Source organism: Apium graveolens, chromosome 1 (assembly GCF_009905375.1).
Source record: "Apium graveolens cultivar Ventura chromosome 1, ASM990537v1, whole genome shotgun sequence".
NCBI lineage: Eukaryota > Viridiplantae > Streptophyta > Magnoliopsida > Apiales > Apiaceae > Apium > Apium graveolens.
The window spans coordinates 157,562,763-157,634,851 of NC_133647.1; the positions used below are offsets into that span (position 1 = coordinate 157,562,763).

Consider the following 72,089-nt stretch of genomic DNA (forward strand, 5'->3'; position numbering starts at 1 on the left):
TACAGTCCAGGTATCAAATGAGTATGATGGGAGAAATGAGTTATTTTCTAGGTTTACAAGTTAAACATACTGATGAAGGAATCTTCATAAATCAATCCAAATACACATGGAATTTACTCAAAAGATTTAGAATGCAAGATCGCTCAATTGCATCAACTCCCATGGCTACTGCAACCAAGTTAGATTTAAATACTGGTTCTTCAGTAGATATAAATAACTACAGAGGTATGATTGGCTGACTCCTATATCTGACTGCTAGTAGACTAGATCTCATGTATGCTACCTGTCTCTGTGCAAGGTTCCAAGCTGATCCTAGAGAACCTCATCTATGAGTTGTGAAGAGAATTTTTAAGTATCTCAAATGCACTATAAATCTTGGATTATGGTATCCTAGAGATTCAGACTTTAAGCTAATTGGATATTCAGATTCTAATTTTGTAGGATGCAAAATAGGCAGGAAAAGCACTTCTGGAAGCTGCCAATTTCTAGGTGGCAGATTGGTTTCTTGGTATAGCAAGAAACAAAAGTCAATTTCCACATCAACTACAGAAGCAGAATACATTGCTCCAGGAAGCTGTTGTGCTCAGATTCTATGGATGAAGAATCAGCTACTGGATTATGGGTTAGATTATTCTTCTATTCCTATATATTATGATAATCAAAGTGTTATTGCAATGACAGGAAATCTAGTGCAGCATTCAATGACTAAACACATTAGCATCATGTACCATTTTATAAGAGAACATATGAAAGCAGGTACAGTGGAATTGGTCTTTGTTCAAATCAGCAAGTAGCAGATATATTCACCAAGCCTCTCTGCGAAGCTACTTTCACAAGATTGGTGAATGAATTGAGAATGATATCAGGACAATTCTCAAACTCTGATAATTAAGACTGCTGTTATATTGAAGCATGGTATCTTATTATGTGTCAGTACTTGTTAGATAATGATTATTATGCTAAATGTTGATGCCATGATAACATGCAATTATCTTCCATGATCTTATGTGAAAACTGCATGTTGAACTACTGATTATGCATACATTCTCTGTTATTAGTTAAACTTGTTTTGACTAATAGATTTTGTCAGTAGTTAATAAATTCTGATATTGGTCAACCCAGTTTTGACTGATAAGTTCTGATAGTCGTAATTAAAATACTGATATTGGTCAAACTGTGATTGACTGTTATACTTCATTGTATATTTTAAATTTATTCAAAATAAATTGTTACGCAGTATTTTTAATTAATCAGTGAGTTAGTGGAATATCTTTTAATTGCTTAAATGGGTTAGCTACTGATGTAAGTATCTAGTAAAACTTGAGTACTTATATTGGGAATAGGAATCTGAAGAGAGAGATTATTTTTTGGTTACCTAGATACGCGTAATCGTGTATTCGTATTATGATTAATTATTATATGGTTAATCAAAGATTCTTTTCAGTTTCTATCTCCTATGTTATAAATTCAAATGCTCCACTTTCAAAACTTCTCACTTTCTTTTCATTCACAAACTCCAAATATACTCAAATTCTTCATTCAGAATCTATGGCCACTGTCTGTTCTCTTACCCACGGAGTTTATCGACCAGTTGTCATTCCTGAACATGAAAGGCTCTATTTTGATCTCTATCGTCTCAGGGTAATCTTTAACGGACAAAATTATTTTCCATTTGATCTTCTACAGTCGATTTGTGATTGACTTAACTCGGATGACACTCAGTCACTTCATCTCTCTAGAATGGTTGTTCACTTCGAAAAGATGAGAAGAGCTGAGGAGGCTGAGCAATGACGCCTCGAGGAAGAACAACATCGCCTTGAATGATTGGCATTACAAGAGAATATAATTTCTCTTGCAGGTTCTATGTCATGAATCTTCCATCAGAGGTCGATGAAGTTGCTGGAAGATGAAAAGAAGAAGAAGTCTGAGTAGTTAGATTATTTTAGGGTTTTATGCTTAAAATTCTATAGAATCTTGTACTCTGATTCTTGATTATTAATGAAAATATTTTTGCCTTCTTTGACTCTTTTAGTGAATGAATGACTTCTTGTTTACTGTCTTGTTTGTGCTCGAATAATTTTGACTGTTCATATTCAAATAAGTACTGCATGCTTAATTTCAAATGTTTTTAATCATGCATGTGAAGAAACTAATCTCTATTTGAGTTCATATTTTCACTACAGTACAGATTGAGCACATTACAAGAAGTAGTTGATGTAACAGAAGGAATTTGTGAAAGATTTAATTTTGAGTTAACAAGAATTATAATCTTTAAGTGTCGCATTCTATCCAAATTCTTTGAAACTTTTTTTTTCTCACCAAGATAGTTGTCCACACTTAATCTCAATATCATAAATCTTATATCTTAAATTTCTTCTCATAAATGAAACACTTGAATCCTTTTCTCAAATGTTACCAAAAATCAAGTGACATAATTCTTGAATTGTGATCACCTCAAATCCGGGTGTCACCTGGTCAATAAAAGACTCGAAATCTCTTATTCTGTTCTATTGATATATAACTCACCCTTTTTCCCCGGCAACAGAAACGGATTGGGCATTCGGCCTGGGTGTTTTTTTAAAAGATATAGTAAATCTTTGCCTCTAGGATTAAAAAGATTCTAATGGTGGAAGGGCTATCACGACTTCCAGTCAGAAACAATATTTAGTTGGTTAGAGACTACTTGATGAGGTAGATCTTAATGATACTAACAGAGACACAGAGGTTTCATCAGTTTTTACTGAAGACTCTGTGATAGTTTTCAATAAACACATTCAAGTGTTAGTTCTTTGCAAGAAGAACAAGGTTTGAGATCATGGTATATGAAAGTAACCTGATCAAATCCTTTCTAATCCAAATGGAGGTTCTCATTATTGATGAACAATAACTGTCATAACCACACTGTAAACTGTGAGATTAATTGTGACTTCATATTCACAAGATATAAATACTGTTATTACTTTATCAGCATTTATTCTAAATACTGATTTATTCTTTTCAGTATTTATTTTCTCATGATATAATTCCTGTTGGTATGATTACTTCTTGACCTTATTTAAGGACTACCTCTTTTAGTATGACCACATATCACCCTTCTTTAGCCACCTCTTATTTTTGTAGGACAATCTTTTTGAGATTTTTCTGTGAGATGTGTGAAAAGATTGAAAAAAAACAGAATTAAAGAGAGGCAGAATCCTTCCTGGAAAAAGGAGAGGTAGATGAGAGATAGGATTTAGTAATCCTTGTGAGGAAGCTCTGACTATTAAAAGTCATGAGATATGTGGCGTGAGGAGTAGTGAGACTACTTTAAAAGAATAGAGATATTAAGTTTATTTGCTATATGATTGCAGATGCACAGAGTACTAAAGAAACAGATGTTGAACAACAGTTTGTTGAACTTCAAATAAACTCTGATGTACCAAGTGCTATTAATCTCCCTGCAAGTCTAAGTACTAATACTTTCTTGCAGTCCATACATTCTACTATTCCACCACATGAGACAATCACTATTTTTGTTGAAAAATAGTCCATTTACTCTACTTTTCCATCACCTGAGAAAATCCCTGTTGTTGTTGAAGATAAAGTAGTACAACAATCCATTCATAAAGTTTCATCCATTTCAGAATCATCACAACATTCTATAGGAACTGAAGTCCTGTAAGTGAATTTCGAAGCTCCAATTCATATATCGATAATACTTGAAGATGTGGAATTAACTGCTGATGGTGTGGGAGCTTCCGAAGCTGCTGGATCACATACTGCACCAATTTCTACTTCTATTTTACATGCTAAAGCCGGTGATGAAGTTCATCAATTAGTGCAAAATCCAGTTGCTATTGAAGAATCTAATGATGGTGAATAAGCTAATATTTCTCAAGCTATTATAGATCCCGAGGATCATATTTTCTTCCATGAAGATATGTCTATGCATGTGAGACAACAGAAGTTGAAAGAGTTAGATGCTAAGAAAACAAAGGATTATTTTGATAATATATGGAATGCTTATTGGAAATATGATACATATCCTATTTCTAGAAGAAAAGCTGTTGCACATCTGGAAATAGAAGAACATAAGATTAAGATTCTTGATATGCTTAATCATCTGAAAGCATCAACTTTAGTTGTTAGATCCTTACATACAGCTCAAGAAGCAACTACTACTCAAATTAATCAGATCAAAGAATAATTTATTGCTTCAAAGCTGACTACTCATCAGGAAATTCAGAAACAAATTGCACCAATAGTTGTCATGCAAACTGTAATTGAAGCCAATCAAGCTAGATTGGAAGCTAAACAAGCTCAAATGTTTGATCAACTTAAAGAAGTACAGAATTCAATGGAGCTGATTCTTTCTCTACTGCTTGGTGATGATGCCAAAAAGGGGGAGAAAATTGTTAAATCTAAATATAAACAGCTGACATTGACAAATACTTATGATGAAAATCCCGATGGAGGTAATAAAGAGGGGCAGAAGGATAGTGAAAGGAGAAGAGGTGAAAAGTTAGTTGGAGTTAGTGGTTCATCAAAAGCAATCACTAGATTTCAATCTAGACAAGGTAGAGAGAGTAAGAGGAATGAAAAAAAAGTAGAAGAATTGACCGTGACTATAAATATGCAATAATCTTTACAAGCCACAACTGCTGCTAATGAAGACCAAGGTATTCTGGAGATAGAAGATGGTGCTGAAGCAAGTCAACATCTTCAAACTCTGAAAGTAAAAGGAAGAAAGACAACTCTGTTCTGCAAGGATCCAAAGATTCAATTATTTGACTCTGAGGTGAGTAGAAGAATCTTTGTAAGAGAAAATCCTGGAGTTTATTTTAAACAGCTAAGGCAAATGGAGGAAGACTTCAAGAATTCCATGAAGACAGCAAATGCTGATATTGCTGTTATTTCTCAAGTACTTTATGAAGATGATCCTTCTAACAAACCAACCAGAGGTGTAGTTATAAGGGAAATCAGTCAGGCAGAGGATGAAAAATCTCTCAAATCATAAGTTATTGTAACTGCTGACAAGAAGCTTAAAGAAAAAGAGAAGATATGAGAGAAGTCAAAGATTTCAAAGTCTAAAGCTAAAGCTGTTGTAAAGAAGAAATAATTATCTAAGGAAACTAAATCTCAAATACTGATAGATCCAATCTATACAGTAGTACAATCTTATGATACTGAAGAAAAATGTGAAGAAGAAGAAATCATCCAAGCTCACCAAAGAAGGAAGATTTATGGAGCTGACTGAGCCGATAAACTGAAATTAACCTCTGATATTGCTCAAGTTAAAGAATTAGTTCAGGATGAAGAGTAAAGTCTGGTATTCACTGAAGCAAGATTGAATATGCATACTTGATTCCTGTATTTAGATATTTTTGACATCATCAATTGGAACTTGTCCATATTTCCATAATGAACAAGTTGGGGGAGATTGTTAGGAGCAATTGATTATATCAAGCATAAACTATCAGAAGTTCACATTAGAACTTATATCAACGGATGATGATGATGATATCAACGGACGGTGATATCAACGGAGAATGATATCAACGGATAATGATATCAACGAATGCTGCTGTCAATGGATGATGTAATCAATATTTGTCACATCAGTTGATCTTCGATAAGGAAAAGGAAATGAACTCAAGGCGGTGAAGGACTTTATCTTAGAAGCATTGTATTAGGCTTACTTATTGTTAATAGAATATGATTCCTTATACATTGTGTAGCTGTGCTCTATATAAAGCACATATTAGGTTCATGCTATAAGTATTGCGGACATTGTTATATTTTTCGCATAACCTAGTAGCTCTAAAGGATATTTGCTTATCCTTTCGAGAGAGTACGTTTGTAATCAGTTTTTGTTTGTTAATATAAAAATTATTGATTCTGTTGAAGCTTTGTCGAATTGATTGTATAAACTGTATTCATCCCCCTTCTACAATTGATTAAGGGACTAATATTCTTAAATCTCTGCATGTTAGTTATAGGGATCAAACTTTAGAGAATAATATAATTAAGAGTGAAAACTCTGAGTTAAAGAAAATGAATTATCACCTAGAAATTGAGTAACTTTCCATGCTAGAAATTCAAAAAGAAATAAAAAATGTTGTTTATGTTAAAGAAAAACTGTTAGAAAAGCTTGCTTATCTAGAAAAGGATTTAGCTAAAGAAAGAGTGGTTATTAAGCTTTGGACTAACTCAGGAAAAATAACTCAGGAAATTTTTAGAATGGTTGTTGGGGATCAGGATCAGGATATGAAAATAGATTTAATTCTGATAAGAAAATTGGAAAAGAAACTGAGAAGGTTAAACCAATAAATACTGATAATAAGGTAATACTGAACAAAGTTCAGTTGAAGCCCATTAAGTTTAATTCAAGTGCTGATGCTGTTAAATCAGTTCATGAGGAAGGTTCAACTTTAGTACCTAAGTCAAACTTAAATGTTGATAAGAGTGAAAAAGTTCCCACAAGATCAATAAATATTGGTTTAATGACTCAGAAATAGCTTAAGCAAAAGCTGAAGGAATTACACATAAAAGACAGGGATAAAAAGCCTAGGAAAAATAGGAATGGTAAAGCAGGTTTTAATGAAAATGGTATTGATAAAACTGTTCCCAATACACCTAGAAAGACATGCTTGAACTGTGGTAGTACTAATCATCTTGCTAATTCTTGTAGGAAGAATAAAGAGATAAACACTCTTCCTCCAGAGTTTAGGAATAGAACAGTTAGATATAAACCATATAATCCTTGTTTTCATTGTGGTAGTGTATGGAACTCTATTTATATATGTAAAGAGTATCACAGTTTATATTATGATTATTATGAACTGAAACCCTCTTTAAATAAAGCAAAAGTTGTTTCTGCATGTGTAAATACTGATATTAAGAATGTTAACATAAACTATGATATGAAGTCTTCTGCTGCATATGTTAACAAACTTAAAAAGGCCAAATGATCCAAGCAAGTCTGGGTCCTTAAAAACACTAATTGAGTTAAATATTGATTGCAGAGTAACAGGAAAAATTCTCTAGTCTTGGACAGTGGATGCTCAGGACACATGACTGGTTATAAATCCCTGTTATCAGAGCTTAAGGAGAAGGCTAGCCCAAGTGTTTCTTAGGGAGATGACAACTTAGGAAAAATCTTGGGATATGGAAAAATAAAAATTGGGAATGTCATCATTGAAAATGTAGCTCTTGTTGCAGGACTCAAGCATAATGTGATCAGTGTAAGTCAGATCTGTGACAAAGGTTACCATGTGAATTTTTATGAGGAACAATTTGAAATTGTCAGTAGGTCTGATGGCAAATTGCAATGACTGGTGTAAGAAATGACAACTTATATGAAGCCAGGGTCTACACAAATACTGATGAATCAGAAGTTTGTTTACTTAGTAGAGCATGTGTGGAAGACAGCTGGAACTGGCATAGAAGATTTCTCATCTAAATTTCAACAACATCAATGAACTTGTGAGGAAAGATCTTGTAAGAGGATTTTCCAATACAGTATTTACTCCTGATGGCTTATGTGACTCATGGAAGAAAGCCAAACAAAGGAAAACATCTTTTAAGAGTAAAATTGAATCCTCTATTTTTGAACTATATCATCTACTTCATATTGATCTCTTTGGTCTAGTCAATGTGATGTCAATTGCCAAGAAGAGGTATGCACTTGTAATTGTTGATGAATATCAAGATACACATGAGTGTATTTTCTGCACACCAAGGATGAATCCCCATCCATTCTACTTGATCATGTGAGAGAGCTGAAAAAGGATCAACATACAAAGTGAAGATCATTAGAAGTGATAATGGAACTGAATTCAAGAATAGTTCTATGGAATAGTTTGTTATTCCCAGTGAACTAACAATGAGTTTTACAGAAGGGGGGTTGAATGTAAAACTCAAAACTTTTTCAAGTTTTGAGCAGTTTCTAGTCTATGTGTTTTGATGAGCAAGTGTGTGTGAATTGCTTTGAGCTAATGCAGACATATATATATTCAAACACAAATGTAAATAACACAACAGACTTAAAAACTTTTCTGATGGATTTGTTGTTCCACCAGAGATGTGTTATTTCAGAAAATCTGTGATTCAAAGAATTAAATCACAGCTGCTTCCTAGTACAAACTAGATGATTTTCTCTCTGGATTTTTCTAAACAGCTCTGGAAAATTCACTTCTAATTACTAGCTGCTACTTGGTTTATATATCACCAAGTTTACGAGTGAAGACAAAACTGTAAAATACAATTAAAAGGTTCTTCACATGTTTCTTCTTCATTTCTCTATCCAATGCAATTTAGGTTTGGCTGTGAATCTTTGAATACTTCCTTGTTTGCACCAGAATGGAAATGCAGCATTTTCTTGATTCCTCCTAGAGGCTGCCACATTCCAGTTTGTCTCTGTCAACCCATGTGCCTCTGTCATCTTATGAATTTTCACTATCAACTGCTATTGAACTAAGCATCCGTTGAAGCTTTCATCCGTTGATGCTTTATCCGTTGAAGCTTTATCCGTTGATGCATTAGCAGTTGAAGCTTTATCCGTTGACGCACTTATCCGTTGATGGATCTTATCTGTTGAAGCTTTAGAGACATCCGTTGAAGCTTTGTTTCTTATCCGTTGAAGGTCTTTAATATCAGTTGATACTTTTTCATTTATACAAAATTACAAGACATGAAATATTTACAATTAGCCCTCCTATTTGCATATCCACTAGTAGTCAACATGACTGATAATTTCCCACAATATCTAAGAAGTACAACTTAAATACAGAGACTGAAATGTGCTACAATACTAAACTCATTTCTAAGTAAAGCTACCCCTTCAACGGATAGTCAAGATGGTCTTATCCGTTGAGGCTACAAACACTAGATTTCTACTTAAGTGTTTTGTTTAACTTATCATCAAACTAATACACATTTTCCTAACAATCTCCCCCTATTTATGACTACTATAATTGTAGGCATAAATTTGGGTTTAACTTGATGATAACAAAACACTTAATAAACATATGAACTGTAATAAAACAGAAATTCAAAAGTGCTGCAAAAATGTGTATGCTGAGATGGAATTAAAGAATTACATTGTTTCCAAGGGTGCTCCTTTAACCTGAGCAGATTAATTTCTTTTCCTTTGACCCCTTGTTTTCTTTCCTAGCCTCCTGTCATTCTTCTCCATTTGGAGTTGGAGTTGTCTGTAGAACTCAACTTCATCTTCTTCATTGATGTCCAACTTAGATTGCATATCCTTGAGAGTTTCATTACTGGCAATCTTGAGCTGATCTTCAAGTCTGAAAAATCTTCTGACTCCTTTATTATCTCTGAACTCCATCAACCAGTGAGGTGATTTATGAACTGTAATTCCTCTTTCTTGGATGAGTAATGTTCTAGGCAAGGCATTGGGCTCCCACCAAGTCTTCCTTATGCTGGCAATCTTGTTGAGAATCTCAGTCTTGGCAGTCGTGGTAAAGCCAGAATCCCTTTTTATGGCTGAGTAGACTCTAACCAAGGTAGAGTAGCCTTCATTCAGAATCCTGTAGAGAGGCCAAGTCCTTTCCCCACTTTCTTTGTATTTGAACACTAGTCTTTCTGGAAGCTGTCTGTAGGCATCTATTCCCCTTACTTCCTCCAGCTCATCCAGATAGAGTTCAATGTCTGAAAATTCCTTTATGTCACAAATGTGAACATAATTATCCTTAGAGGCTTGTGGCTTAGGCTTCTGAGTGAATTTGATTGAGGTTAGAGGAGGTGTTGATTTGATTTTCCTTTTCTGTTTCTTTGATGGTGGAGAAGTGGTTAAGAAGGTGGGCAATTTGATGGTGTCCCAATCAATTGGTTCCTCCTTAGGAGTGATTGTTTCACCATGGATGTTTATGAAGGGGTCAGGCACAATGGGTTCAAGAATAGAAGGTAGTGGTTTGGATTTTGATTGGGTTTCTTCAGTCTCATCTACCATCTTTCTTTTTGCATTGGCCTTCTTTCTGTTCCCTTTATGCCATTCCTTTCTTTCCTTACTCCTTTCTTCCACATCATCACTAATCATGTCCCCCATACCTGCATCTTCACTTTTGTCCTCAATTTCTTTCTTATCTTCAGCTTGACTTGACTTTAGCTGTTTTTCAAGCTTTGTTTGTGCTCTTTTGTCAGCCTTTAACTTTTTAGCTTCTTCCTTCAACCTTCTGGCTTCTTCCCTCTTGGCTATTGAGAATTTGGGATGTCCTTGTATCACACAGATAATCTTTCCCTCTCTAAAGATAATAGCCATGTTCCTCCTTTCAACCACATCCTTGGTCTCCTTGTGCTTCATGATATTCCCACCCAAAACCTTATCTTCATCAGGCTTTGGAAGAGGAAAGTCCACTTCTTTCAGCTGAGCAAGGCTTAGAGGGTTCTTTGTAGAGTCCTTATTGGATCTGTTGTTGGGCTTGAGAACCATAGGTTTCAGATTCTTGGAAGAAGTCTCTCCAACCTTATTCCTCCTCACTGGCTTGAGCTCCATAATGATTGGCTCCACCTTTGTGCTATGTTTCACAGATTACGATTTAGAAGTTGTAGAACCAAAGATTTGTTGCATCCTTTCATCAATTTTCTTCCTTTGCTCTTTGACTTGCATCTCAGCTGCTGCTATCTGGATTAGATCAATTCCATCAAGCTTTCCTTTGATTTGAAGAGTTGGAGAAGTGGTGATGGCAGGAACTAACACTTTAGATATTTGAACTGTTGTTAATGGCTCTCCTTCCCTTTCCCTTTTATTCTCCCCCTTTTTGTTATCAGCAAGGACAGGGGTCAAGCCTTGTCCTTTTGCCAGCTGCATTAGTAGATTTGTCTGAGATTGTTGATTCTGAAGAATGGTGACCATAGAGTCTTCAATGATTTAAACTCTGTTTTCCAACCTGGCCAGCTTCTTGTCAGCATCAGATTCTCTCCTCAATCTCATCAACAAATCTTGCATAGTACATAAGGCATAACTGAATCCAACTTCTCAGCATTATAGGATTTCAGATCAGCAATATCCTGCTTGAGTTCATCCACACTTAAATTATGTCTTAGATGCTGCAACTGCAAGAGATGCAGAGAGTCTAGATGAGCTTGAAGTATAGCCTTTGTACCAGCATTTGTAGTCTCCTGAAGGGCCTTTTGAATAGTCATTACTTGCTTGACCAAAGCTACACCAAACTATCCTGGTGCAGATTCCTTTGCCCATGCCCATTCAGGTAGATTTGGAACAGAACTTGGGCCTGCATCTCCCCCTAAGTTCATGCTCCCATCCAAAGAATTAGAGTCATCATCATTAGAATTTGCTCCAAATTCTTCAGATGGCTCACCAGCTTGAGAAGGCAGGCTATTAACAGCAGCTTTGTCTCTTAGAAGAGATTCTGAAGTGTGTACAATGTTCAAAGTCCGCTCTGCCTCCACATTGCCCTGAGCAGCCAACAGTTGATAGGCTGAAACAGGATGAGTAAAAATGTCAGCATCCAAGGAAATGTTATCAATTTCAGCTTTGTAATGTTGCTGAAATTGTCTTCCCTTGTCAGCATCATCCACAATCATTGACTCACTAGCAATGGCTGGATCCACCCTTATAGCTTCTGTACCTGCCTTTCTCTCATTTTCTCTATATTCTTGCATCAGGGGATCCCCCTGGCTCACACACACCCTCACACCCTCACCCTCACCTACTAAGGTGGCACTCCCCTCACTTACTTTTGCCATGCTGGAAGAAATAGCATGCATGTTTTGACTCTCAACCTCTCCTTTTGCCTGGGAGCAACCCAGCCTCTCACTCAAATTATCACTCCCTTCCCTCAATCCTAGAAGTGATTGTACAGTAACCATGTCTTCTACACTTGGAATAGAATCAGTTATGTGTGTAGAGACCATCAACGGATAGGGAGTATCCGTTGAAGTGGAAACTGATGATATCAACGGATAACTGCTGTTAAGCTTATCCGTCGAAGAATAACCACTTGTCAACGGATGAGAGATATCCGTTGAAGAAGGAAAAGATGTAGATATTGAAAGAGACATAATTGTTGAATCTGTGTGAATTGATTTTAAGTGAGGTGACACAGATTCTTCAACTGAGTCTGAAAGAATTGGCTGATGATCCAACAAGTCATCTAACAGATGATGATCACCAGGATTTGAGTGGGGCTCCTCCCTAAGTTTTAAAGAGGGAGAATCAGGAATTGATGTGAATATCATATCCACATCCAGAGAGGGTGATGGAGAATTTGATGATTGATGTGTGTCTATTATGAGAGAATGGGGCTGTGACTCCATATTTGCTGGAGCCACATCAAGCTGAATTTGAGAAGGCAAAGATACAGGTGGATGTATCTGTGCAGTGTGTGCCCCCTATGTGGAAACTAGGGTTTTAGCCTTCTTTCTTCTTGAAAAAGCTTTGACAGGTGAATGTGTGGCTTCAGTATCCCTCCCTCTTTTGTTCTGTGTCCCTGGTTGGGGACTATTTTCAATAGCTGCATCCTTTTGGGAGGATGCAACTAGGGATGTGTTTGACTCTTTTTGAACCACCACAGCCTTTTGAGAGACTGTGGCTTGGCTGGTTAGGGTACCACTCACCTCTCCCACCTTATCCTGGGGGGTTTCTTGATGTTCACCCCTCCTCTCACCACTCACATTCTGTTCACTCCCTTCAGGGTTTTTGGTAGTTGTTACAACTGTTGTCATTTGAGAAACAACATAGGTGGTTTTCTTTGACTTGTGTTTTGGAATTTTAGTTTTGGTGGCTTTGGTAGGAATCTGTTGGGACAAAGACACAGATTCCATGGCCATACTAGAAGTCAAAGAAACAATGGAGTTGGAAAAAGTAGGAGTTGCTGAAGTATTTACCTCACTTACCTGAGGTGCATTCATTATTGGTAAATATACTAATGGCACCTGGCTGTTGAGGTTGATTCTCAAAAGGTCTGCAAGGACCCTTTTCTCTTGTGCCCAGCATTTTAGTTTATTGCTCTCATTAGTTATGACCAAACCTTCAGCAACATGGTTAGCCAATAACATAAAGAATCTAGCAAAGTAGATGTTATGAGGTCTATTAGCTTTGTTACCTAACCTGGAACCTAATTCTAGCATGACATAGTTGCTAAAATTAAAGTACCTATCAGAAACTAGTATGTAGAGCATATTAACAAGAGATGAAGTTATGGCATCAAAATTGCTAATCTTCCCAGAGAAAACCTTGATAAAGGCATCTCCAAGAAAACTCCATTCTTTCATAAGGCCCTTTCTTCAAATGCTTCCTAAACTAGCAGAATTAAAAGAATAGCCTATGAAATCTAACATAGCAGATACATCTTTATCAGTGTGTGGTGTCATGGCATTATTCTCAGGCAACTTAAAGCAAGACTGTATATCATCACAGTTAATACAGTAATCCTTACCTTTGAGAGAGAAAGCAATGGTCATATCTGTGGAGTTGAACTCTGCAGATGTCCAAATCTCCTCAATTACCTCACAGTAAATGGTTGGGGCTTCCAGCATTGCATAGCTTAGTTTGCAGTTTTTGATGAAGTCCATCATCTTGTGATAATCAGAGTGGGCTTCATTCTTTTCAACCAAGGCTACGAAATTGTTCTTTTCATAAACAAATCCAGACTGAGACATAATTTTGACTACTGGTGCCATTGTTGTGAGTAGAGGTTGCAGAGAAAAACTTGAGAGTTTTGGGAGAGAAAGAGAGTAAAATTTGCAAGAAAACGTAAAGTGAAAATAAGAATTCAATGGGCTTTTATACTTTCTTGAATTAAAACGTAAATAAAATGATTAAATGATACTCTTAAATAAATTACAGTCGTTTGAGAATAAAGAAAACTGTAGAAATTCTGAAAACTGCCTTTAATACAAATACATACACCTGTGTATATATGTATCAACGGGTAAATAAAAGAATCAACGGCTGTGACTCACTTAAAGTAACTGATGTGACACTTCAACGGATGAGGTAAATAATTATCTGTTGAAGATTAACACAGTTTTTTTATCTGTTGAAGGATAAAATTACCAGAAATGTATTTGTCTTTCAACGGATAATGAACATCCGTTGATAGAACAATTTTGGCTTTCAACAGATAGGGAATATCCATTGATAGAATAATCTTTTCTTAAAACCAACTTTGTTCTTGCAGCAAATTCATTTCAGGCTTCTATGCAGATTATAAAGAGGACATAAATTTATGAATAATTAAGCATACCTAGCTCACTTACTAATCTTGTGAATGTTGATTCATCAAGTGGCTTGGTAAATATGTCGGCAATCTGCTTTTCACTTGGAACAAAATGAAGTTCCACTGTACCTTTCATCACATGTTCCCTAATGAAGTGGTACTTGATGTCAATGTGCTTGGTTCTTGAGTGCTGCACTGGATTTTCAGTAATGGCAATGGCACTCGTGTTGTCACAGAATATAGAAATTTTGTTAACAGTTAGTCCATAGTCAAATAGTTGATTCCTCATCCACAGTATCTGTGCACAGCAACTACCAGCAGCAATATACTCAGCTTCAGCTGTTGATGTAGAAACAAAATTTTGCTTCTTGCTGAACCATGACACAAGCTTATTCCCTAGAAATTGACAGGTGCCAGTTGTGCTTTTCCTGTCTATTTTGCAGCCTACATAATCTGCATCTGAGTAGCCAATTAGATCAAAACCAGACTCTCTAGGGTACCAAATTCCTAAATTTGGAGTCCCTTTGAGATATCTGAAAATTCTTTTAATAGCCACTAGGAGAGATTCTTTAGGGTCAGCTTGAAATCTAGCACAGAGACATGTAGAAAACATTATATCAGGTCTACTAGCAGTTAAATATAAAAGTGAGCCAACCATGCCTCTATAACTTGAAATGTCCACAGACTTTTCAGCCTTGTTTAATTCAAGCTTGGTAGCAGTGGCCATGGGAGTTTTTGCAGATGAACAGTCCATTAGGTCAAACTTCTTTAAAAGATCATAAATATATTTAGTTTGACTAATGAAAATTCCACCACTAACTTGTTTAACTTGTAAACCAAGAAAATAAGTTAGCTCTCCCATCATGCTCATTTCATATTTACTTTGCATTAGCTTAGCAAACTTTTTACAAAGCTTATCATCTGTAGATCCAAATATAATATCATTTACATAAATTTGAACAAGTATTGTAGAGCCATTAACATTTCTAAAAAAAAGAGTTTTGTCAACAGTACCTCTTGTGAAGTGATTATCTAGAAGAAATTTTGACAAAGTCTCATACCAGGCTCTAGGTGCTTGCTTTAGTCCATAGAGTGCTTTCAACAGATAATACACATAGTCTGGAAAATTTGGATCTTCAAATCCTGGAGGTTGGCTTACATAAACTTCTTCCTCCAATTCCCCATTCAGAAATGCACTCTTGACATCCATTTGATAGACCTTAAAATTGGCATGGGCTGCATAGGCTAGAAAGATTCTGATGGCTTCAAGTCTGGCAACTGGAGCAAATGTCTCATCAAAATCTATTCCCTTTTGTTGAGAATAGCCTTTAGCAACCAATCTGGCTTTATTCCTTATGACAATGCCATTTTCATCCATCTTGTTTCTGAATACCCATTTTGTGTCAATAGAACTCTTGTTCTTTGGTTTGGGTACCAGCTTCCATACTTTATTCCTCTCAAATTGGTTTAGCTCCTCTTGCATTGCTAAAATCCAATCTGGATCCAATAGAGCTTCTTCCACTCTCTTAGGTTCCTCATGTGACAGAAATCTACTATACAGACATTCATCTTGAGTAGCCCTTCTAGTTTGCACTTTAGATGTAGCATCACCAATGATCAGTTCAAAAGGGTGATCCTTGGTCCATTTCCTTTGAGGTGGTAGATTAGCTCTAGATGAGGTTGCCTCAGTATTGTTATGATGTGAGATAGAATGTTGATTGGTTGAAACTCCCCCTGAGTTGCTGATCCTTTGAAAAGAATTGGGAGTTCTATCAACTGATGAAGTGAATTGATTATCCGTTGACAAACTATGATCAACGGATGCTTCATTATGAACTTCAATGGATGATGCACTTTGTCTTTCAACGGATGCTGCATTGCTTCTTTCAACGGAAGCTGAATTAATACTTTCAACGGATGTAGCATTCTGTGCATTTGCAACCAAAGACATGCAGAAAGTTTAAAGTTGGTTTTCTTCTCTTGAACAATTGATAGGGAGTCATGCCTTTTGCCTGATTAATTAGAGAAATATTCTGAGTGTAACATGCACAGTTAACAGCCTCAGCCCAAAAGTATGTTGGGAGTTTTGACTCTTCAAGCATTGTTCTTGCAGCTTCAATTAGTGATCTGTTCTTCCTTTCCACCACACCATTTTGTTGTGGAGTCCTTAGAGCTGAGAACTCATGCATGATCCCATTTTCTTCACAGAACAACTTCATGGTTGAATTCTTGAACTCAGTTCCATTGTCACTCCTAATATTCCTTACTTTGAAATCAGGATGATTATTGACTTGCTTGATATGATTGATAATGATTTCACTAGCTTCATCCTTTGATCCAAGAAAATGAATCCATGAAAACTTTGAGAAATCATCTACAATCACTAGGCAATATCTTTTCCTTGAAATTGACAATACATTGTCTGGTCCAAAAAGATCCATGTGTAGCAGTTGTAGTGGTTCATCAATTGCAGATTCAAGCTTCTTACTGAATGATACTTTCTTTTGCTTTCCTTTCTGACAAGCATCACACAGCCCATCCCTTGTGAATTCTACTAGGGGCAATCCTCTAACTAAGTCCTTTTTGACTAGATCATTCATTGTTTTGAAATTCAAATGGGACAGCTTCTTGTGCCATAGCCAACTTTCAACTGGACTTGCTTTGCTGAAAAGACAAGTAATTGATTCTGCATCTGTAGAGTTGAAGTCAGCTAAATACACATTCCCTTTCCTAACTCCAGTTAGAACCACTTTGTTGTCCTTCTTACTTGTGACAACACAGGCTTCAGAATTGAAGGAAACAGTGTTCCCTCTGTCACATAGTTGACTGATGCTCAATAAATTGTGTTTGAGACCATCAACTAATGCAACTTCATCAATGATGACATTTTCTTTTGAAATCAAGCCATATCCCATAGTGAACCCTTTGATGTCATCTCCAAAGGTTATGCTAGGGCCATCTCTCTCCTTAAACTCCGTGAGCAGGGTGAAATCTCCTATCATGTGTCTTGAACAGCCACTGTCCAAGTACCATAGATTCCTTCTTTTTCCCTGCACACAACAAAATCAATCAAGTTGATTTTGGTACCCAAGTTTCCTTGGGTCCAGCCTTGTTAGTCTTTTTCCTAGACTTCATTCCTCCTGCATCTTTTGACTTAGGTAACTTTGGGTCAACCTTGATCTCTTATGTAGTTGGTTGAAGAGTAGGGTTAGTCATAGAATCATTTAACACATTTGATTGAATTTGATAAGGCATGGATTGTGCAAATATATTATTCCACATAGGCATGTTGTATGGCATCTGAGGCATACTGAATGCAGTAAAATATGGATTATTAATATATGGCATGTTTGCAAAATGTGCATGAGGATTCTGATGAGACATAACAGGTATAGCATGCAGAGGTGACATAGACATGTTAGGCATGGAGGGAGTTAAAGGCATGGGAGCATTCTTAACATATTTGCAGTTATCAGATAGATGATTAACACTTTTACAATGCACACAGCTTTTTCTAGGAGCATACTTATCAGGTGTGTAATTGTTGTGTTTATTAATCCCTACCTTCCCATTTCTATTAGATTTTCTTTTAGTTTCCTTTTTATCCTCAACCAATTTAAGCCTATTTTTCAGCTGATCTAAAGTCATGTGTCCTATGTTCACCTTACTGGCATCTTTGGATGTGCTAGCTCCTTCTTTGACAAAGTTCTTGAAAGTTGAACCATCCTTTTTATTGAAATTTTTCTTTTTAGAATCACTTGCCTGTTTTAATTGATGAGCCTTCAACGGATGCTCTTTTTCTTCCTTCAACGGATAACTTTCATCATCCGTTGATTCCACATCCGTTGATAATCCATCAATTAATTCTAACTCATTTTTGTTTTTCTTCCAGGCATTCTCACATAATGATTCAATTCCCTGAACCTTGGCAATCTGAACACTAACATCCCTAGATGTTTTCCAGGCCTTGATTACCTCTTGCTCACTTTCTAACTCTTTAGAACGAATTTCTACTTTCTTAACAGCTTCTTCTAGTTCACTCTCAACAATCAAGCATTTAAGTTTAATCTTTTCAAGCTCAATTACCTGATCCTCTAACACAACATTCCTATCACTTAAAAACACATTATTCTCTTTGATCCTTGTGTTTTCTTTAGCTAGTGATTTAAGGGACACACGTAAATGATATAATTCTTGGACATATCATTTATGGCTTCATTGCATTCATTTTTAGAAAGCTGAGAGAGGTCAGTAGTAATTACCTGGTTGCTTGATGAACTAGTCTCATTTTCATCAGAATTAGCCATCAGGGCTAGGTTGACATATTCCATATCATCATCTTCATTGGCTCCATCTGTTGCCCAGTCATCTTGAGTGAGAAAAGCTCTTTCCTTTTGTTTGAGCAAATCAAAATACTTCTTTTTGTAATCAACTTGCTTAAACTTCTTCTTATCAGAGGTTGGCTTTCTGCACTCATTTGCAAAGTGTCCACTAATGCCACAGTTATAACATTTGAACTTAGATTTGTCCACCATGTTTTTGTTTGACTTAATGAATTTTGCATTTTTCTTGAATTTCATCTTTGCAAACCTCCTTGACAGAAAAGCCAGATGTTCATCAACATCATCAGAGTCATCTTGACTGGAATTGTCTTCATCCTCAGCTACTTGCTCTTTTCCCTTGCTTGATTCTGATTTGCTTGTGCCAATTTTGAGACTTGGCATTGTCTTCTCCTCAATCCTGGTTTCAATTTTCTCATTGTCAGCTACAAGTGCAACTGATCCCCCTTTTCTCTTTCCCTTTTCCAACAGCTCATCTTGCTCCATCTCAAGTTCATAAGTCTTCAAAATTCCATATAATCTTTCAAGTGTGAAGTTCTTATAATCTTGAGAATTTCTTAGAGAAATATTCATAGGCTTCCATTCCTTTGGTAGAGACCTCAGAAATTTTAAGTTGGAGTCTTTGACTTGGTACACTCTACCATATAGCTTCAATCCATTTAACAGTTTCTGAAATCTGTTAAAGGTATCATTTAATGATTCTCCTTCTTCAAAGTGAAAATATTCATACTGTTGAATAAGAAGCTGCATCTTGTTCTCTCTAACCTGCTTAGTACCTTCACAGAAGATTTGCACAGTATCCCAAACTTCCTTTGCAGTTTGGATATTGATGACATTGTCAAATATATTTTGATCTAAGCCATTAAACAGAATGTTCATGGCTTTCTTGTCCTTGTGAATTTCTTCCATGTCTTCAATAGTCCATTCTGCTTTTGGCTTGGGAATGGACTGTCCAACAGCAACTGTTGCAGTAGCAGCTGTGGCCACTTTGTGAGGAATGTGAGGACCATTTTCAATGCAGTTGATGTAGCTTTCATCCTGAGACAGTAGATTTAAATGCATCTTCACTTTCCAGTGATGATAGTTATCTTTTTCCAGGACTGGAATCTTTATACCAATATCCTTCCTACTCATGTTGGTAGCAGGAGGATTCTTCTGTGCACTCATGATGTTAGAAGAATAGATCTTTAAACTCTTTGTATGTTAAGAGCTTGCTCTGATACCAATTGTTATTCCCAGTGAACTAACAATGAGTTTTATAGAAGGGGGGTTGAATGTAAAACTCAAAACCTTTTCAAGTTTTGAGCAGTTTCTAGTCTATGTGTTTTGATGAGCAAGTGTGTGTGAATTGCTTTGAGCTAATGCAGACAGATATATATTGAAACACAAATGTAAAGAACACAACAGACTTAAAAACTTTTCTGGTGGATTTGTTGTTCCACCAGAGATGTGTTATTTCAGAAAATCTGTGATTCAAAGAATTAAATCACAGCTGCTTCCTAGTACAAACTAGATGATTTTCTCTCTGGATTTTTCTAAACAGCTCTGGAAAATTCACTTCTAATTACTAGCTGCTACTTGGTTTATATATCACCAAGTTTACAAGTGAAGACAAAACTGTAAAATACAATTAAAAGGTTCTTCACATGTTTCTTCTTCATTTCTCTATCCAATGCAATTTAGGTTTGGCTGTGAATCTTTGAATACTTCCTTGTTTGCACCAGAATGGAAATGCTGCATTTTCTTGATTCCTCCTAGAGGCTGCCACATTCCAGTTTGTCTCTGTCAACCCATGTGCCTCTGTCAGCTTATGAATTGTCACTATCAACTGCTATTGAACTAAGCATCCGTTGAAGCTTTCATCTGTTGATGCTTTATCCGTTGAAGCTTTATCCGTTGATGCATTAGCAGTTGAAGCTTTATCCGTTGACGCACTTATCCGTTGATGGATCTTATCTGTTGAAGCTTTAGAGACATCCATTGAAGCTTTGTTTCTTATCCGTTGAAGGTCTTTAATATCAGTTGATACTTTTTCACTTATACAAAATTACAAGGCATGAAATATTTACAATTAGCCCTCCTATTTGCATATCCACTAGTAGTCAACATGACTGATAATTTCCCACAACATCTAAGAAGTACAACTTAAATACAGAGACTGAAATATGCTACAATACTAAACTCATTTCTAAGTAAAGCTACTCCTTCAACGGATAGCCAAGATGGTCTTATCCGTTGAGGCTACAAACACTAGATTTCTACTTAAGTGTTTTGTTTAACTTATCATCAAACTAATACACATATTCCTAACATAGTTATGTAAATACAAGAGGTTAAAATAAGAATTTTCTGCCCCTGGAACTCCACAACAAACTGGGGTTGTTGAAAGAAAGAATAGAATTCTCATAGAAGCTGCAAGAACCATTCTAGAGGAAGCAAGTTTGCCTAACTACTTCTGGGTTGAGGCTGTGCAAAATGCTTGCTTCACACAAAATGCAACATTGATCAACAGGCATGGAAAAACACCATTTAAGATGGTGAAGGGAAATAATCCAAATTTGAAGTACTTTCACATTTTTGGCTTCAAGTGTTTTGTTCTTAAAACACATCCATAATAGCTTACTAAATTTGATCTGAAAGCTGATGAAGGCATATTTGTTCTTTCCACTTTCAGCAAAAGCTTTCAGAGTGAATAATCTGAGAACAAAGACAGTCATGAAATCCACGCATGTATCTTTTGATAACAAGAAAATCACAGGTCTGGAGGATGCAGGTGAGCATGATGAGTTGAGATTTGAAAATGAAGTACCATATACTGAACAGTGAAATCCTGATATACTGATAAGTCCCGATACAGTAAATCCTGATATCACTCTAAACTCTGATGATCCATATGACAATGCAAATTCTACATGTGAAGGGGGAGAAACATGATTCACATCCAGAGTCTTCTACAAGTGATTCAACTCAAGGAACATCAGTAAATAATTCATCACTCTGATTCCTCAAATACTGATGGGTCAAATACTGATAGCACTGGAAATACTGATTCAGGGGTTGCATCAGGAAATGATAGTGGTACAAGTCAAAGAGATAATAGAGAGTTCATGGATTAAGGGGGAGGTTCTGCTTCAAGGAGTCAACTCCCATCTGCAAGAAAATGGTCTAAGTCACACACATCTGACTTAATCATTAGAAATTCTGATAGTGGTGTAAGAACCAGAAAAGCCACTCAAAATGAATGTCTCTACCATTATTTTATATCTCAAATTAAACCAAAGAAAGTGGAAGAAGCTCTTCAAGATGCTGACTGGGTTACAACAATGCAAGAAGAGTTTAATGAATTTGAAAGGAACAAAGTCTGGACTCTTGTGCCAAGACCATAGAACATATCAGTTGTGGGTACAAAGTGGGTGTTTAGAAACAAAACTGATAGTGAGGGCATCATTACAAGAAAAAAAGCAAGACTGGTTGAAAAGGGCTATTCACAGCAAGAAGGCATTGAATATGATGAGACTTTTGCTCCAGTTGCAAGGCTTGAGGCAATCAGAATTTTCTTAGCCTATGTTGCTCACATGAAGTTTTAAGTGTTTCAAATGGATGTGAAGAGTGCATTTCTTAATAGTGAACTTAAAGAGGAAGTTTATGTTGAACAGCCTCCAGGGTTCATTGATCCAAAATATCCTGATCATGTCTATAAACTGGATAAAGCACTTTATGGACTAAAAAAGCTCCAAGGGCCTGGTATGAAACACTTGCTCAATTTTTATTAGAAAGTGGTTTCACAAGAGGTACAATTGACAAAAAATTATTTTATAAATACCATAGTAAGGACTTGTTATTAGTACATATATATGTTGATGATATCATTTTTGGTTCTACTAATGATAAAATTTGTGAGAGGTTTTCAAAGCTAATGCATTCAAGATATCAAGTGAGTATGTTGGGAGAATTGAGTTATTTTCCGGGTTTACAAGTAAAACAGACTGATGAAGGGATCCTCATAAATAAATCCAAATACACCGGGAATTTTCTCAAAAGATTTGAAATGCAAGATAGTTCAACTACAACAACTCCCGTGGCCACTGCAACCAACTTTGATTTAAATACTGGTTCATCAGTAGATATAACTAACTACAGAGGTATAATTGGCTCACTCCTATCTTTGATTTCTAGTAGACCTGATATCATGTCTGCTACTTGTCTTTGTGCAAGGTTCCAAGCTGATCCAAGGGAACCACATCTATTAGTTGTGAAAAGAATTTTTAAATATCTCAAAGACACCATAAATCTTGGATTATGGTATCCTATAGATTCAGACTTTAAGCTAATTGGATACTCAAATGCTGAGTTTGCAGGATGTAAAATAGACAGGAAAAGCACTTCTGGAAGCTGCCAATTTCTTGGTTGCAGGTTGGTTTCTTGGTTTAGCAAGAAAAAAAAGTCAATTTTCACATCAACTGCAGAAGCTGATTATATTGCTGCAGGAAGCTGTTGTGTTCAAATTTTATTGATGAAGAATCAATTACTGGATTATGGGTTAGAGTATTCTAAAATTCCTATATATTGTAATAATCAAAGTGTTATAGCAGTGACAGGAAATTCAGTACAATATTCAATGACTAAACACATTAGTATTTGGTACCATTTCAAAAGAGAGCATGTGATGGAAGGTACAGTGGAATTGTTCTTTGTTCCAACAGATCAGCTATTAGCAGATATATTCACCAAGCCTCTCTGTGAAGCAACCTTTACAAGATTGGTGAATGAATTAGGAATGATATCAGGACATTTCTCAAACTCTGATAATTTTGAATAACTACTGATAATTAGAGTGTGACATCTTATTCTTATGTATCAGTACTTGTTAAATACTGATTATAGTGTTAAACTATGATGTCATGAAAGCATGAGATTATCTTCCATTAATTCTTGCCAGTAGCTGCATGTTAAACTCTGATTATCTCTATAAACATATTGGTCAAACTTGTGTTGACTGATAAATCCTGATAGTAGTTGCTTACATACTGATATTGGTCAAACTCTGATTGACCATTATATTTTGATGATAATTTTTGAATTTATTTAAATATTATTTTAATTAGTATTTTAATTACAGTGGCGAAGTAATTTGCAAGTGGGTAATTTATGCATGATTAATGTTGTTTATTGATAGCGTGAGTATATGTAAAAACATTTAAGTATACACAAGACACTATTCTGGGAAACTGTGCACGCAGTAACTATCTTTACTACAAGTTTCCATGATTGTTTTTACAGTCAATAGAAGGCTGCCACGTGTCCCACTAAACTGAAATGTTTTTGAGTTAGTGGAGTGATTTGTTAAACAACATCAATTTCTGATTTCAAATTAACACTTTATCTCATATCTATTATCTTCTTTTCTATTAATTTACTCTTTCTCTCACCCGTAAACTCTGAAACCCTAATTTTTCTGGAAATTTTTTCTTGCAAAATCACCATGACTTCACCAGCTACTTCCAAACCTTTTACCTATGATGGTGCAAAGTTTGTGACTAACAACTATTCTACTATTCAGGATAAAAAAAGTGTGAATATCAATTTTCACCAGCTGGGTTTGCTCTCATAGCTCCACCAACAATCTCTGGTGACCATGTACTTGCTATCTGGAAAAATGATGTCTATGATGATGGAGGTGCCAACGGAACTCCAAGTTTGGTGTTTGAGTTTGACAACAAGAAAAGGATAGTTACTCCTCAAACTATAAGGGATGCATTACAGTTTCCTGCTCATAGCTCCTACACCAAATTTATGGGAGATGCTGAAATGAGGAGATTTTTCAATGAGATAGGCTATGACAAGGATTTGAAGAACCTTGGCCAGTTGAAGAGGAATGGGCTCAGAAAAGAATGGAACTTCTTTTTCGACTTCATCACAAAGGCCTTCAACAACAAATCTTCCAACTTTGATGCTCTGCCTATCATGACATGACAAATAGGGTACTCTCTGATTCATGGTTCAAATTATGATTTTGGTAGAGTAGTTTAATCTTTTATAGGAGATATATTAACTAATGATAGGAATATTGTGTATTATGCTAGATTCTGTCAGTTGATTTTCGATGTCTATTTTCCTGATACCCCTGTTCCCTTTAATCAAATTTTATTAGTATTTAAGCTTAAAAAAGGCTTTTTCTGATCTAATTTCACAATATGAAAAGAAGGATGATTTAGTTCCTTTGAGGTTACCATTAGTTGCTAGGAACTTGCTCATTGCACGGCTCCCCATGAATTATGGTTTTCCCAACAGGCAAAGTGCTCAGCTGCAGGAAATCACCATTGGGAACCCCCCGGTAGCTCACCCCAGCACAACAAGACAAAAACAACCCCAAACACAAACTCAACCCCAAACACAAACATAACCACAAATAGAAGCCACCTCAGGTGTCTCTCAAAAGACACATGTTGTAAAAAGAAAGAAACAGTTGGCTAAAAGGGCTACAAATCCTGATGTAGCAAAGTCAAAAGTTGATGCATCACAAGTTCCTCAATCTTCTAAACCTTCAGAATCTGTCAGGAGGAAGCTTGTGCTTGCAGGATTAAAGTCAGATGATGATGAGGATAATTCTACCTTATCTTCCAAATTCCCAAACCTAACATCTGATTCTTCTCCAAGACCAGTTGTCCTATCAACTGAGGAGGGCACAACTACTGCTGCTATTGAAAGTGCCAGAAATACTGAAACTGGTATAAGCCCAAGGACAAGGAAAAGGAAGATGGCTAAAGCCTACTATGCTCAGAATCTCATCAAGATAAAGAAAGAAATTGCTGAGGAGACGCAGAGTGCATCTACTCCAATAAATCCTGAATTCTAGATAAATTCTAATGCACCTGTGGACTTGTCTGATTTTCCTGTGAAGCCAACTAAGAAAAGAGTAAGGGAAATTACTAATGAGCAAGTAGAAGAGAGTGTCAAGAGGCTACAAAGGGAAGGTCTTTTCCCTGGATCCAATACACAAGAACCTGTATCTCAAAGGGATACAACAGCTGATATACATTCTAATCTAATCCCATAAGAACCTGCACTTCAAAGTAGTGTAACGGATATTGAACATATTAAGCCTCTTGCTGAGAAGTCCACTCAGGAATGGTAAGAAGCTGAAGCTGCCAAGATTTATGCAGAAGTCTCTCAGATAAAGGACTTCTGTAAGCAAATAGATCCCAAAAGATTCAGTCAGACAACTGTTTTTCATGTAGAGCCTGTACAGAAGTCAAACACTGCAATTGTGGAGAAGAGTACACAAGAACCAGAGTTTCAAAGTCATCCAGCAACTCCCGATTCTCCAGCCACACAAGAACCATTTCATCAAAGTTACAATGAAGGCTTAACTCCTGAAGGAGTGATATTGGCTATAGATGTTGAAGGCAGAATTCATCCATCACCACCATCTACTGATATCTTATCAGCACCTTCACTGAATGTCTATAAAGAAGATGAATCTTCAGATTCACAAGGTATAAATACTGATTTCATCTTATCAACATTTATTTTAAATACTGATTTTGTATTATCTACATTTATCTCACATGCTATAAACTTTATTGGTATGATTATATCCAGACCTTTATTTAAGGACTACCTCCATTTGTATGACCACAAATAACCTTTCTTTAGCCACCTCTTATTTCTGTAGGATTGCATATTTATCTGAGCCTTTTCTGTGAGTTGTGTGAAAAGATTTAGAGAAAAACATAATTTAAGAGAGGCACGATCCTTCCTGGAAAAAGGAGAGGTAGATGAGAGTCAGGATTTAGTAATCCTTTTGAGGAAACTCTAACTATTAAAAGTTATGAGATGTGTGGTGTGAGAAGTAGTGAGACTACTTTAAAAGAATATAGAGATTAAGTGTTACTTGTTGTATTTTGCAGGTTCACAGAGTACAAAAGAAACAGCTGCTGAACAACAGTCTGTTGACCCTCGGTTAAACTCTGATGTACCAAGTGCTGATAATCTCCCTGCAGGTCTAAGTACTGATACTTTCCTGTAGTCCACTCACGCTATCAATCTATCACCTGAAATTCTCCCTGTTGTTGCTGAAGATGTAGATACACAACAGTCCATTCATGAAGATCTATTCATAAAAGGGTCACCACATCACTCCACAGATACTGAGGTCTTGGAGATAAATTCTGAAGCTCCATCTCACCCGTCTACCATTCTTGAAGATGTGGAGTTAAGTGCTGATGGAAAGGAAGTTCCCGAAGTTCAGATGTGGATCATATACGGCCTCAATTTATGATTCTATCTTAAATGCCGAAGTTGGAGATGAAGTTCAGCAGATAGTTCAAAACCCAGTTGTTGATGAAGGATCTGTCCATGAGACATAATCTAATAATGGTGAAGAAGCTGATACTTCAAATCTAAATATTGTTCTAGTTCCTGATGAGAATCTAGATGAACTATTCTTCCCTGAAGATATGCCTAAACATGTGAGGCAATAGAAGTTAAAGGAGTTCAATGATAAAGTCAGGAATGCAAAATGAAAGGATGCTGAATATACTATATCCAAGCTCCATGTTCTAACTCACTTGGACACAGTTGAACATACAATTCAAAATCCTGATGTGCTACATCATTTAAAAGCATATACTATTTTGGTAAAATCTCTACATAAAGCTCAAGAAGCTATTACTTCTCAAATCAATAGTAGATTCTTTTGTTAACACAAAGCTGACCATTAGTAAGGAAATTCAGAAGCAGATTGTACCAATAGTTGACAGAAAGACACAAATAGAAGCCAATTAGTCTAGATTGGAGGCCAATCAGGAGAAAATGTATGGGAAACTTGTTGAGGTAAGAAATTTAATAGAGTTGATTCTTTACATACGGCTTGATGATGATGCCAAAAAGGGGTAGAAAGTTAAATCTAAATGCAAGCAGCTGACATTGAAAGGTGCTGATGATACAAGTCCTGATGGGGGTGATAAGGGAGGAAGGAAGGAGATTGTGAAGAAGAGGAGATATGAAGATCTAGTTGGGACTAGTGGATTATCAAAAACCACTAGAACTCAATCTAGACAAGGTGGAGGAAGTAGGAGAAGTGAGAGGATAGTTCAACAATCAAAAGAACTGACTGTGACTAAACAACTCAATAACCTCTGAAAGTCACAAATGCTGATGACCAAGGCTTTATGGAGATAGAAGCTGATGCAAAAGCTAGTCAGTATCTTCAAACTCTTAAAGTCAAAGGTAAAAAGACAACTCCTTTCTACAAGGACCCAAAAATTCAAGCTTTTGATTCTGAGGTGAGTAAAAAAATCTTCGAGAAGGAAAATCCAGGAGTTAATTTAGAGCAGCTTAGGCAAATGGATGAAGAATTCAATCTATGAGGACAGTAAATCCTGATGCTGCTATCCCTCAAGTACCTTATGAAGATGATCCTTCTAACAGACCAACCAAATGGGTAGTTATAATGGAGGTGAGTCAAGCAAATGCTGAAAGATCTCTAATGTCCCAAGAAAGCTCAAATGTCGACAGGAGTCATAAGGGGAAAGAGAAGATAGGAGAGAAGTCCAAACCACCAAAGCCTAAAGCCTAAAGCTGTTGCTAAGAGGACATCAGTATCTAAGGCACCTAAATCTAAAATACTGATAGATCTAGTCTAACAGTTGTTCAATCTTTTAATACTGAAGAAAGAGTTGAAGAAGATGAAATCAGTCAAGCTCATCAAAGAAGAAAGATTCATGGAGCTGATTGGGCTGAAAAACTGAGGTTAACCTCTGACTGCTCAAGTTAATGAAGAAGAAAATACTGGTGTTCAACCAATCACAACCTATGATACTACTCATGTTATTGATTCTTCAAACCCAATTTAAGCTGAGATAACAAATCCTGATTCTGAGAACATAAATTATGATAAGCCAGAACTTACTTTTGAAGGGAAAAGGAAGTTGTTATGGGTAAGCAAGAAACCTGCACATAGAAGAGATTCCTCTGAAATATTAAAGAAGATTTATAGTGGGAGTTCTCATGCTATAAAACCTGGAATCACAAGTGGTCTGGGAAGGTTAGGTGCTGATCCATCTGTGACTGATGCTTTGATTCTAAGGAAGCATGCAAATCTGACAGAAATTGGAGACAATGTGATGCTTGAAGACTTCCAGAAGATCATATCAGTACAGATTATTATTGATCTTGTTGGAGAGAAACTGATTTTTTTTTTGGATTATGGGAGGAGGTTGAGGTTGACACAAGAGCAGGTGAGAGATAAACCATGGCAAGAGTTGGAACTGCTACAATTCTTAAGGTAACTAATCATGTAACTGCCAGATGGTCTGCCTTTTTGAAGAACTTGATACAGCTGAAATAAAGATGAATGCCTTACAAATCTAACTACATTCCAAAGTACATTGATCAAACTGAATATGGTGTTGATATGCCTGTTGGAGGAGTCAAGGTAATAATGAGTCTAGGAAGGGAAGTATTAACCTTTAATCCTGATGAAAAGAATATTGGATTTCTGGAACTAGATGATCTATCTCTTGGAAATTCAAAACTACATGATCTCACAACAGCCATCTATCAAAATGATAAATCTATAGATGAGCTAAAAGATATCAAACAGAATATGCAATTATACTCGGATGTTATGAAATAAAATCTATTAAGAAAGTTCCTTGAAGAAGCTGAAGCATGCGCTAGAATTCAGAATTGAAGATAAAGTCTGACCCTTATGATGGACAAGAACAATTTTCGAACTTGATCACATCCTTTGGCAACATATGGGCCAAAAATAAAAATAGCTGGACCGACTAGACACGACCACTGACATAGAAGTTCCGCCTTTCCGACCACTTACAAAGCCATTTAAATACTTCATTTTCCCCAAAATGTTTGTAGAATAGATAGATAATGAAATTATGACTACATCGTCTTTATGCGTTTAGGTTGTGACAAACTTGATTGTTATTCTCCTTCTGGTATTTAATAAGATTAAATACTTCAAACTCTGATAACCAAGAAAGGAATAATATACAGTCGTATAATATTCGAAGGAACAATCTTCGAACTATGATGCCTACTGTCTAAGATTCTTTATAACGACTCGTGTATTTTTGAATTATTTAATTATGTAATTATGGAAATTATTAAATAAATAAAATATGTGTATTGGTTTTGACCGCTATGTGTTGTTTGATTATTGATGTGTGATTTATAATATACTGGGTTGTTCGTGTGATTAATTATGGGGTCGTATTGGATTGTTTTCATTTTCAAAAGTGGATTTGGTGCAAATTTATTTGCGTAAATACTTGGAATATCTCTAAAATTGTATTTATAATTTTATAATTACAATAATTATTTTTAGGATTTTATAAAATTGAGAAATCAATATTTTATTAATTATTTATCTTTAAATAATTTTCTGATTTCTTTTATTTGTAAAATCCATATTTAATTCTAAAACTCTTCAAAAATTATGAAACTCATATTTATTTAAGTTTGGAATATTCCGAGAATTTTAAAATTATTTTGGAAATTTTCGAGATTAATTTCACAAGCTCGTTGTTTCGTTTTATTGATAGAAGCGGGTATAAATTTTATTTCAGAAATTATCTTAAAATTTTAAAATTTACCTCTTTATAAACTTCAGGATATTTGTAATATTTTAAAACTATTCTTGTAATTTTCTGAATTGGTTTTAAGTGCAGCTTGGTTCGTTAATTGTGAAATACGGATGTAAGTTGCGTTCTAAAAATACTTTAAGAATTATGAAAAATTTATTTTTAATAACTTCAAATTATTTGTGATATTTTAGAACTATTTTGATAATTTTTAGGGTTTATTTTACCCGCAACTTGGTTCGATTATTCGCGAATTTCTGGAGAAACCGAGATAACAGGACACAAGTTTGCTTCTAAGGCTTGGTTTTTGCTGCGTTTGTGTACGTGGCAGTTGTTGGTGATTTAAAAAGAAAAACAACAAACGAAAAACACAGACACATAAAGACCCACCCCTGTACCCCTTTCTCCCCATTTTTCTCCTCGGCTCAATCTCTCGGTTCTATATCTCCCTGCAAAATCTCTCTCTTTCTCGACTACATATGCATACATATATGCAACCCCCTTGACTGTGTCTTTCCTCGCCTCATTCTTCCCCGTCTGGTGAGTCGCCGCCTTTCCGTCTTGATCTTTCTGGCGACGATTTGCCGCCGTCTCTGTTGTTTCGCCGCCTGTTCTTTCGGCACCGTCACTGTTTACTAAATCCTTGTCCAGTCTTTGGTATATATATGTATATATATGCAGATGCAGTGTACATCATTGTGTGCGTTGTGTGTAAATTCGTGTGTGTATATGCGATGGTGTTTGTGTGTGTGTGGTCATTGGCGCGTGGGTACGCATGTGAGTTCCTGTAATTCATTTACTTGTTGTGTTGCTATGGTTCAAAAAAATTTTGATTTGAATAATATTATTTCCGCAGGAAAATATTTGATTAATGTCCATGAAATAAATTTTTCGTACGGGGAAAATTTTGTTACTAAGCGGTGAAGTTCGTGTGGAAACCCAAAGTTTATTGGGTACCGACGAGTTTTGCCGCCGTCGGCGATGAACCTCGGCGAGCCGACGGTGGACCGTGATGATTATATTCTGAGTCCTAACTTAATAAATAAATAAATGTAAAATGCAAATAATAATTAATAACAGTATTGAATTGGTGGTTGGGAAATTATGGATGTTGGTTGTTGTGATTATGGATTGTTGAGGTGAATGGATGTTCATTGTATTCGACGGGTAGTTTGATAAACAAAGGAAACGCTGCCTGATTTTCGGGAACTAAACTACGTAAATACGGGAACATATCCGATTATTGTCGGGATGTTAAGTGACTATATATACGTGTGTCTATTTTTTATATGAAACTTGAATGTACGATGTGATGAAATATTTTGCCAAATGGATAACCCTGATTTCGTAAAATAAAGATTATATGTATTTTCCGAAAACGAACACCAAACCGATTTTCGAGATTATAAACCCTACTTATTGCGTGTGTTATTATAATATACATAATTATAAGTGGGGTTTGAATATCGTTGGGTAGAATTGGTATCGAGGATATGTCAAGCATACCTGGACGTCTAATATAGGGTATTTTGACCCTGTAGGTTCTAGTCGGGAAAACCGAAAGTGGACGTGGGACTAAAGATGACCTAGTAGTCAGTCGATGAGCTCAGTAGAGTTTCAACAGAAAAACCTGAGTGTCGAAGTCGAATCTAATATTGACTAGTGGTTGGACGATAAAGCCTGAGCGGCAGAGTCGGCTCAGAGTCGGTCAGTAATGGTTGTAAAGCCCTGTAAGGCAAGTACATCTGAACTTTTCTTCAAGATATATTGCCAATATTTTTGAACTATTTCGTAACATGTCACTATTATTCAAAATAACTCCTGTTTTATAATGTAAGTGCTTTAAACTATTTAACTTTGAACCCTGATTTTCTTGATCTTGAGCCATAAGCCTTATTCTTTGTAAACCATCCTTTGTTGATCCTCAGACACCAAACAACACAAATATGATACTACTCCCCAAATGTATAACTACCAAACACCAAATACTAGAACAAAATTGTTTGAAAACACAGAAACTTTTATACTCCAACCATTCTTTCTAACATCGAAGAACTATACCTTGAAAAATCATTACTGGTCTAATACCTGATCCTTTACAAACTGGAAACCGTTTCTTATTCATACCCTGATATACCCTTGTGATACTCAAGAATTGCATTACGCTTTTATACCAATGGTTTATCGCTGTTGATTATTATCTTGCTTATTGAATTACATTATTTATTACACTAAATTGTTTTAGAATTGGATAGTTTTCTTTATACGGACCAGATTCGTGGTCAGACCAGATTCGTGGTCAAATTAGGCCAATGTGTGCCTTGGATCCAGTTCGTGGAGCAGACTTGTGTGCTTCGCTCGGGGTTAGTGCGTGACTGATCAGCAGCCTAATCTTGGTTTTTAAAATTTAAAATGAATAACCAATTCTAATGATTAATTAAAAAGAAACTTGATTCCTCTGAATCATTTCATTTGATTATTGCTTAACCTCATTTACTCCTATTAAGACTTGCTGAGCTAGTTAGCTCACCCTTGTGATTCGTTTATATATTTTACAGTTGAAAAGAATATGGATGATAGTGAAGTTCCTCAGTCCAAAGTAACGGCTAAGGTTCCAGTTGAGTTGGATCGAGCTAGTAGAAGCTTCATGTGGTAGATAGATAGTCAGATTGTAAGAACGATTTTTATTATCAATTGTAAGTTAAATTAGTTGGGATTTGGTACGTTGTAATAAAGGTTAAGATTGTGGCTTGTTTTCATACTTTAACCTGTTGCGATCCGTGGTTATGTGAAACAGGGTCATTGCAAATAATATTTCCTATACAGGTTTATATATTGTGTATGTGTTGTGGACCCCAAACTTCTGACCCAGGTTTGGATGGCGTCACAGGTTGGTATCAGAGCTACAGGTTATAAGTCACTGAAACAAGCCTAGATTGTCGGGATTGGGTAGAGGGTTAGGATTAGGAATAGGAAGTAGGAAGTTAAGTCATCGTGAGGTTGAGTGCGATTGTATAGTAGGTCTCCGGCACGGTTCGTATTGCGATTCGGGATTTTTAGCTGGCGACGTGATTTCCAGACAACGGCAATGACAGATCCTGATTTCCCTGTATCATATGATCACTTGGAGCCTTCCGTTCGAGGATCATCATCTTATCTCAGATTTGACTTGCACCTTGTTCCTCCATTAGTATTAATGGTACAACCTTCTGTTATGACAGTTGCACCTCTTCAAGCTATTCTACGTTATTCTACCACCTCTTTATACGAGACTACCTATTGAAGAACCTTCATTTGTTTATTCTTGTTCTACTGGACATTCGACTGTGAGTGTATCTCTTCAGTTTACCCTACACCATGTTCTATACCATCAGTTTAAAACCTGTTTTATGAAACAACTGTATTTACGATAATGGATTCGATAGCTATAGTAAATGGTAAGTGCATGAGATATTAATAAAGGTGAGAAGGAGTTTAGAAAGAAGATTTCCGTGTTTCGGAGGATAGCTGCTACAAGAATTAAATGAGGCCACTAGTGAATAGACCACCCGTAATTAGCTTGTGGGATGGACTAGAGGAGTTTTGAAAGAATTAAAGAGAAAAGTATAGATCTGAAATTTTTGTAAAATTAGATGATGGTGTTATGATAAAAGTGATATATAAAGTAGTGATGTGATCGTTTCCTTAATTTGGTACCTTGTTATAGGTCGGAAGGACAACAACTAACTCATACAGTAAGGACACCAGATTTATGATTTTCAAATTTTAACAAGTTTTCGAAAAAGATTTTTTTCCTTACAAAAAATTTCTAAAAGTCTTTTTGAATAAAATAAGTTTTAAACATTTGTTGTCAAGTTACTACTTGAGTTTATTGTTTGTTAAAAGACCTGGATTACCCGGAAGGATACTTGTTTCAGACTTAGTATTGTTAATTCAGAAAACAAAGTGACCCGCGATTATGAAGAAGTTGATTATTCCTAACGCTAAGGTGCAAATATTGTTTGACAAGATTAATAACAGAATCTGCGTACAGAGTGATTATTCATCTAGTTGCAGAGACCATTAAAGTTTAAAGAATTCATTGATTTAAAAGGAGCTTGGGCATGATCAAAGAAGATTGGGAAGATTTCCAGACATTTTTAAAAGAAGAATATTATTAACAAAAGGATCGTTATGTCGAATGATTCATGGTTATTATAAATTGAAAAGAGGAAACTTGAAGTTATCTGGTGGGAATGCCATTATGATCGAATTGTTAAAATATTATACGTGTAGATATGATGTTCCAGACGCAAGACTTAACAAGTAAGAATCTACCACAATGCTTAATTTGCGAAGGCATTTCAACGTATTTTCTAAAATTATTATATGGAACAATGGGAATATGATCGAACAAGCTCGAAAGATGAATACAAGTGAAATATGGATGGTGACCAATGGTGTCGTTCTTGTCTTCAATGTTACAGCGTATATTCCTCTTTAATTTCTAAAAATATATGAATTTCTTTCTTAACAAACTCCTTATGATGATATCAAAAAGAAGGATATTGCATTCCTTTCAAATTTAAATTGTTCCCCTCAAGTTTTGCTCTCTGATTGGGACAAACAGTGTTATGGTGAGACGCTTTGTCGGGATGACGAAGAGTCAGGTGAAACGCCACCTAATCATGTGATGTATGCCATATGGTACGAAAGACTGGCCATCTTAAGTATCAATGTGGTTGTCTCATTCATATTCAAATTCTTATTTCTTCTTTCTTTCCAAATCTAAATTTTTGTTGAATTGTGAATCCTTCTAGTTGTTTCGTTGTACTGTCGTTCTTTGCAAGAGTGAATTAATTATTAAAGCGTGATGTCCAGATAAACCGTCGAGATAAAAAAATAATTCTGAGAACGCCAAATGAGAAGGTGATGAGGTTCAGAAGATGAAAGAAGGTAAAGAATTTGTTAACGATGATTACAGTGATCAGGATGTGAGCATTATGGTGATTATGAGGTAAATAAAAGTCAGAAGCAAACAAAATTTGAAGATTTTATAATAATTGAGGAGTTTCAAGATATGTTTCCAGATGAGTTATCACCATTTCCTCCAGATAGAGAAATGAAGCTCGCGTTGACTTAGCACCGGAGACGAAGCCAGTGACCAAGGCCTTACACAAAATGGCACCAGTTAAAATGAGAAAGTTAGCAAAGAAGAGGCAAGAGATACTAGAAGAAGAAGCTAGTACTAATTGTTAATAAGAAAATGGAAGTATGAGGGTATGCGTCAACTAAAGAAAGCTCAACAAGTTTACTATCAAGAGTAAATATCTGTTATCTCGAACTACTGATTTGTTTGATCAAACAGAAGAAGCAAAGTATTTTCTAAAATTGATTTAAGATTTGGGCATTATCAATTGGAGATTGAACCTATGGACATATCAAGGATAATTTCCAGAACTGAGTACTGCTGCTATAAAGTTCTAGTGATATCATTTGAATTAATCAATATACTAATAATATTAAAACTTGATTGACATAATCTTTAAGGAATATCTGGATGGGTTGTATTTGTGTTACTTAAAGTCAACGGAGGACCATACGAAGCATTTAATGACAATTGAGGAGTCGGAGAAGAAAGAAGTCGTATGTAAAGTTTGCAAGGTGGAAGTTTTGATGGTAGAAAGCATAAGTAGACAGTGAGGAGGAAACCAAAGGAGATCAAGTAGAAATTAAAGTTACTATGAATAAGGAAAGGCCAAAAGCATCAACAAAAGTAAGAAGTTTTACCCTGGACCGGTTATTATTGAAAATTTGTGCAAGATTTCTTGAAAGTTGCGATACCTTTGACAAAGTTAACCAGGAAAAGCAAGAAGTCTATATGAAATGGAGAAGGGTGAAGAAAGTTTTGCGGAGTTAAAGGAAGAATGATTACAGCACCTACTTTATCACTTTGAAGGTACCAAGGAGATTTGGTAATTTATAGTGATGCTTCTTATAAGGGAGTAGGATATGTATTGATGCAACACAATAAAATTATTGTATATGCACCCAAACAACCGAAACCTTATGAGCAGAAGTATCCTACTCATAATTAGGACTAACAGTAGTAATATTCACTTTGAAAGGTTGGGAAACATGATATATATGGAGAAAAGCGTAAGATCTATGTGGACTATAAAATTTTGAAGTATGTACTCACGAGGAAAAGCAAATGTAAAGGCAGGCGATAAGCAAAAAGGGAGAGAATGAACATAGAAACTGTACCAGAAGAATTACCTATGGAATTTTAGAAGTTGGAGTTGGAAGTCTGACATATAATCCCAAGGAAACAAGGATGGGTAGTATGACCTTTCAGTCAGAACAACTAAGAAAAGATAAGGAGATGTCAAGGGAAGATAATGGAGCGCGATGTTAACAGTTAGTAAGAGGAAGATTATGCACCCAGAAGAACAATCACGATATTCTTAGGTTTTCTTCCAGCACTTGGATGCTACAAGTAGAAGAATTAAGAAATGAGATCCCACAGGGAATTCACAATATAAAGTATTTAATCTATTGAAGGGATGCCAAGATATATGGAAATTTAAAGAAAAATAGTGATAACCAGGTATAAGAAGGAAATTTCAAAATGGATTAGGAAGCGTTGGACATGTCAAGGGAATTAAGGCGAAATATCGGAGGTCTAGTGGACAAGTTAGACCAAGGAGTGGTGTTACAAAAAGCGAATCGTAAAGTGTACCAGTAATGTTGATGGAGAAAAGGAATGAAATTATGAGATTATGTACTGATTATCGGGAATTGGACAAAACAACGTTTAAGAATAAGTGACCCCTATAAAGAATTGATTACTTATGAGACCTAATTCAAGAAATGTGTTATGTATCGAGGATTAACCTAAGATCTGACCTGAGAACATAACAAAGATTATGATCAAAATGAGTTAAGAGCATTACAAGATCTGGTGATATTCTGTGAAATAACAAGCGTATCAGTTGGTTATAAGGAATTAAGGAACATGTTGTAAAAGGAGTACTCAGATAAGCGAATTATATTTATTGATAACATCCTCAGCTATTCAAGGAATAATAAAGTCTGTGTGGAATGCCCAAGGATTTTTCTCCAAAGATCAGAAGGAAAGCAACTATACGTTGAGTCTTCAAGAATGAAATTTTGACTAAGGTTAACAAAAGATTCTGAATTAATCCATTAACAACTATATAAGCAAAGCTGTATGGTAATATATGCTTTATGCCGACAAAAAAGGATTGGATGTAATTAAGACCACCGAAGAGTTAATAAACAAATTGGAAAGAATGGAATCTGAAGTTCAAATACTTAAAGGTGATAATACATGAATATATGAGATTGCTTTTCAGCCTTAATTGATGAAAAAGAGTAAGAGATGTTTAAATATTTGGAAACCAAGTTAAAAACGAGCACCGCCTATCATCCTTAAACGGAGGGTCAAAATACGGAAGTAATCCAGGAAATGTAAGATATGTTGAGAGGTTGAGTTTTAAGAAAACACTGGAATGATCATTTATCATCGATGTCAGCTTTGGAATGCCACTTTACCAAGCTTTATGTGAACGCAAGTATAAGTCCCCATTTTTATTGAGATAAAGTGAGAACAGAAAGTTGTCAAATTCTAAGTTAATTTAGCACACCAAAAGCATAGTGATATTGATTGAAGCAGCTCGAAGTAGACAAAGAAAGAAGGCGAAATTGTATCGAGAGAAATTATGCGTATAGAAATAGGACCGGTAGTGTTAATACCAGTTTCATCTTGAAAGAGACTGCATAAGTCTAAGTAGAAGGGACAGGTCAAGCCTAAAATTAGTGAACCATTTGAGGTATTGATAAATATAGATAAAGTTGTTCAGGAGTTGATATTACCGTCACAACAGTGTGTACATATAATGTGTTTTGCCTGTTAATGTTAAAGCGATAAGTATCCGATTTCAATTAAGTGATTGATTAGGAGCTAGTGGGCTCTTGTCCAAGTTTGTTCTACATATAGTGATCGATCCAAATTCTTGATCGTTAAAGGCAAGTCTTTGGAACTGAGTGTATATATATAGTGAATACGTTTGAAATCCTCGAGTAGAAGAGTCTATTTGGAAATTAGAGTCAGATATGCTTGACAAATATCCTCACTTATTTAGTTAGACCAGATTCTGAGTACAGAATCTTTTTAAGGGGGGAAGGATATAACGACTCGTATATTTTTGAATTAATTAATTATGTAATTATCGAAATTATTAAATAAATAAAATATTTGAATTGGTTTTGACCGCTATGTGTTGTTTGATTATTGATGTGTGATTTATAATATACTGGGTTGTTCGTGTGATTAATTATGGGGTTGTATTGGATTGTTTTCATTTTCAAGAGTGGATTTAGTGCACATTTATATGCGTAAATACTTGGAATGTCTCTAAATTTGTTTTTATGATTTTATAATTACAATAATTATTTTTAGGATTTTATAAAATTGAGAAATCAATATTTTATTAATTATTTATCTTTAAATGATTTTCTGATTTCTTTTATTTATAAAATCCATATTTAATTCTAAAACTCTTCAAAAATTATGAAACTCAAATTTATTTAAGTTTGGAATATTCCGAGAATTTTAAAATTATTTTGGAAATTTTCGGGATTAATTTCACGCGCTCGTTGTTTCGTTTTATTGATAGAAGCGGGTATAAATTGTGTTTCAGAAATTATCTTAAAATTTCAAATTTACGTCTTTATAAACTTCGGGATATTTGTAATATTTTAAAACTATTCTCGTAATTTTCTGAATTTGTTTTAAGTGCAGCTTGGTTCGTTAATTGTGAAATACGGATGTAAGTTGCATTCTAAAAATACTTTAAAAATTATGAAAAAATTATTTTTACTAACTTCAAATTATTTGTTATATTTTAGAACTATTTTGATAATTTTTCGGGTTTATTTTAGCCGCAACTTGGTTCGATTATTCGTGAATTTCTGGAAAAACCGAGATAATGGAACACGTGTTTGCTTCCCAGGCTTGGTTTTTGCTGCGTTTGTGTACGTGGCAGTTGTTAGTGATTTAAAAAAAACAACAAACAAAAAACACAGACACATAAACACCCACCCCTGTACCCCTTTCTCCCCATTTGTCTCTCGGCTCAATCTCTCGGTTCTATATCTCCCTGCAAAATCTCTCTCATTCTCGACTACATATGCATACATATATGCAGCCCCCTTGATTGTGTCTTTCCTCGCCTCATTCTTCCCCGTCTGGTGAGTCTCCGCCTTTCCATCTTGATCTTTCCGGCGACGATTTGCCGCCGTCTCTATTGTTTCGCCGCCTGTTCTTTCGGCACCGTCACTGCTTTACTTCTATTTCCCCTGTACTAAATCCTTGTCCAGTCTTTGGTATATATATGTATATATATGCAGATGCACTATGCATTATTGTGTGCGTTGTGTGTAAATTCGTGTGTGTATATGCGATGGTGTTTGTGTGTGTGTGGTCATTGGCGCGTGGGTACGCGTGTGAGTTCCTGTAATTCATTTACTTGTTGTGCTGCTATGGTTCAAAACAATTCTGATTTGAATAATATTATTTCCGCAGGAAAATATTTGATTAATGTCCATGAAATAAATTTTTCATACAGGGAAAATTTTGTTACTAAGCGGTGAAGTTCGTGTGGAAACCCAAAATTGGGTACCGACGAGTTTTGCCGCCGTCGGCGATGAGCCTCGGCGAGCCAACGGTGGACCGTGATGATTATATTCTGAGTCCTAACTTAATAAATATATAAATGTAAAATGTGAATAATAATTAATAACAGTATTGAATTGGTGGTTGGGAAATTATGGATGTTGGTTGTTGTGATTATGGATTGTTGAGGTGAATGGACGTCGATTGTATTCGACGGGTAGTTCGATAAATGAAGGAAACACTGCCTGATTTTCGGGAACTGAACTACGTAAATACGAGAACGTATCCAATAATTGTCGGGATGTTAAGTGACTATATATATATATGTGTGTGTGTATTATATGAAACTTGAATGTACGATGTGATGAAATATTTTGCCAAATTGATAACCCTGATTTCGTAAAATAAAGAGTATATGTATTTTCCGAAAACGAACACCAAACCGATTTTCGAGATTGTAAACCCTACTTATTGCGTGTATTATTATAATATACATAATTACAAGTCGGGTTTGAATATCGTTGGGTAGAATTGGTATCGAGGATATGTCAAGCATACCTGAACATCTAATATAGGGTATTTTGACCCTGTAGGTTCTAGTCGGGAAAACCGAAAGTGGACGTTAGACTAAAGATGACCTAGTAGTCAGTCGACGAGCTCAGTAGAGTTTCAACAGAAAAACCTGAGTGTCGAAGTCGAATCTAATATGGACTAGTGGTTGGACGATAAAGCCTGAGCGGCAGAGTCGGCTCAGAGTCGGTCAGTAATGGTTGTAAAGCCCTGTAAGGCAAGTACATCTGACCTTTTCTTCAAGATATGTTGCCAATATTTTCGAACTATTTCGTAACATGTCACTATTATTCAAAATAACTCCTGTTTTATAATGCAAGTGCTTTAAACTATTTAACTTTGAACCCTGATTTTCTTGATCTTGAGCCATAAGCCTTATTCTTTGTAAACCATCCTTTGTTGATCCTCAAACACCAAACCACACAAAATGATACTACTTCCCAAATGTATAACTACCAAATACCAAATACTGGGACAAAATTGTTTGAAAACACAGAAACCTTTATACTCCAACCATTCTTTATAACATCAAAGAACTATACCTCGAAAAATCATTACTGATCTAATACCTGATCCTTTACAAACTAGAAACCCTTTCTTATTCATACCCTGATATACCCTTGTGATACTCAAGAATTGCATTACGCTTTTATACCAATGCTTTATCGCTGTTGATTATTATCTTGCTTATTGAATTACATTGTTTATTACACTAAATTGTTTTAGAATTGGATAATTTTCTTTATATGGACCAGATTCATGGTCAGACCAGATTCGTGGTCAAATTAGGCCAATGTGTGCCTTGGATCCAGTTCGTGGAGCAGAGTTGTGTGCTTCGCTCGGGGTTAGTGCGTGACTGATCAACAGCCTAATCTTGGTTTTTAAAATTTAAAATGAATATCCAATTCTAATGATTAGTTAAAAAGAAACTTGATTCCTCTGAATCATTTCATTTGATTAGTGCTTAACCTCAGTTACTCCTATTAAGACTTGCTGAGCTAGTTAGCTCACCCTTGCGATTCGTTTATATAATTTACAGTTGAAAAGAATATGGATGATAGTGAAGTTCCTCAGTCCAAAGTACGGGCTAAGGTTCCAGTTGAGTTGGATCGAGCTAGCAGAAGCTTCATGTGGTAGAGAGATAGTCAGATTGTAATAACGATTTTTATTATCAGTTGTAAGTTAAATTAGTTGGGATTTGGTACGTTGTAATAAAGGTTAAGATTGTGGCTTGTTTTCATACTTTAACCTGTTGTCATCCGTGATTATGTGAAACAGGGTCATTGCAAATAATATTTCCTATACATGTTTATATATTGTGTATGTGTTGTGGACCCCAAACTTCTGACCCGGGTTTGGAGGGCGTCACAATCTTAACGTAATTATTTCATGTTCCGATAAGTCTTTTCGGGGCCTTAAATATGGTCTCAAATTTACTCGAGGGGAAGGGGTTCTTTCGCGAAACGCCGCTACTTAAAACAGTCGTTTCTCCTAAACTGTAAATCGGATCAAAGCGAACAACATATCAAAATGAAGCTTAAAACATAATCTAGATAATCATGACAGTGGTTAGTTTCTAAAAGTAGGGGTTTAGAGTCAAAAAGTTATACACACAAATAATTATTGGAAAATCGGGCATTACGACGGCTACAAACTCATGATTTCCAAAATTAAACTATACCAAATCAAACATCAATCAACAACAATCCAACATCTATCAACACCAAACAAACTCATTCATCTAAACATCATTATCATCCAAACAAAACAAACTTATAACTAAGGGTTCAAGAGTTTATACCTTCCTTGGAGTGTGGGTAGTCATTAACAGGCCTCTAGGAACCTTGATCTATGCTTAATCAACTTTAAGCTTTCATGAAATTCAAGAAAATCAAAGTAAGTTACTATTCACTACTATTCATCATCATCTTTGATGAATAAATTAGCTAAGAAAACCATGAAATCTTGTTTTAAACTCATGGTATAACTAAGTTATGAAATATATGATCTAAAGAAATAAACCTTGTAATTTTCCATAACCTAGAGCTTGAGTCTTCCATTTCCTTAAAAAAGTCGAAGTGAAAGAATGGGGAGAAGAAGAGAGTTTCTTGCTTGTTGCCTTGGTTTTTGTGCAATGAAATGCTTGGTTGTTATTCAATCTTGCCAAAATATCTTGATTAGCTTTAATAAAGTGATTACATCACTACTATGCCACTTGTCCTCTTCTTGTGGTGTGATGATGTCACTTGCTCTTATCCACTTGTTTAGTTCCCTTGATTCTTGTAAAAGCTTGATTCTTGGTCACTTATTTATTTTACGGTTCGCTTAACTCTCATTGTTGTTGTTCGTTTGAGGGATCATATTCGGGATCTTATTACTTTGACTTTCCTAAATCTTTCTTAATATCTTATATTCCTTTAATAATCCTATGTTATAATCCTTGGATTGAATTCCTGTTTATCATGTTACCTTATACTTGATTCTTTTAGAATTTGGTGGATTTTCGGGAAAAACCAACGTGTTCGAATTCAAATTCTGACGACCTTTACATACACTCATTTACTTTATGGAATACTAATACGATCTCAAAATTTCCATAACAGTACTCCTATATAGTGTGGTCTGATAATTTTACTCAATCAACAAAATCAGCAAAGTTTACTATTCATCAGGGTTTCAATTTTTTACAAAAATTAGGGTTATTAAATGGTGTTTGGCTAGGGACATCTTGAAGAATTCATTCATAGTCCCTTGGTGTAGGACTATCCTAACCACTTCGTCATCAAGATTCGGGACCTTCAGGTCTCCTTTGTGAATCGGTTTAGGTAGTCTCTAAGGGACTCCTTTGCTCCTTGTACAAGACCGATGAGAGAAGCCGATCTCTTCTCGTGCACTCTACCACTAATAAATTGCTTGATGAAGGACTGACTCAGATCTCTGAAGGATCCAATCGAATTGGGGTATACAACTATACCATCTTTGAGCCATACCCGACAGGGTTTGAGGGAAGGCCTGACACCTGATAGTGTCGTTCACGAGCTATAGTAACAGGGCATTAGAGAATGTCCTAACATAATTCTCCTGGTCACCCGTACCGTCATACGCCTTGATGGTGGGCATCTTAAACTTTCTTCAGATATGGGCATTCATAATCTCTTCAGTGAATGGAGGGTTTGCATCATCAAGATCTCCTAGTTGTATCAAGTCATTGGGATTAGATTTGGGGTCGCAACCCTTTGACTTGGCGTTGGATCTTCTAGGTCTATGACATGAGGAAAATCCTTTGATTTCGCTGTCTATTGAGGTCTTGGCGTCTGGAGCATCTCCATATCACGCTTTAACCTTTGGATCTCGGTTTCAAGAACCCTGATCCTCTTTTGTGTATTATGGGGAATCGTCCTTTGAGTGCTCCGGGGCTACTGGTATCCTCTAGGTATTAGCTCCTTTTTGGGGCGTCTCCTCCTTGGAGTGGTCTCCTCTTCCGAGGAGTCGGAGTCTCTAGCATAGTAAAGTCCAGAGTGTTCTCGATCTTTGGGGATGGGGGCCAAACCACGAATGTATTGGGGTGTCCGCCCTTCTCCTTCACCTTGATTAGAGAGGTCACTTCCTCCAACCTCAGGATATAGAGGCATCACGTAAGGTGGGTTGGTAGTTTAACGACGCATGCAACTGTTGAAGCGAGGGATTCGTCCCTTGGAGAGTTGGGGGATTCGTCCCTAGAGGTGGATCTTGTATTGGGGGATTCGTTTGTTGAGTTTGGGCGTCAGTAGTCGCCGCTGGAACTCCTCCGTTGAGTGTGACATAGGTTGAGTGTTCTGGGATCTCAATAGAGGATGAGAGTGTCCTGGTAGGGATTATATCACTAGTTCCACTGTTACTTCTGCTTCGTGTATTCACCATGGTTGATGTTGTTTTCCCTCAGACGACGTCAAATGTTGTGTAATAAAAACTAGGGCTTCGTTAGTATTTAATGCTAGGGTTTATGAGCTTCTAGTTTTAATGGCTGTTCTCGCGTCCGTGGACTGGTTGTCCTCGCCTGCCTACGTATCTCTGTGTTGTAGAAGGTCAAGAAAAAAACGTAGTTCTAAGTTGAGGGATAGAGCCCTTAATATAGAGGTTGAGTCTAGGGTTAGACTAGGGTTGGGAGACTTGGTGGACAAGTCTCCAACTTAGAAGGCAATTAGGACTTTTGTAAGCCAACATATTCCAGATCCTTCCTTTTAGGAGTTAGTGTCCATGTTGGACGTCACGTCTCTAGTCTTTCAGCCATATTAGGCCGCTGTTCGCGGAAGTTGAGGACTTGGGTCGTTTTTATTCTGTGACAGGCCTTGAGCGACTGATCTTTATTGGGCTTTGAACATGAATTCCAATTGTAATTAATGCGACATTTATTATGTCTTTAGGGTTTATTTTTGACCCATATCAATGAGATTTTTTTTTAATTTTCAATAAAAAATTTAAATTTTTTCTTTTAATATTTTTATATAATTTTTGGGTTTCGGTTAAAACAGAAATTGAACCGGAAACCGATGGTTCAGGTTTGGTTTCCGAATTTAGAATATCATTCGATGCGGTTCGGGTTTGATTTTGATCAAAAACATTCAGTACAATATTGATTTTTGTTAAACACGAATTATGCCGACCCATTACCATATCTAGTGAATAGGAATCCAAGTTTCAAACAAGAATAACTTCACAATTAGAACAAATTTTACCTTCCTTCAAAAACCAGAAAAAATTAACATAAATGTGTTAATTTCTTTGTAAAACTAACTTAATAAAATCTAGTTACATTTTTATTATTATTGATATGGGTAAAATAACCCAAAAAATATATTAAATATGAAATTAATTAATTTCATGATGGTTTATTTAATGAGGCTCAATTAATAAAGGCTGATAATAAATTTTGCATTATCTAGTATCTACAGGCTCAAAATTATGGTCCTGTCAATACCCAATATTGTTAAAGGACTTATAAAGCCTAAAAATCATGAATTTGTTATTAAATTCATGGGACATACCCAAAATAATAGCAGAAAAAACAAGGCAGAGTCAAACTCAAACTATTAAAAAGCTAGTCCGAGAAATACAATTCCATAAAATGATGCATATCCCCAAGTCTCTTAACCTTAAATCATAAGCCTTTACGTTTATATAAATGGTCTCCCCACTCTATTCAAAATTACATTTTGACTTGATTTTGTAATTACATAAAGATATATAATCATCATGTGAACCACGATGGTTGACAAGTCTCTTTAATAATATGTTTCGGACAACTAAGATGCCAAATGAGTGGCGATTGAGTGTGGTGATACCTCTTTATAAAAACAAAGGGATGCTCAAAATTGTAGTAACTACCGTGGCATTAAATTATTCAGTCATACAATGAAATTCTGGGAGCGTGTTATCGAGTTCAGGATTCGAAGGGTAGTTGATATCTTAACAAATCAATTTGATTTTATGCATGGTAGATCAATAATTGAGGATATATGTCTCGTTCGATGTCTTATGGAAAAAAATCGGGAACTTCATAAAGATCTTCATATCATGTTTATCGATGTTGAAAAACCTAATGATAAAGTACCGAGAGTGGTTATTTGGAGGTGTTTAGAAGCTAAAGGGGTTCCCTCAATATATATTCGCATGATACAAGATATGTATTCAGAGGTAGGGACATGTGTTCGAACGCCAATAGGAGATATTAGATTTTTTCCGGTTGAGGTTGGACTTCATCAATGATCAGTGTTAAGTTCATTGATATTTATCATTATTTTACGTGTGATCACTCGTGATATATAAACTAACGTGCCCTGGTGTATGCTTTTTGCTGATGATAATGTGTTCATAGAAGAAATTATGAGTGAGGTTAAGGTGCACTTAAAGCAGTGGCGTGAATAATTGGAGGTTAAAGCTTTGCGCTTGAGTCGTTCTAAGACTGATACATGCATGCTAATTTTAGTGGGGAAATTAATGAGGCGGTTGCTGCAGTTTGTATCATTGAAGACATAGTTTCTTTGATAAATCGTTTTAAGTACCTAGGTTTGGTCATCGAAAGTGGTTGGAATATTTCTGCAGATGTTACTTATCGTATTAAAGCCGGATGGATTAAATGGAAGGCTGTCACAGGGTATTGTGTGTGATAGGCATGTACCTTGAAAGTTGAATGGTAAATTCCATAAAGTTGCAGTTCGACCATCATTATTATATGCTTCAGAGTGTTGGTCATTGCAGAAAGTTCAAGAGCGTAGGTCATAGACGACAGAAATGCGTATATTGAGATGGATGTGGGGTCGTACAATGGAAGATCATATCCCAAATGATGTATTTAGACGAGTATTAAGTGTTGAGTCTATTTCCCAAAAGATATGGAGGGCCGGTTATGTTGGTATGGACATGTTAGGAGACAATGTGCATTAGCTATGTTTAAAAGCATATCAATAAGGGAAAGAGAAAAAGAGGTAGACCACGTAAGATTTGGCCTGATCAATTAAGTTTGGATATGGGGGCTTCAAATCTCACATGTGGCATGACTTTAGATAGGGCTGCTTAGAGACGCCGAATTCGAGTAGTTGAGGCTGGTTTTTAGTGATTTACAGCGGCTTCAGTTGTATAATTTTTCTTTTTGTTCTAATGTGGGGTTGTGTGCCTCTGTAGTTTTCGGTATATTTTGATGCATCTACCTATTTTATTATTATTCTCTTTGCGGGTAAGTCTCATGTGAATACAATCATGGACTCAGGTATAATTTTACATGCTTTATAATTTCTGTTTTTTATATTAATATTCTCAATCTCTCATATATATATATACGTGTGTGTATGTCACTTCCTATATATGTTGCAATAAGACGGGGTATTCACGGAAACAGCCTCCATGTTCTTCGGAGTAGCGACATGATCTACGTACATCTGATCGTACACTTCTATAAGTGGTATATCATGTATATGTTTGGTTTGGTTTATATAATCATCTCATGAAAATTGAATTAAGATCATAATATCAATACAATCATTAAAGTTCAAAACTCTCAAACATTAGCAATAAATACATACTATACACCCTAGTGTTATCCCCAACAATTAAATTCTTTTAATGCTTTTCATGTGCACGATAAAATGAATTAATATTAGAAAAATGTTAGGTACCGAAAATTGGTTTGCAAAATGGTTCCAAAATGTCACGTGACATGTTTTGATTGATCACCTCACAATAAATAAAATTAATCTCATACATTCACATCAATCTCTTCAATTAAAATAGTTCAAAATGACACATAATCAATGCCACGTCATTTCAAAACTATTTTTTGGACCCAATTTTGGTTCTCCAGCACTGCTCTTAATATTATAAGTAAGAGAGATCAGATGTCAAATCTCTAGCCTAAATAAGGATTAACCGATCTAAGCATAACCGGTAATTGAGGATTGAAGTTTAAGGTCGGCAACAGTCTCTTTTAGTAAAAGAGACGACAGTGATTTAGGTTTTACAAGGGTTAATTAACAGATTATGGAATCTTAACACAAGATTAGAGATTTGGTTAATGCCTTCTGTTCCACTCCACTTGCATGGAAACTTTATGTCCTTTGTACCATTTTAATGTTAAAAGTAAGAATTAGTAGTATTTAAATTAGGGACGTACTTGTTTTAACAAGACAAACTGTTAGATGAATCAAGGAAAAGCAACAAAGGATCAGAATTCAGAAGAGATGAATTGGACCAAATATAATTTAGTTTAACTAGGAGGATATTTTGTTTTCTTTTTGTTTTAACAATTTGATTTATATACCTAACAAATTATGAGATGAGCGAAAATGAAATCAAAATTATCAGGACAACAACATATAAACACCTTGTCACTTTGGTTTTTGCCATATACATGATACTAGCCTATGACCCGCGAGATGCACGGACACTTGAATGATTTTTAATAATATATTTTATCTTAAAATTGTTTATATTTTGATATATATTTCAATAGTTGGAAAATAGATTAAAGAGCAAAATAATTATAATAATAAATATTTTGTGATAATTTGAGAATTAACTTAAAATAAATAATATAATATAATATGTTTTTCACAGGACTCAAATCCCCAAACCCGTAGAAATTGTTAAAATAAAGAATATAAAAATGTAAATATAATAAGTTGTCCCCGAGTTTCGAATCCTGAATCCATGATAGCAGTTTAAATATAATATAATATTATTTTATTATTGCATACAACAGTTTTAATTTATGTGATTTTAGATTTGACGATTGTTATTTGTGGTATCAAACAACTGTATACAACAACCCGACTAACAACCTCTGTTATAAAAATCGACCGATTTTTCAAAAATCACCGATAAATCGCTCAAAAATCGGTTAAAAATATTTGTCCGATTTGACCGATTTCCGATAAATCGCCGATAAATCATCTGATTTTTTAAAAATCATCCGATAAATCGTAAATCGGTACCTTAAACGAATAGTTCCGATTTCCGAAATCTGTAACACTGCTAACAACTAACAAATATAGGATATTTTGCTTATAATAGTATAATATAGATAGATATATATAGTTGAATTTATAAAATGATCGGTTATAAAATTTTAATTCGTGTTTAGAGAAATATTCCCCATATACAGATTACACAGGTAGTGCCTAATTATTTATTATATTATTTTATATTCTACCTGTTCCCTATATATTTAAGTTGGACGTGCCTGAATGCATTGTGAACAATTAAAAAATTATAATATTTTCGAGCATTGTGTCTATTATTCATTGAAAATTTAAAAGTCGCACACTGAATTTTCCAAGTTTCCAGCAGCATAATGACGACTAATTATAATATAATTTAATTGCTTGAATAATATAAATCTAGTATACATGAGCACTCCTCATGTTTAACTAATGAACTGAAAGTGAAACCTTGTACTATATATGTTTCATTTATTTGCTATTTGTACAGCATTTTCTTCTGCATTACTATAAATTTGTCAATAAACACAGCCAGATTAATTTTGTCATTTTCTATTAGTTGCGAAGGCTATTTAATCTATCTATATCTGTTATCACTTAGTAATAAACTCAAACTTATTATTGGTTTGTGGCTTAATTTTCTGAAGAATTTATTATGTTGGTGTTCAACAATGAAGACAAGTACGTTTTCAAAACTGTTTATCCCATGAGTTTTAACAAAACGGTAAATTTCAAATAATTTAAAACTACAGCTTGTTTGGACTTTGGAGATTGACACACTTGTTATTAAGCTCCAACTTATTATTGGATTTTCTGAAGAATTTATTATGTTGTTCAACAATTAATGGGGTACAATGTAAATTTGATTTAGCCGTAAACAAACGCGCACCTCGCACATAAGGTTATGATGAACAAATCAATATTTTTCTTTTGCATCGGTTTAGTTTTATGAGGATGATTTTCATCCTGGTTAATCTTCATGTGAAAAAAGTGGGCTCATGTCTGGTATATGTATATTTGCTATTTTGTCTTACATTTATTGAGTATTTTACTGAAAACAAATTCCTATTTTTGGGTATGGCAGCAGATTTAACATTTTAACAGATATAATTTCCTAATTTTATATATAGCAGCAAAATTTGATGGTACATCTTAGTTGTGTACTTTGTAATTAGTTTGGTTTATTATTCACTTAAAAAAGATTGGTTGATTAGAAAAGATGGATCTCTGTCCACCTTTTATCACGGCCTCTTCCACCGATATAATAGTATAGTATATCATATAGTTGAGAACACATGCATGAACAAAGAGAATAGAATCCTCCATAAGCTCACAAACTTCCATTTTTGTGATACAATGTAAATTTGGATATATAGAAGTGGGGGAGATTGTTTAATTTAATGCATTATTGAAGGGGGGGGAGGTGCGAAATTATTAGAATAGAAAAAAGCGAAGGTGTCATCAACTCATCCTTGTGAATGTGTGACAGCCTTGGCATTGACTTTTTCTCTCTCTCCTAACCCCCTCTTAGACTAATGCTACTATCTCTTTTTCAATATATACTATGTATATATACATCCCCACATCTTCACATTCATTTACTCCCTAATATACTCAAACCTCAGTTTTCTAGTTTCTCTAGCTAGCTCTTTCATTGTTGTTCTTGTTTCTGTTAAGTGTTCTACGTATACTTGCATGTTCATCAAATCTTCTTCTGACTTAATCTCTGTGCTTTGCTTTTGATTCAAACTGGATCACTTGTTCTTTTCTCTTCTTCCTTGAATATACTTCTATAAAAACTTTCCGATCATGTAATCATCTTTCCTTTCATTCTACCGAATCCTCAAAAACCCAAAAAAAAATAAAAAAAAATTAGATTTTTGTTTTTGCATGATAAGCAACTGCTTACTCTAGTGTTGAAGCTGGAGATTTTCAACATATCTGTTACTTAAATCCACATTTATAAAAGTTGTCAAATTATGTAATCCAAGGCCAACCCCTATCTTTTCTTCTTTTTTTTTCTTTTTCAAAAAAACAAAAAACAAAAAAAAATAGTTGTGAGTTGTTACTCTGATTGAAAATGGCAGAATCAGAGGTGGGAACACCGACAATGCCGGCGACACCGGGCACGCCGGGGACACCAGGAGCACCATTGTTCACTGCACTTAGAGTGGATTCACTGAGTTATGAACGGAGTGATCGGAAGACAGTGCCACGGTGCATGTGCTTTCCCGTGAATGCATCTACATGGGGTACTGCTACTGCACCTCATACTTGCTTTGGTGCTCGCATCTCTATTCCTGATGTTTCACTTACTAGAAAGGTACTACTTTCTTTCCTAAATTATTCCATAATTTTCCCTCAATTTTTGGAGTATGATGTGTGTGTTTTGCATCAACTGCTACCTCCGGTCCCATTTTAGCGACTTCTTTTGCATTCTTTTTACAATTATTACAGTTTAGAAAGAAATTTATTTATGCATCTCGAAACATAAAAAGAACAAGGAAGCTAGAGTCCCATTCTTGGTAAATTTCGTGTACAGAGCTTGAATTTGGTGTGCATACATGTACACTCATAAATTACAATGAGATAAATGTCAAATTAATGATCCGACTAGGGTTGTAAATGAACGTGGTCGTTCCTGAACAAAATTCGGGATCGGCTTGTTTAAGTCAACTCAGCTCGGATCGTTTTCTTAAATGAGCCGGTCTTGTACATGAAAATGAGCTCAGACGAGTAAATGAGCCGAGTATTTCGTCTGTTTTGCTCGAACTCGGCTCGTTTAGCTCGGACTCGGTCCAGACTTGACTCGAACACAATAATTCGACTTGGTTTAGATAAAGTTTACATATATTACAAATAATAAATTATTACTAATCACTTAAATATTTTTATTAGTTCATTTTTCATCATTTATTAATAATCTAATTATTTTAGAATTTTTGTTTATTTTTCTTAATATTACACTTAGTTTTTTTATAAGAAAACTATTAAACATTGTTATCATGATACATTCATCTCCAATGTTTCACATTTCCATAAACACCATTAAATAACCTGTAATTTACATAAACCAAATTTAAGTAAAACATAACATAATAAAATTTCGACATCTACAGTTTAAAAAGTAATATACGATTTCTAAAGTTACAAATGTTTCAATAATTTAAAATAAAATTGATTATATTCCTAAAACTCGTCTTGAAAAATTAAATGATATAGATTAAGAAATATGTGTAGAGTGTGAATGTGCTATATAATTGTAAGATAAGATTAATATTTGATCACGTACAACTTGTAAATTTTTAAATATTAATTTAAGGTTGGTTGCTTGAAAAATATATGCGAACTATTGGCGGACAAAAAACCCGGCTCGAACAAACTCGTGTTCGGCTCGGGTGCGGGTCTTTTATAAACAAGCCGAGTTTGAACATCATTTTCGGTTTAGCTATTAAATTCGGGTCGGCCCGGCTCTTTTAAAAAGTAAATTAAACTCGGCTGAATTTTGAAAGAACTCGGCTCGACCTCTGTTCGTTTGCAGTTCTAATCCGGCAGTAATCATCAGATTTAATCTTCCTCATTGTGTACATAAATAAACAAAAGACATTTTAATATGCACTGTTTTGAAAATTAAGGACGTTTTCCGAAATTTATGAAGTGTAATTTGTTGATTTGTATTGTATGAGATTATAAATGTGGTAAACTGGTAATACATTATACATAGAAACAGAACCAGTATATGTATAAAGTTTGCGGATTTGTTATATTTATTGAGGAGGTAAGTTGATGTTATTTTATAGAGTAATTTTCTGGGTTCTTATGCATCTCTGCCGAAATTTCCTTTTGATTTTGTAGTCTCTTGGCTTCTGTATGTGCTTTAGCATAGTGTTACACTGTAACCAAACAAACTTATTTTTCATTGACTTGCTGAATTTTATATAACTTAACTATAATTTGAATATATTATTGTTCAAAGACTTTAATAAGGAGTAACAAATAAGAAATAAATGAACAAGTGGTTGTGCTCGAGAGGAGCAATCAGGAGTAAAATATATTATCATCTCCAGCCTCGGGACAAATTTCTTTAACAGTTAGCATTGACTCTTATGTAATATTATACTTATAAAAATTATATTGATGCAGCGAGCCAACAGGGATAATATAATATTGGGCAGAAAGATCGTACTTGACTAGAAACTCGTAAACTTGGTCTTGTACTTTCATCATTAGACTAGAAACTCGTAAATTTGGTCTTATATTTCGCCATTAGGTTAGAAACTGTGTAAACTTTCAATTTTCGTCATTATGAAAGACATACAGCTAGTGTTAAGAAGAAGTTGTTTGTTGATTTGGAGTGCAGCTAGGAGCAGAGTTCGTAGGAACATTTATCCTGATATTTGTGGCAACAGCAGGGCCTATTGTGAACCAAAAGTACAATGGAGCTGAAACACTCATTGGAAATGCAGCTTGTGCTGGACTTGCTGTCATGGTTGTTATTTTCTCAAGTGGTCATATTTCTGGAGCTCATCTTAACCCTTCTCTTACTATTGCATTCGCTGCTCTTCGTCATTTCCCATGGGTTCAAGTTCCTGCTTACATTGCTGCTCAAATTTCAGCTTCCATTTGTGCTTCTTTTGCTCTCAAGGCTGTTTTTCATCCTTTCATGTCTGGTGGTGTTACTGTCCCTTCTATCAGTAATGGTCAAGCTTTCGCCCTTGAATTCCTCATTACGTTCAATCTCCTCTTTGTTGTCACTGCTGTCGCCACAGATACTCGTGCAGTAAGTACTCTTCCTACTTTTAATTTTGCATATATGTTGTTTGTCTGAGTTCAAAAATCATAACTTATTCAGTAGTTCGGAATTAATATATAAACATCGATGTTTTATCATTTCTTTATTAAAAGATTTACAAATTTAATTTGAAAACTTGAATAACGGATTTTCTAACTGCATGTTGTATCAAGACAGGTAATATTTTCGTCATATGTATATACTTCTCTCATTAGTGATCATTTCATATTTTTTTCACCGCATTAGAATATTCAGCAGAGGGGATAAGCATTCGAAGCCTGGTAAAGGAAGCTGAAGGATAATAGCAACTAAGCTCCTAATTTTATTGGGTTGATTTGATTCGGTGTTTTGTGATTGCAGGTGGGAGAGTTGGCAGGAATAGCTGTTGGAGCTGTCGTTATGGTTAACATTCTTATTGCCGGGTATGTAGTCCCTATCATACTTGTCAAGTGTAAATTAAGATTATTGAATTACAGATAGAAAATTATTTCTTTTATTTTTTTTGGTATTAAGAAAAGAATTAAAAATCCATCCTCCTAATTATCTATGATTAGTTTTATGCACATGGTTATGATTGATACAATCAACATAAAATAAGTCAAAAGTTTGTTTAATCAATGAACATAATCAGGTATGTTAATATTTGACAAACTGTCACATTGCTAATAGTAATCAAAACATTTTCTTCCATTTTTGATATGTAGTCCCTCAACCGGTGGCTCAATGAATCCTATTCGCACACTTGGACCAGCTGTTGCAGCAGGGAACTACAAAGGGATTTGGATATACATGGTGGCTCCAACACTCGGTGCACTGACAGGGGCAGCCATCTACACATCCGTGAAGCTCCGCGAAGATGAGGTCCAGCCATCACGCTCGGTGAGGAGCTTCCGTCGCTAGGCAGCCTAGCTCTCAGTGTGCTGGAATTATGATTGCAAATAAGAAACTTTCATGGCCATTGCTGTTAATGGCATGAAAGAATGTGTGTGAATAAAGGTGTAGGACATAAAAAGATGAGACTTTTAAGTCCACTCCATAAAGCTTTGTAACATATGTGTGTGATGTGTTTTGCATAGTGTGCTCTGTATTTGTGTTTTCAGCATTACCATTCATGTCATATGGATGAGGGTATGATTGATTGTGATTTTACTGTATTAATGTTGTAACAATATTGCTTTCTTATAAAAAGTCCTGTGCCTATGTATTATAGAATTGACTATATTGCAAATTATTCTTCATGAAGATGAAGGAGCCAACTTTAGGCTTGGGACAGAGTATTTGCTAGTGGGATATAATTGATGTCTATGGGATACTCTTCCTCCAGATCTTTAGGTCAACGCTTTGTAGTTAGTTAGATATGATAGAATAACAAACACAAGATTGTAAATATAAGCTTTGCTGCTCTCTTTGAATACAATGAAATATTTCATTGTTTCTACTTTGATTCTTCATCATAATTTATAATTGTAATGGTGTTTAGCGAAAAATCAATGTAAATTGATGAAGATAACATGATATCAGGCTGCTCCGTCATTTTTTTTTCGAGATTTGTGAATAATCTTCATCAATTTCATGATTGTTAGGTGAAGCGATTGTAGTGATTATTAGGTATATCTTGATCTTTATCGCATTTTCTTGATTGTTAGGTGAAGCGATCGTAGTGATTATTAGATATATCTTGATCTTTATCGCATTTTCTTGATTGTTCAGAGGTTGTGTTTATGAGAACGTACATTGATTTGCTAAAATGAATTGCTCTTTTTTGATGATTTGTGGATCTGAAATTATTATCATCTGATTGATCTGACATTGTTATCGTTGGATTTATATTGTTGAGTTTCTTCATTCGATCATTGTATTGTTTTTTGGTCTATGTGCGTCGATCTTGTTCGACATATTGTTGTTGATTGATCTGCGTGTTGATTTGATCTTCTTTCTCTCTGGATTTTACAATTGATCGATTTATCTCTTAATTCTCAAAACGTTATGGCTTCAACATCTATGCACATCGAAAATAATCAGGATAATGGACCTAATCAAGATCCATCAAGTGTTTTTTACATTCATCCCTCAGATTCATGTACTAATCAACTCGTGTCTGTAAAATTCAATGGATAGGGATTTAGCAATTGGATACGTAGCATAATGCTGACTTTATCTGCCAAGAATAAGCTTGGATTTGTTAATGGCACTATAAGTGCACCTGATCATGTGACATCTGTTGAGTATAAGGCATGACAGCGTTGTAATGACTTGGTGATCTCCTGGCTTTTGTTTAACCTAAATGAGAATATAGCTAGAAGTGTGTTGTTTCTGAAAACTGTTAGGGCCATATGGAATGATTTAGAAGAGAGATTTGGCTTTGCCTTTATGGCCTAAGTTTCTGCTTTAAAACAAAAGTTAGCTGAATTTCAACAAGGACAACTTAGTGTCTCTGAATTCTATACCAAATTGAAGACTAAATGGGATAATCTAGATGATGTTTATCCATTACCAACTTGTATGTGTGAGAAGTGCACTTGTAACCTGACTTCAAGGGTTCAGAAAATGCAAAAGGAACAAAGAGTTTTGCAATTTCTCATGAAGTCGAATGACAATTTCTCAGCAGTTAGGGGAAACATCCTGATGATGACTCAATTTTTAACTGTAACTCAAGCTAATCGATTAGTAGCTCAAGAAGAAAATCACAAAGAGATCTCTAATCAAGTTTCTCAGACTGATTCAATGGCATTTGTGGCGGACAGAAAGAGGTTTTATGATAACTAATGGTCAGAACAGTTTTCGTGGTCAAAATGGTTGTCAGGAAACTAGGCATTTCTTATTTCTGCACCTATTGCAAGATGAATGGTCATAGTGTTGAACAGTGTTTCCGACTTCATGGTTTTCCACCTGGCTTAAAAGACAACATGGAAAGAAAGCTTGCAGCATTCTCCCAGAATGCAACCAACTCTTTTATGATTGATCCAAATGATAATTTCCCTGGTGATCAAAACACTTCAGCTGATCCACAGCTTACTCCATCTTCTATATCAGTGGAACAGTACAAACATTTGATTCAGTTACTTGAAAACCATTCACTCTCTGATAAAGATCAAAGTACCACATCTGGAAATGCATTACTAGCTGGTAATGTATGCTTAATGTCATCTTCTACCAATGAATGGTATCTGGACAGTGGGATCACTGACCACATCAGTCCATTTCAAGTTAATTTTGATGATCTCAGACCTGTAGATGCAGCAAATAGTTCAATAACTATTCCTGATGGGAGTAAAGTACAAGTTATACATGTTGGGAAAGTGATTTTATCATAATGTTCTATTAGTTCCTCATTTTTATTATAGATTATTTTCTGTTCACAAGTTGTGTGAGGAAATGCATTCTAATATCATTTTCTCTGCTAAATTCTGTTATCTTCAGGACCTATCTCAGAAGTTTCCACCACAGCTTCTTGGTGAAATTCAAAATGGACTGTACATTGTCAATTCTTCTCAATCTTCTCCAACTGCTCAATTATTCTAGACTAAAGTTGCTTGTCCTAGTGTCTCTGAAAACTCCAAAATATGGCATTTATGTCTGGGGCATGTTTCTTTCTCACAATTAAAGATGATCAATCCATTATGCCAAGTCACCTCTGAAGTTGCAGATTCTATCTGTCAAATCTGTCCAAAAGCAAAACAATCAAGAAATTCTTTTCATGTTAGTAGTACCAAAACAACTTTTGTTTTAGAGCTGTTACAGATGTTTGGTGGCCTTATAAGGTTCAAAATCATGATCAATGTACTCAATTTGTAATAATTGTTGACGATTTTAGTCGCTACACCTGTGTTCACTTAATCAAATACATATCTCAAGTTCCTGAAGTTATATCTTCTTTTATTACATATGCTGAAACTCAATTTTCCACTAAAGTTTTGACACTTTGGTCGGACAATGCCAAAGAGTTCACTGAAAGCATTTTAAAGTTATTTCTCCAATCTAAGGGGATTATACACCAAACAAATTATAGCTATACGCATCAACAAAACGGTGTTGTTGAGTGCAAGCATCGTCACTTACTAATCTTAAACCTATTACCCTCCACTATGATAACCTATTTCTTGGAAATCCAAGAATCAGTCTACCATTTCTCGTTCATCTACAGAGGCTGAATATCGAGCCATGACCTCTGCAGTTTCTGAGGTTACCTGATTAGTACGTTTATCGGAATAACTTGGGGTTGCTAATCTTAAACCTATTACCCTCCACTGTAATAACCAATATGCCTTGCACATTTTCAACAATCCGGTCTTTCACAAACGTACGAAATACATAAAATTAGACTGTAATTTTACCCGTGACAAGGCTCTCCTACTCAACATCAATTAGCTGACATTTTGACAAAGGTTATTCCTTCACCTTAGTTCAGCCGGCTTTTGTCCAAGCTCATGTCCAGCTCACCAAATAAGATTCCCTTGACACCCTCTGATGACATCGTTACTTAACCGACTATCCACGTGGCACACAATGTATATAAAACAGATTGATTAGAATGTATAGTTAGTTAGATCTGATAGAATAGCAAACATTAGATTATAGATATAAGCTTTTCTGCTCTCTTTGAATACAATGAAATATTCCATTATTTCTACTTTGATTCTTCATCATAATTGATAATTATAATGGTGTTCAGCGAAGACTCGATATAAATTGATGAAGATAACAATAATATTAACCAACTCCTACCGACAAAGTAACATTTCATTTTTTTTAAAAATTTCAATTTATAATACATTGCAAAATAACACTCCAATATAAGGGTTATAATTTAGAGTTACTGTAATATTTTATTTAGGGTTGTAATCTAAGGTTAGTACTACTTCACTGACAATTAAATAGGACACGATTCAACCTTTCTTCTGCTGATGAGGCAACATTATTAAAATCTCCCACAAAAAATTAAGGCTCCTTTATTCCATTTCTTATTTATTAAATCTTTTGAAAGTGCTGCTTCTTTTAGAGTGCGAGGATCAGCATAAACAACATTAAGAAAACGATAACCGTAACTCCTAGTCGAGCTTTTTGACAGAAACACAAATTCTTTAAATATTGGTAGGGTGTAGAATAGGTTACTCGATGTTGTATATGAGATTGTAAATATTATATTTCATATTACATATAAGATTGTACCGTATTTTTAACATATTTTCTGTAATTTAAATATTTTGAAAAACTTCTAAAATTTAAATTTTAATGCTCTTCTAATCGAATGAAATTCGACTAGATAGAACTGTATAAGAACCAAAACTAGACCCGACAATTTTGGACACGACACGACTTACATGAGACGAAATGACACGGAAATTTAGTGTTTGTGTTTGTGTTTGCATTTTTAGTACACGACACGAAAATACACGAACACGAAAGTATACGATCGAGATTTAGTCCAAAACCTTCCACCAGTTACATATTGGGTCAAGTGACTTTATGATTTTATGGAGGAGTAGATTTTCAGATTTTAGGCATGTACTCGCTCCGTCCTAGCCATTTGTATACAAATGGTTTGGACACGGAGGACAAGAAACATAATAAAATAATGTTAGTTTTGTTAAGATAGTGGGATGGGAGCAAAAGAAAAAGTGTAATTTAATGAAAAAGAGTATAAAGTTGGTTAAAGTGGTGGGACAATTCAATATTTAATAAATAAAGTGAGTGTACTGGTAAAAAGTAGTGGATGTAGTTGATTTTTATATTATAAATTTTTTATTATGAAATGTATAGAATTGAATAGGACATCCAAAAAGGAAAAGTGTATAGAAATGAATGGGACAGAGGGAGTATAACTTATCACATAGTTAGGTGGAGTTTGCTTCTTTTACTGAGATACTAAATTAGTTGAAAGTGATGGAAACATGATATTTGAATGTCAGAGTTGCCCGTTGTTACATTTTGTGAAAGATAAAATCTTATTGAAGAAGAAAATTAAGTACAGAATGAGTGTTCTTGTTTTCATATATACAGATCTATTCAAACTTGTGTAAAATGGAGGGAAAGTCTGTTATACTAATTTAACAGCTGGCAACTAAGTATTTGACCTATCAGAATAATCTAGAGATATTAAACTCTGCTGATGTGGAGGTCTTAATATATCAATAGCCCCCCTCAAGTTAGGAAGGGTTTGCTGTATGGAATTAACCATTCCTAACTTGGAAGATAATAACTGCAATTGATGAGAGGGAACAGTTTTAGTAAAAATGTCTGCAAGCTGATGTTGTGTAGGCAGGTAAGTAAGTTGAATGAGACCTTCAAGTACTTTATCCCGGGTGAAATGACAGTCGACCTCAATGTGTTTCGTACGTTCATGAAACACTGGATTTTTTGCTATATGAATAGCCGACTGATTGTCACAGTGCAAGGTAACCGGACAAAGATCATGTACACCCAACTCTTGTAGCAACCTTACAGTCCAAGTGACTTCTGAAGCAGCTGATGGCATGGCCCTGTACTCTGCTTCAGAACTTGAACGAGAAACAATTGATTGTTTTTTTGATTTCCAAATAATGGGTGACTGTCCAAAGAGTAAGACATATGTAGTGAGTGAACGTCTAGAATCAGGACATGAAGCCCAATCTGAGTCAGAAAAGGCTTGTAATGTCAATTTATCTGATCCTTTTAACAAAATACCTTGACCTGTTGTATGATGAACATATCTCAAAGTGTGTAAAAGAGCAGCATAATGAGAATCATAAGGATCATGCATGAATTGGCTCAACAATTGAACAAAATAACTCAAATCAGGCCTTGTATTAGTAAGATAGTTGAGCTTGCCCGGCAAAAACCTATATAACTCAGGATCAGATAATGATGTACCTTCAGAAGATGCAAGCTTGAGATGCAATGGTAGAGGAGTAACAGCCTTAATACTGACATCATCAGGACAAGAAGCAAGTAGATCATGTGTAAACTTCTTCTGACTAAGAGCTATGCCATCAGGAAAATAAGAAATTTCAATTCCTAAAAAATAATGTAGTCTGCCAAGATCCTTGATACTGAATGTAGAATTTAAATGATTTTTAATCTGCTGTATATGAGCAGAATTGCTTCCAGTCACAATAATATCATCCACATAAACACCCATGATTGTAATATCATGATCTGTTTTATGAATGAATAAACTATAAGCACTCTTTGACTGTTTAAAACCTTGATGAATTAGTTCCACACCTAGTTTGGCTGACCACTGTCTGGATGCTTGTTTCAAACCATAAAGAGATTTCCTAAGTTTACAAACTCGATGGAGAGGATTAGGTATACCTGCAGGAACTGTCATATAGACCTCTTCTTGTAAATCACCATGCAAGAAGGCATTATTAACATCTAGTTGATGAATAGTCCATTTCTTGCTAGCTGCTAATGCAATGATACATCTAACTGTTGACATCTTGACAACTGGACTAAAAGTTTCTAAATAGTCTATGCCATATTTTTGATTGATACCCTTGGCTACAAGCCTGGCTTTGCATCTTTCCAAAGATCCATCAGCATGTAATTTTACTTTAAAGACTCACTTACAGCCAATGGGCTTCTTTCCTATAGGTAAGTCAACAATATCCCAAGTATGGTTACTCTCAAGTGCTTGTATTTCTTTTCTCATAGCCTCTTGCCAAAGGGGATGTAAAGATGCTTCTTCATAACAAGAGGGTTCCTTAATGACAGATTGTGCAGCTAGCAGATTATAACAAGATGCAGAAAGAACTGAACCAGGTACAAGGTTGCACCAATTATATGAGACAGGAGAGGCAGATTGTGATGATAAATGACAATGATAATCATTCAGATATGATGGTTGTGACTTATTTCTGGTGGAATGTCTGACTGGTTGAGAATTGACTTGCTCTTCACTTAAATCAAGTAAAGAACTAGAATTTTCTGGATTAAAACTAGAAGATATAGAATTGCTTATAGTAGATGGAGGAACAGGTAAGGAAGATTGTGTATCAACAACAACAGGATCATCAGATGATGAAACAGGAGAAGTCATTGCTGGTAAAAAATTCTCATGCAGAAAATTAGAGATTGACTTAGAGGATGATGTCAGTATATGAAAAGGAAATACTTTTTCATAAAAAGTTACATCCCTGGAAACAGTAATATTGTTGGTGAGTAAATCATAAACTCTGTAACCTTTTTGAGAAGGTGAATAACCTAAGAATATATGAGCTGTTGCTCTTGGATTGAATTTGGACCTATTGATAGATACGGTAGAAACAAAACAAAGACATCCAAAAGTCTTAAGATGATTAAGGGAATGATTTTCTTTATGTAACTTGAAATAAGGAGTTTGATTGTTAATAGATGCTAAGGGCATTCTATTGATGAGATATGTAGCACATAAAATGGCTTCACCCCAAAATTTTTCAGGTAACTTTGCTTGAATAAAGATGGCCCTAGCTGTCTCCAAGAGATGTCTATGCTTTCTCTCCACAATACCATTTTGTTGTGGAGTATAAGCACAACTAGTTTGATGCATAATTCCTTTAATCTGATATAAAGATTTAGCAGCACTTTCATAGAGTTCTGGTGCATTATCACTTCTAATGCATAAAACTTTAGACTTAAACTGTGTCTCAACATATTGAATAAAATTTTCCAGAATTGCGGGTGCATCAGATTTGAATTTAAGCAAATGAACCCATGTATGTCTAGTAAAGTCATCTAATATTGTAATAAACTGAGAACATCCTGACAAAGATTTAGTTTTATAAGGCCCCCACAAATCAACATGAAGTAACTCAAAAGGACTTACAGTCTTAATGGAGCTGGATGGAAATGATTTTCTAGTTTGTCTAGCAGCATGACAAATCTGACAAATAGTATTTAATTGACAGTCTTTAACCGGTAGATTTGGAAATATCATCTTCATCTGACAGAAAGGTAGATGTCCCATCCTGATATGCCACATCTGAGTTTCTTCAACAGCATTAAAACAATAAGCATTGACTGTATTATCCAGTTGTGGAGAGACACTGTACAATCCATTTGTTAATCTACCAAGAAGAATCTGAGGTTTGTTCTGCAAAAGGTCCTGAATGTAACAACATTCATTAGTAAAGTTAACTTTACAATGTAAATCTGCACATAATTTGTTGACAGAAATCAGTTGAAACTGAAAATCTGGGACATGTAAGACTCCTTGCAAGATGATATCACTGTTAAGTTTTACAGTGCCAGTGTGTTGAACTTTGACTCTACTTCCATCTGGAATTGTTATAAAGTTGTCCTTTTCTTTAGATTCTTCAAATTGATCAAAAATCTCTAAGTTTGGGAAAATATGGTGTGTGGCTCCACTATCCATTAGCCAAATGTTATGATGAGTGGAGAACAGACAAAAATTACCTGCCAGTAAGGCATGTTTTGTCTCAGCAGTTTGAGCATTTGATGGTCCAATTTTGTTCTGAGAAAACAAATTCATTAGCTGATTATACTGATCTTGAGTCACCAGGTTGATTACCTGCATTATCTGATAAATCTGAGTCTAGTTCTTCAGTTTGATTGTGAGATGTTGTGAATATGTTGTGTACTTGATGATTACCTAAACAAAACATCTAAGTAGATTTTACTTAGTGAAATAATGTAGCACTCGACGGATAAGAATTATAGTCCCGACGGATAACTCAGTTTGAGTACCGACGAATGAGTAATTTATTATCCATCGAGTGAGTAGCTTATATAATGATAAGTTTGTAGCACAGTGTTGTATGCACCTTTGTATAGAATCTGTAGTAGCATATAAGTCATGTTGACTTTAACTAGATATGCAGAATAGGTTGATTAACTGTACATAAGCAATGTCTTGTAATTCTGTATAAGTGAAATGAAGTCAAGTGCCAAAATAGCTATCAACGGATGCTTAACAAAGCTTCGACGGATAATCAAATGACTTTCAACGGATGTTCAAAATAGTAGTCGACGGATGATCAAGTAAGTCATCGACGGATGATCTGAAAGTGACGGATGATAATATCAAGATTCAAACATCAGTTGAACAGTGAAAGCTGACACACAGCCGTCGAGATTGGATACAAACACTGTGGAAGCCTATTAACTGGGTCATAGAGGATGAAAAGTAGCAAAGATCAAGACTGTTAGATTTTATATTTATTCAGTTCTTTTGACTTTGTAATCTTGGTAATATATATAAACCAAGAAAGTAGCAAATATAAAATAACTAAGAAAACTAAGTTAGCTTAGAAACAAACACAGAGAAATCTTTGTAAGCACTATCTTTAGCATTTCCTGTGTTCTTAGTTGTTCTATCTTGTAAAAGCAGCTGTGAGCATTTCTGCACACAGAGTTCTCTCGATATATTAATATATATCTCTAGTGGAATTGTTTAAATCCACCAGAAAGTTTTTAAAGACTCTTGTTTTTAATTACTCTTGTTTTGATTCATTAAAGTTTATATTTCGCATTGTGCTAATCAAAACATATATATCTATAATCGAGTTGAACATTTTTATTTCAAGAAAAAGATAAAGAATTCCATTCAACCCCCCTTCTGTAATTCTTGCTATATTGTTAAGGGACTAACAATTGGTATCAGAGCAAGCTCTTAATCTACAAAAAGTTTAAAGATCAAAACAATTAAGTAAGATGAACAAGAAAGATGTTGGAATCAAGATTCTTTTTCTGGATAAAGATAATTACCATCATTGGAAGGTAAAGATGCATCTTCATATGCTTTCTCAAGATGAGGCCTATGTGGACTGCATAGAAAGAGGCCCTCATGTTCCAATGAGAGCTGCAAGAGGAAATGAACCATCAGTTCCAAAGCCAAGGCATGAATGGTCTGATCCTGATCTTGAACAAGTCAGGAAAGATAAAAAGGCCATGAACATTCTGTTCAATGGTGTTGATGCAGATGTGTTTGATAACATCATCAACTGCAAGACTGCCAAGGAAGTTTGGGACACAATACAGATAATCTGTGATGGTACTGAGCAAGTAAGAGAAAATAAAATGCAGCTCCTGATTCAGCAATATGAGCATTTTCACAATGAAGAAAGTGAGTCACTCACTGACATTTTTAGTAGATTCCAAAAGCTACTAAATGCTCTTAAATTGCATGGAAGAGTCTATCAGACTAAAGACTCCAATCTGAAATTTCTCAGATCTCTTCTAAAGGAATGGAAACCAATGACAGTCTTATTGAGAAACTCACAAGATTATAAGGAGTTTACTTTGGAGAGACTGTATGGCATTCTGAAGACCTATGAGCTTGAAATAGAGCAGGATGAAAGAATGGAGAGAGGAAAGAAGAAAGGAGGATCCATTGCACTAGTTGCTGAACTGGAAAAGGAGAAGGAAGTGAAGATGGAAGCTGTGGAATCAACTTCAAAGGCCTGTGAAAGCAAGGGTAAAGGGCTAGCTGCAGAAAGTGAAGATTCTTTGAGTCAAGATGACATGGAGGACATTGATGAGCACCTAGCATTCCTTTCAAGAAGATTTGCCAAGCTCAAGTTCAAGAAGAACTTTGGAGCTGCCAAGCCAAATAGAAACATGGTGGATAAGTCAAAATTCAAGTGTTTCAAATGTGGCTTGGCAGGGCATTTTGCAAATGAGTGTAGAAAGTCAGATTCTAGTAAGAAGAGATTTGAGTCTGTGGATTATAAGCAAAAATACTTTGACCTACTCAAACAGAAGGAAAGGGCCTTTATTACACAAGAGAATGACTGGGCAGCTGATGGTTTGGATGAAGATGAGGAGATCAGCTATGTCAATCTAGCCCTTATGGCCAAGTCTGATGAAACAGAGACAAGTTCCTCAAGCAATCAGGGAAACAGAAGGAATCTTTGGTACTTGGATAGTGGTTGTTCAAGACACATGACTGGTGATTCTACCCTGCTCACAGAGTTTGAAGAGAGAGCTGGCCCAAGTATCATTTTTGGAGATGACAACAAATGTTATACTGTGGGATATGGCTTGATTTCAAAGGACAATATCATCATTGAAGAGGTTACCTTAGTGGATGGTCTCAAACACAATCTGTTGAGTATCAGCCAGCTTTGTGATAAAGGCAACTCAGTAACCTTCAACAAAGAAACCTGTGTTGTGATTAATAATCAAAACAACAAAGTGGTTCTCACTGGTGTGAGAAGAGGAAATATGTATCTAGCTGACTTCAACTCAAATAAAACAGAATCTGTAACTTGTCTTCTCAGTAAAGCAAGTCAAGATGAAAGTTGGCTATGACACAAGAAGCTATCCCATTTGAACTTCAAGACCATGAATGAGCTGGTAAAGAAAGAGCTAGTTAGAGGCATTCCTATGGTGGGGTTTACAAAGGATGGACTGTGTGATGCCTGCCAAAAAGGGAAGCAAATTAAAGCATCATTCAGGAAGAAACTTGATTCAGCAATTGAAGAACCTCTGCAACTGCTTCACATGGATTTGTTTGGACCAGTCAATGTTTTGTCAATCTCAAAGAAAAGATTTTGCCTAGTAATTGTAGATGATTTCTCAAAGTTCTCTTGGACCTATTTCCTAAAGTCCAAAGATGAAGCTAGTGAAATCATCATCAATCACATAAGGCAAGTTAACAATCATCCTGATTTCAAAGTTAGAAGAATCAGGAGTGACAATGGAACTGAGTTCAAGAACTATGTCATGAGAGCATTCTGTGAGGAAAATGGGATCCTGCATGAGTTTTCAGCAGCAAGGACTCCATAATAGAATGGAGTAGTGGAAAAAAAGAATAGATCTCTTATTGAAGCTGCAAGGACAATGCTTGAAGAATCAAAATTACCAACATATTTATGGGCTGAAGCTGTCAACACTGCATGCTACACTCAGAACATCTCTCTGATTAATCAAGAAAAATGCAAGACACCTTATCAATTGTTCAAGAACAAGAAGCCAACTCTGAACTTTCTTCATGTCTTTGGCTGTAAATGCTATATTCTGAGAAATCAAACTGATCAAAATGGGAAGTTTGATGCTAAAGCAGATGAAGGAATTTTTGTTGGATATGCTGTTGGTAAAGCATATAGAGTCTACAATCTAAGAACCAACATTGTTGTTGAATCTATACATGTTGTGTTTGATGATAAAAAGATTGAAGGACTAAAAGATGGAGATTACCATGAGAGCCTCAAATTCGACAATGTTGAGATGGTCAGTGAAGAAAGTGATGATGAAAGTGATCAAGAAACAGTGTCTAAGGATAATGCAGACAAATTTACTATAAATGAAGCACAAAACTCAACATCCGTCGAGCTACATAATGCTTCATCAGTCGAAAGGCAATCTGTATTATCCGTCGGAAGACAACCTGCCTCATCCGTCGGTACTCAAAATTCACCATCCGTCGGGTTATCAAAAGGAGCAGGAAGTCAAGGCTGATTACCCATGGAAAGCACCCCAATTTCAAATCAAAGATCCACAAACTCAGGGGGAGTTTCTAGCAATCAAAACTCAATCACACATCAAGACAACATTGAGGTCTCTTCATCTAGGGCTAATCTACCTCAACCAAGAAAATGGACAAAAGATCACCCCTTTGAACTGATTATTGGTGATGTTTCTTCCAGAGTTCAAACCAGGAGAGCAACTCGAGAAGAATGTCTATACAACAGCTTCCTGTCTAAGGAAGAACCAAAGAAGGTAGAAGAAGCCTTATTAGATCCTGATTGGATTTTAGCTATGCAGGAGGAGCTAAACCAATTTGAAAGGAATAAAGTATGGAAGCTGGTACCCAAGCCTAAAGGAAAAAATCCAATAGACACCAAATGGGTATTCAGAAACAAGATGGATGAAAATGGCATAGTAGTAAGGAACAAAGCAAGATTGGTTGCTAAAGGCTATTGTCAGCACGAAGGGATAGATTTTGATGAAACATTTGCTCCTGTTGCAAGACTTGAAGCCATCAGAATCTTCTTAGCCTATGCAGCCCATGCCAATTTCAAGGTCTATCAAATGGATGTCAAAAGTGCCTTTCTGAATGGAGATTTGGAGGAAGAAGTGTATGTAAGTCAACCTCCTGGCTTTGAAGATCCAAATTTCCCAAAGTATGTCTACTATCTATTGAAAGCACTTTATGGATTGAAGCAAGCACCTAGAGCCTGGTATGACACTTTATCAAAGTTCCTTTTGGAAAATCACTTCACAAGAGGTACTGTAGATAAAACTTTATTTTCAGAAATGTGAATGGCTCTAGCATACTTGTTCAAATTTATGTAGATGATATTATCTTTGGCTCTACAGATGAAAAACTTTGTAAAAAGTTTGCCAAACTGATGCAAAGCAAGTATGAAATGAGTATGATGGGAGAACTAACTTACTTTCTTGGTTTACAAGTTAAGCAAGTTAGTGATGGAATATTCATTAGTCAAACTAAATATATTTTTGATCTTTTAAAGAAGTTTGATCTAATGGATTGCACATCTGCAAAAACTCCCATGGCCACTGCAACTAAGCTTGAACTAAACACTACTGAAAAGTCTGTGGATATTTCAAGTTATAGAGGCATGGTTGGCTCACTTCTGTACTTAACAGCCAGTAGGCCAGATATAATGTTTGCTACATATTTGTGTGCTAGATTTCAGGCTGATCCTAGAGAGTCTCATTTGATAGCTATTAAAAGAATTTTCAGATATCTCAAAGGAACACCAAACCTTGGCATTTGGTATCCTAGAGATTCTGGTTTTGATCTAACTGGTTATTCAGATGCAGATTATGCAGGTTGCAGAATTGATAGAAAAAGCACAACAGGAACTTGTCAATTTTTAGGAAACAAGCTTGTGTCCTGGTTCAGTAAAAAGCAAAATTCAGTTTCTACTTCTACAGCTGAAGCTGAATATATTGCTGCTGGCAGTTGCTGTGCACAGATTTTATGGATGAAAAATCAATTGCTGGACTATGGTTTGCAAGTTGATAGGATTCCTATTTTTTGTGACAACACAAGTGCAATTTCCATCACTGAAAATCCAGTGCAACATTCAAGGACAAAGCATATAGACATCAAGTACCATTTCATAAGGGAACATGTAATGAATGGTACTGTAGAGTTACATTTTGTTCCAAGTGAGAAGCAACTTGCAGATATTTTTACCAAGCCACTGAATGAATCCACCTTTTCTAGGTTGGTAAGTGAGTTAGGTATGCTTAATTACTCTTGAATTTATCTGAATTATTCTTGCAAGTTGAAAAGGAGCCAGAAATTTAATTGATTTTTAGTCTTGGATGAAATTTTGGCTAAGTCAAAATTTGTCTCTCGATGGATGACCATTATCCATCGGGTTGAGTCATCCGTCGATATACAAATTGTAAATAAAAATCAATTACTTTTCTGGAATATTTTAAAGCTCGACGGATAACATTTTATCCTCATCTGTCGAAGTGTCTAATTCTTAACCGTTAATTCCCTGAACATTATCCATCGAGTATACTTACAGTTTTATAAGCATTACACGACGGATAATGGGTGGAATTTTTAAAGTTTATTTTAAAACTGTAATTTTAGGCAGTTTCTATTGGGTAATTTATTTCTCTTTATTATTTTTATCCGTTGAATTTGAGCAAAGTATAAAAGCCTATTTCATTCTTATCATTTTCTTTTATCATTCTCAAATTCAACTGTCTTATTTCATTCTCTCTCAAGCAAAAATCCTCTTTCTCTTCAAGCTTTTCTTCCCTAACAATGGCACCCATAGTAAAGATCATGTCACAGACTGGGTTCATCTATGAGAAGAACAACTTCACTGCCTTGGTCAATAAGGGGATTCAGCAATCTGAAGACTATCATAAGATGATGGACTTTGTGAAGAACTGCAAGTTAAGTTTTGCTATGCTGGAATCACCCACAATTTATTGTGAAGTTGTTGAGGAGATATGGACAACAGCAATCTACAACTCTGCTGACAAAACCATCACTCTGACCATCAAAGGTAATGTTTTCTGTATCAATAGTGATGTCATAAAAGCATGTTTCAAGATTCCTGATGACAATGTTACTGCACCACACACTGACACTGATATTGTCAATATGCTAAATTCCATTCATTATGCACTTCCTACTACAAAACTAAGTGAAATTAGAAGACTAGGTCTTAGGAAGGAATGGAGTTACTTGTGTGATGTAGTAACTAAGGTCTTTTCTGGAAAAATCAGTAATTTTGATTCTGTGAACATTTCCATGCTTAACATGTATACATGCTAGTTACAGACAAATATTACAACTTAAGTGATCTGGTTGTGTATGAGTTAGGTTATAAACTAGGTGACTTAGCCAAAAGAGGAAAGAATATTTACTATGCTAGATTTTTTATGCTTTTGGCTAACCATCTTTGTGAAGAGATTGTACTTGAGAACCCAACCAACAAATTAGCTTATTGGGTTCAAGAGAGAAGAATCATTGCAGATCTGAACAGAGCCAACCATCACAAGGAAGTGCCAATGTTCTATTTTCCTGTAATGCTGGCACCTCAGGTAAGTGAGGTAAGTTCATCTACACTCTCAACTATTCCAATCCCTTCTATTTCTTTGACTTCAGGCATAACTATGGCAACTGTGACAATGACCAAACAGTTGCCTACCAAAGCTGCCAAAACAATTGCAATTCTTAAATCCAAATCAAAGAAAACCCCCTCTGGTATCTCTCAAAAGGTACCAGTTAAAAATCCTACCAAACACAAAGAGGGGAGTGTGAAAGAGGGTAAGATAGGTGAGGGAAGGGGTGAACATCAAAGAAACCCCAAGGATAAGGTTGGAGAGATAAGTGAATCCCAGCCTAGCCACACTGCAGTTTCCCAACAAACTGCAGTGCTTAAAAAGGACAGAAGCTCATTTCTAGCTGCATCCTCCCAAAAGGATGTGGCTATTGAACAAAGCTCTCATCCAAGAGCACAGGCCAAGAGGGTTAGGGACACAAGCCTACACCAAACTTACACTAGAAAGAAGAAATCCAAAACAACTGGGGATGCACAGGACACACACTTAGTGCAAACTGGTGGTAAAGACACAGTCCCTGCACCTTCTCAAATTCAGATTGATGTGGCTCCAATAAATGTGGAGTCACAGCCAAAATCTCTCTTGATAGAAGCCACTGAAACACAATACTCACCAACCAACTCACTGGAAGTGGACATGATAAACACTTCAATTCCTGATTCCCCTTCTTTAACTCTATTGGGGAAGCCAAAATCTAGTGCAAGTGAGCATCATCTTTTAGATGACCTGTTGGCTCACTTGCCAATTCTTTCTGATTCTATTGTGACATCTGTGCCTCAAATAACTTCAATCAACACAGAGTCAACAATAGTTTCTCTTCCCACCTCATTCATTTCTACTCTCTCGATGGATATTGCTCATCCGTCGAGTAGTGATTGTATCCCGATGGATAAGCTTAACAGCAGTTATCCGTCGGATTGCTTTACCACTCACCCGACGGATATCATTTATCCGTCGAGTGTCTCTGCACAACTTCAAACTTCAATAATTTCAAGTGCAAAAGATTTGGTGGTAATACAATCACTCTTAGGACTGAGAGAGGAGAGTGTATTGAGTGAGAGGCTGGGTTGCTCCCAGGCAAAAGGAGAGGAAAAGAGTGAATCTCAGCAATCCATTCATTCAGGATTGGCAAAAGTGAGTGAGAGGAGTCCCACCTTAGTAGGTGAAGGTGAGGGTGTGAGGGTGGGGAGCCAGGGTGAGACCCTGATGCAACAAAAGAGAGAATATGAGAGAAAAGCAGGTACTGGAGCAATAAGGATGGAGCCAACCATTGCTAGTGAGTCAATGATTGTGGATGATGCTGAAAAGGAAAGACAATTTCAGTAACATTACAAAGCTGTAATTGATAACATTTCCTTGGATGCTGACACTTTTACTCACCCTGTTTCAGCCTATCAACTGTTGGCTGCTCAGGGCAATGTGGAGGCAGAGCAGACTTAACACTTAGTGCACACCACAGAATCTCTTCAAAGAGATAAAGCTGCTGTCAATAGGATGCCTCCTCAAGCTGGAGAGCCATCTGAAGAATTAAGAGTAAATTCTGATGATGATGACTCTAGTTCTTTGAATAGAAGCATGAACTTAGGGGGAGCTGAAGGCCAAAGTTCTGCTTTAAGTTTACCTGAATGGGCATGGGCAAAGGACTTTACACCAGGACAATTTGAGGTGTCCTTGGTAAGACAAGTAACAGCTATTCAGCAAGCCCTTCAGGAAGTTTCAGATGCAGGTACCAAGGCTATTCTTAAAGCTCATCTAGACTCCTTGCACTTAATGAAGATCCAACACTCCGGACAGAATATCAGTGTGGATGAATTGAAAAAGGAGATAGCTGACTTACAGACATACAACTCTGAGAAACTGGATTCACTAATGCCATATGGTATCATGCATGATTTATTACAAAGGTTGAGAAGAGAATCAGATTCTGAAAAGAAGATAGCCAAGCTGGAGACCAGAGTTCAAA

At 35.6% G+C, this 72,089-nt stretch overlaps 1 protein-coding gene across 1 annotated transcript; it reads left to right on the plus strand.

The window, feature by feature from the left end:
* The first annotated feature begins 50,427 nt into the window (after positions 1–50,427).
* On the plus strand, positions 50,428–54,854 carry LOC141668688 (putative aquaporin NIP5-1). The gene is made up of 4 exons (XM_074475673.1): positions 50,428–51,172; positions 53,210–53,629; positions 54,002–54,063; positions 54,346–54,854. The coding sequence occupies exons 1-4, from the start codon at positions 50,930–50,932 to the stop codon at positions 54,539–54,541; spliced, it is 921 nt and encodes a 306-aa protein (XP_074331774.1). The 5' UTR covers positions 50,428–50,929; the 3' UTR covers positions 54,542–54,854.
* Positions 54,855–72,089: the final 17,235 nt, after the last annotated feature.

Excerpts from the sequence above, each read along its gene's own strand:
- LOC141668688 (XM_074475673.1), top strand. The coding sequence starts at position 50,930 with ATGGCAGAATCAGAGGTGGGAACACCGACAATGCCGGCGACACCGGGC. Across the intron at positions 53,630-54,001 it reads TCGCCACAGATACTCGTGCA|GTGGGAGAGTTGGCAGGAAT; the intron begins GTAAGTACTCTT and ends TTGTGATTGCAG. Across the intron at positions 54,064-54,345 it reads GTTAACATTCTTATTGCCGG|TCCCTCAACCGGTGGCTCAA; the intron begins GTATGTAGTCCC and ends TTTGATATGTAG.